The sequence below is a fragment of the Phodopus roborovskii genome, unplaced genomic scaffold, assembly GCF_943737965.1.
Source record: "Phodopus roborovskii unplaced genomic scaffold, PHOROB, whole genome shotgun sequence".
NCBI classification, from domain to species: Eukaryota; Metazoa; Chordata; class Mammalia; order Rodentia; family Cricetidae; genus Phodopus; species Phodopus roborovskii.
Window position 1 is genome coordinate 99,923 of NW_026126148.1, and position 72,089 is coordinate 172,011.

At 39.3% G+C, this 72,089-nt stretch overlaps 2 protein-coding genes across 2 annotated transcripts; both read right to left on the reverse strand.

Moving 5' to 3' along the window:
- Positions 1-22,042: 22,042 nt before the first annotated feature.
- Positions 22,043-25,489, reverse strand: Magee1 (MAGE family member E1). The gene has a single exon (XM_051179548.1). The coding sequence runs from the start codon at positions 25,367-25,369 to the stop codon at positions 22,562-22,564; it is 2,808 nt and encodes a 935-aa protein (XP_051035505.1). The 5' UTR covers positions 25,370-25,489; the 3' UTR covers positions 22,043-22,561.
- Positions 25,490-56,362: 30,873 nt separating this feature from the next.
- Pbdc1 (polysaccharide biosynthesis domain containing 1) lies at positions 56,363-60,514 on the reverse strand. The gene is made up of 6 exons (XM_051179549.1): positions 60,441-60,514; positions 60,246-60,311; positions 59,062-59,121; positions 58,396-58,536; positions 57,115-57,226; positions 56,363-56,810 (listed from the first exon to the last, which is right to left on the reverse strand). Exons 1-6 carry the CDS (start codon positions 60,468-60,470, stop codon positions 56,629-56,631), a joined length of 591 nt encoding a protein of 196 aa, XP_051035506.1. The 5' UTR covers positions 60,471-60,514; the 3' UTR covers positions 56,363-56,628.
- Between the last annotated feature and the right edge of the window lie 11,575 nt (positions 60,515-72,089).

Here is a 72,089-nt window from a genome sequence, read left to right on the forward strand (position 1 = left end):
AGTGGCAAAAAATAGGTGCAGACCTCAGTAGGCAGAAAAACAGGCTACACCAGTCAGAAGACAAGAGACACTTGCTGCACAGAGGCCAAGTTAACCACCAGAAGGCCAGCTCCCAACTTAGACAAAGATTCACTAATAGATCAGAGGTCATGCTGGCCACTAGAAATCCATGTCACAAAGACCAGGTGACCAAGATGGTCACAGACACCAAGGAACAAAACACCCATCCAAAAAAGACAAACAGAAATCAGGACCAGACATCAGGATCTAGACGTACACTCACCTCAAAATCGGATACTAAAAGACACAGAGAGAGGTGGGGTGAATTGAGGGGGGCATAGGGAAGGAGGGAGAGGGAGAAGAGGAGGGGAGAAGGCTGGCATTGGAATGTAAAATTAATTAATTAATAAAATAAATGTTTAGGTAGACTAAAAAAGGAAAAATATCCAAATAACTTAAAGAAATATATATATATATATATGTATATATATATATATATATATATAACATATATACTAAAAAAACCATTATGAACAATCACAACCGCAAATTGAATAATTAGAACAGATGGATACATTCCAACATTAATAGATACTGTCGAGACTGAAAGATGAAATATAAAATCTGAGCAGACTAGTAGCAAGTAGTGGGCTAAAGGCTATCACAGATGTCTTCATAGCTGTATTCTATCAAATATGGAAAGAAGAACGGTATTAGGGAATACTCTCAAAAGCATGTTACAAAGCTACCAATAAGCTGAGAAACACAGATTCTTTAAAAAGTATTCAGTGGAATGTCTAACAAACTATATTCAACATCACATTAAAAGGGCCATTCACCAGATTCAAGTTTAATTTACCCCCTGGAATGTATTTCTGGGCTTAATAATGCAACATGAATGAATCAAAAAGGAAAAACATGGTATAATAATACCAATGGGTGCATAAATAATAATTGACAAGATTCAATATCATTTTGTAGTGTAATTTGAAGTTGGGTATTTTAATACCTCCAGCAATGTTCTTACTCCTTGGAATTGCTTTGACTATTCATGGTCTTTGTACTTCCATATACATTATTGGATTTCTTCTAAGTCAGTGAACTATGACATTGAATTTTAACAAATATGGCACTAAGTCTATGTATTAATTTTGGTAGTATATTCATTTTCACACATGATGACTCACAAACACCGAAGGGATCCAATACCTTCTTCTAGCCTCTGTGCATACATGTGACATACATACAGGCAAAACATTCATACATACACAATAAAAGTAAATAAATATTTAAGTATCAACATTACCGAGTGTTATCCAAAGATTTGACACAGTAAAAAAATATACAAAACAATCCTGAAATTTGTATTAAAACACAAAAGACTGAATGATTGACACACTCTTAAGGATGCTACTTGATCAACTAAAAACGTTAAAACAATGAAAAACATGGTGGTACTATAAGCAAAACAGACATCTAGAACAACAGAACTAAATAGAAGGCCTGGAAATAGACCTGAGTGTGTATGACTAACTAATCTTTAACAAAGGGACCAAGGACACACATGAGTAAAGAAGAGTTTCTTCAATAAATCATGATGGAAAAAATGGATATTCACATGTATACAAATAAAAATTACTAAAGAATTAAACATAAGTCCTAAAAGTGTAAGACTGTTGGAAGGAAACACAAGAGAAAAGTTTATTGGAATTAGCCTTAGCACAGATTTCTTGAATATGAATGACTCCAGAAAATTAGAAAATAAAAGTAAAACTAGACAAATGAGTTTTTTTTTTCACCACTAATTAAACCCTCAAGAGAGCAAAGAGAAAAAAGGAAGAAAATGTGAGGAAGCATTCATCTGATAATGGATTAACTTCTAAAATATGTAAGGAACTCAAACAATAGTAGCAAAGCAAATGAGTCCATTTTAAAAGATATACTAAGTCCCTGAAAGTATATTCTTTAAATGTAGGCAAGCCAATGACCAACAAGTATATGACAAACTTCTGAACATTGCTAATGATCAGAAAAAAATGCGATTAAATTTGCAAGGACATATCATTTTCCACCCATAGACTAGCTTTTATCTAAAAGAAAGCAGATAAATGCTAGTGAAGATGGGAAGGAAATGAGCCCTTGTACACTATTATATGCAGGTCTGAGTAGCCATGTGTGGCCTTTTTTTCCTGACCACTAATTATAGTTTGGATCAAGCGGCTATAAATTTACACTTTGATCCAAAGGACAAGAATTTCACCTTCATCTCAGGCACTTGTATTCTGGTTCCCTTCTTTTTGTTGTAACCAATGCTACTAATTTTGGAGGAAGTTTCCATTGTTCTCAGCAGGTCTGCCGACTGGTTAGCTTCTGGACATATGAAGTAACAGCTGCCGTGGGCCACGTACCCCAGGTGTGCAGCACAGAGGAAAGGAGATTTCAGGATCATGGCTGCCAGTGCCGCCTCCGCCACTGAAGCAACAGTTTCTATGATAGCCCTCTCTCAATCTGTAAATACTGCAAGCACAGTGGATCAACTATCAGGTGATTTGGCTAAAGCCTTAGCCACCCAAAACACACTTGATTATCTAGTACAAATTGGCATTTTTAAACTAAATCTACAAACTAGATCCTATATGAACAACTGAATTTTTTGTGAGAGTTTCATATGGCTTCTTTTTCTCTGTCTTTCACACATACCTGTGTTAATGAATCATTTTTCTTCAGGGATCCTGGAGTTATCAGTTTTTAAATTATACACATGCTTTAGCCATGCAGACCATTACCAACTGCCAGTGCAGAAGACCTTTTACAAGGACTTCAACTTGCGAGCAGATTACTGGGGTTTGTAGCCCTTGCACTTGGTGCTACTTCACCACAGCATTAGACAGGCCCAGGCCAACTTTCAAACAAGACAGATTCTACTGTCTTTGGCTCAAGAGAAAATGTCTCTGCCCACATGTGGCTGACAAACTATTCACCAGAGATGGGTAAGGCAGAAGGGGGCAAATATCCAACCTAAGACGGGGGGGGGTTACAGGCCTGAGTGACCTCTCCAATGATGGGTAAGAAATTATGCTGACGTCCTCTGCCACCTAAGGCAGGTGCTACTTTATATTAAAAGAAAGGGGGACCTGTAGGGCCCTGCACGGCCCCCCAAGGCACCTTGAGCAAGCCTGAAGCTGTTGGCTGGAACTCCTTGCCCCAAAGCTGTAGTTGGTACTCTTCTCGTTGTGATAACACACACCTCCTGTCAACATACACCTCGTGGGGAGGAGCTAAGCCTAAAATTCCTGTTACTTTCCGCTGTGCTTTAAGTCAATATTTAAACCTGTTCCACCCCCTCAATAAACGGCATTTGGCATTTGGCGTTCTGACATTGCCATTGAATGAATGACCTGCTGTCTTGTCTCTTTATTTTAATCTCTAGGCCTTCTCCCGATTTGTGGAACAGATCGTAGCACGGGTGTTTCACCAATGAATAAGGTAAATATAATATACATACACAATAGAATGTCATTTAGATAGCAATAATATTGATGAACTGGGTGGATATTATGGTAATTGAAATAATCCAGATACAGAAATAAAAGTACTACATGATCTCCTTCTCATATTGACTCCAAAGGAATTACATACATAGAAGTAGAAGTACACTAGTGGTTACCAGGGACTGGAGGGGGTAATGGATAATGGAAAGATGCTGACAGACTACTAAATTTGAGTTAGACAAATGGAGTAAATTCTCAAGGCATATTTGCAGCAAAGTGACTATAACTAATAATAATATGCTATATAATGAAATGTTATTAATATTGTTTCCAGAATATTTTAAATATTCTCACCCCATAAGTAGTATATGAGGTGATACCTTTATTTACTCCATAATGTACAAATATATGAAAACATCACATCATATTTCATGAATGTATACAATGAAAAAGTCAATAGCCAATAATATGTAAAAAGAAGTTCTTAATTGGTCTAAGTAATAAAAACCCTGAGTCAGATAGAGAGGAAAATGTTGAGAGATCAGAGAGAAGAAGGAGCAAGGCACAAGCTGCTTATATCCTCTCTCTGCCCAGCCATCTCACTTCCTGTCTGTATAGACCTACAGACCTCTATGGTTAACTAGTGGCAAGCCTTATTCTTTGATCTTCAGACAGGCTTTAATTGTACAAGCAAAAATGACCACAATAACCACAGAAAATATTCTTCAATATAGCCAACTGTTAGAGTACAAATTAAAATCAAATTGAAATAGTATGTTCCACCCACTACAGTAGCCAATTTTTTAAAATGGTGATGCCAGTCACTGGTACTATCAAAGTAACTTGAAGTGTCATAAATTGCTAGTGAGAGTTAAAACTGCATAAATATTTTGGAAAAAAAATCTATTTCATATGAATGTTCAACATACCTACTGTATGTCCTAACAATTCCACTCTGTCATTTTACTTAGAAATATGCTCACAATAATAAAACTTGACAAAACTATTATAGCCTTATTTATAATAGGCAAAACTTTGAATCATCCTAAATGTCCATTAAGAGAATATATAAATAAGTATAGCAAATTTGTATACTAGGAAACTAGTAGTAAAGACATTAAAGGTGGTATTTTCCTATTATTCAATTCTTTCATCCTCAAAAATAACTTTTTTCTGAATAATGCTATTTATTTCATTGCTTTCTTATTTTCGTTTTTTGTTCGTTTAATTTTCAAGACACAATTTCTCTGTATAGCCCTGGCTGTCTTGGAAATTGCTCTGTAGACAAGACTGACCTCAAACTCAGAGATCTACCTAACTTAGCCTCCCAAGTACTGGGATTAAAAGTGTGCTTTCCTTGTTTTCAAGATGAGGTTTTGCTGCATTGCCCAGGCTGGCCTCAAATAAAGGAATGCACCACCATGCCTACCCAGTTATATTAATTTCCATTTTCATGTTGACTAATATAAAGTTTCTATTACGTGAATAGAACCTCACATAACTTTATCCAGGTTAATCAGAAGTTAGATGTGACAATTCCTAAAATTTATGCAGGCAATATTACCCATATGGCAGAGTAGGAAATATTAGCTTTTATATCACTACAAAAGTATAACAGCTATTAACAAATTAAATTAGGCCATAGAGAGCTCAAGGAGCCATTAAAGAATCTGAGGCAATATAGTTCATCAAAACTTCAGAAAAGATTTATATAGAAAATTTTACTGGTGATATTAGCATGCTTGAGATATCAGAAGCTGACTAATAACTGTCTTAGTTAGGGTTATCATTGTTGTGATGAAATACATGACAAATGAACTTGGGGAAGAAGTGGTTTATTTATTTGGCTTACTCTTCCACATCACAGTTAATCATCAAAAAGGAAGTCAGGACAGGAACTCAAATATGGCAGAAACCATGGAAGGATGCTTCTTACTGGCTGGTTTCCCATGGCTTACTCAACCTTTCTTATAGAACCCAAGAACACCAGCCCAGAGATGGCGCCACCCACAATGAACTGGGCCCTCCGTTATCGATCACTAATTAAGAAAATGCCTTACAGCTTGATCTTATGGAGGCATTTCCTCAGTTGAGCTTCTCTCCTTTCAGATAATTCTCGCTTGTATCTTATTGACAGGAAACTAGTCAGCATATGCACGATCAGTGTCAGCTGTATGAATGGGAACCACTCTAGTCTTCTATGTGTACAGTGGATATGGGTATCTCATACCACTAACACAGCCAATGTCCAAGTCAAGATTCTATTGCTATAATAAAATATCATGACAAAAAACAATTTGGGGAAGAAAGTGTTTATTTGGCTTACATGTCCTAATCATAGTCCATCATTAAGGGGCAGGAATGAAACAGAGATGATGGAGGAGTGCTGCTCACTTGGTTGCTCTCCATGACCTGCTCAGCCTGTGTTCTTGTGCCACCCAGGACTACCTGCCCAGGGGTGCCACCTTCCCCATTGGGTTGGGTCCTCTCGCATCAATAAGCAGTCAAGAAAATGTCTCACAGTTGTGCCTACAAGCAATCTGATGGAGGCAGTTCTCAGTTGGGATTCCTCTTCTTCTACCATGTGCCAAGCTGACACAAAATTAACAAGGACAACCTCTATCTGTTTCTGGTGAGGAATCATAGACAGGAAGCTCTAGATACAGATATATACTTCATCAAGAAGAAGTAGTTGCTGTTGTGCAATTTTTGGAAAAGAGTGGCAGCATCTCTAAACTCCACACATGCCCCAAGCCTGGAGCTTCTCCACAAGGGCCTCTAAACTTAAGTGAGACCTGGGCTCTGTGCCTGATTGACCTGCTCTTATCTCAAACACTGGTGCTATCTATCACCATAGAAAGCTAGTTCCAAGCCCAGAGATAAACTCCCACTGAGCATGCTCATAATACACACATTACCACAGAAAGCTGGGACCTGCCATAACTGTAAAGTTGCCCATACTCTACACATGTTTGTGCTACCATTTTCATTTTGACTGGCTACCTTATAAGCACTCATGCCTTGTATACTCTGAAATAATGTAGGGATATCTGCACCCCAGACATTAGTGCCATGAGCTCCCTGGATTCTAGAGAAATTTTACGTCTGCAAATGCCTGTGTGTGAGGCCTCGGCTCAGTGGCCACACCATGACTGCCATACATCATATACTAACTAATGTCACAATACTGAGACTTCTAGAAAGTGATACTGCAAGACAGTCTGAATACCATGAGGGATCCTTTCTGTCAAAAATGCTCCTGGGAGGAGAAAAGAGACCAGGAGTATTTTAATAGTTATCATCACAATGCCCAGCAACCCTAACCATCAGAGTGGAACAAAAATTCAGCTGCTGAGAATCCCAGGAAACTTAATCAACAGCAACATCAGCTGACATAGCACATAGAACACAAGGGATCATTACCATTTTATGCCACCCAAAAGGTGCCTTGCACCAACCTGTAGAAAAAGGAATTTCTAAAACAAAATTTAAGACTAAAAATCTGCATCATGTAGCAACTCCATCAAACTTGCAGACATCAAGGCAAGGTAACCAGAAACATTGAAAAACAAAGGAGACTTAACACCACCAAAACAATATAATAATCTCAGTAGCGGATGCCACAAATGAAGATATAAACCAGCTAATAAAACTCAAAATTATCGTTTAAGAAGAGATTAGCAAACAGAAAGAAAGTACAAATAAGTGTCTCAAAGAAATCAGGAAAATGTCCAAATTTGAAACTTAGCAGAATGGTTCAACATGTAATTTTAAATTTCTGTAGCTGACATTACAACTGATGGAATAAAACATGACAAAGAGAAGCACCAGAAGAATCTGTGAAGTGAAAGGTAGGTTATTTGAAAATATCATCAGAAAAGAAACCAAGTAAGAAAAGGAAAAGGAATGAAAGGTACGTACGAGATATATGAAGCAGCATCAACATGGGGATCATTTGAAGTTTGAGAAGAACAAGAATAGAGAATTTACTTAAAGACATAATATCAGACATTCATAGTTTTTCAGTTCTGGAGAAAACTATGAATATCCAGGTATAGGGATCTCAAACTTCTTCAGTTTTAATCTAAGAAACATGATCTCAAGATATAACATTATCAAATTGCCAAAAAATACAAAGAGAAGATCATAAAATCATATGAGGAAATTTCAATAAGAGTCACAGAAGATTTTCAACAGAAAACTCATAATCCAGAAGTTGTTGATAAAATACATTCATAGAACTGGAGGAGGGCAAGTACTGATCAAGTATATTTCACATGGCAAAGTTGTATTTCAGATATGAAGGGGAAACAAAGACTATTGTGCTAGTCAGTTTTATGTCAAATTGACATAAGCTAGTCATTTGTAAAAAGGAATTCTCAACTGAGAACATGACCCCATAATATTTTTCTGTAGGCAAGCCTATAGTGCATTTTCTTGATTGATGAACGATGTGAAAGGGCCCAGATCACTATGGGTAGTGCCACCCGTAGGCAGGTGGTCATGGTTGCTGTAAGACAGCAGGATGAACAAGAAAGGCGGAACAAGCTAGCACACACCAAACCTCCATGTCTTCTGCCCAGAATCTAAAGGCTTGGTAGATGGATTCTACTAAATGTTTAAGAAAGGTCATACTAGTCCTGTCCAAACTTTTCAAAAAATTAAAGAGGAGAGAACACCTCCATAAACATCAGACCATTGTAAGATTCAGGAAGAAAAATTATAAACCAGTATTCCTGATTAGTATAACTGCAAATATCTTAAACAAGACATTATTCAATAGTCCATGAACATTACCAATCACCAAAATCAAGTGGAATGTATTTCTGGTGTGTAGGTATGGCTCAATATACACAAGTAAATAATTTCTGCATACTATCAATAGAATGAAGAACAAAAACAGTGTGCTTATCTTAATAGATGTAGAGAAAGCATGTCACAGCATACAACAACCTTTCAGGATAAACGCTTGATAAATTCAGTATGAAAGAATGTTTCTCAAAACAAAATAGCTTATGGTTGGAGAAATGGCTCAGCAGTAAAGGCACTGACAGCTCTTCCAAAAGACCTAGGTTCAATTCCCAGCACCCACATGGCAGTTCACAACTGTCTGTAACTTCAGTTCCAGGAAATCCAACACCTGCACAGACATACATGCAGGCAAAATACTAATATACATAAAATAAAAGTAAAAGTAAAATGGCTTTAAAATGTTACAAACCCACAGACAGCATTAAATTCAATGCTTTTCTCCTAAGGCCATTATCATGACAGGGGTGCCTTCAGTCACCTCTTCTGTCCAATATAGTACTGGCAGTCTTATGCAAGAAATAGGCTGAAGGAACAATTAGAGCAATCCAGGAAGGTGAGGAACAAGTCCTTCTGGGAGATGATATGATCCTATATACAGAAAGTTGTAAAGAATCCACAAAAAAAAGCACCTCTTCTTAGAACTATAAAAAAATTCAGGACAGTGCTAGTTACAAAAATCAACACCCAAAAGTAAATTATATTTCTAACATTAATGACAAATTATTCAAAAATATAATAAAAACAATTCATTTATAATACAACTAAAAATATATGTAGTTATGAATACATTTAACTGAGGAAGTGGAAACTATACTGAAAACTACAAAAACTGGTAAAAGTAATTAAAGTAGGCACAAATAAATGGTTCTGTACTTCCTACTTATGAACTGAAAGAATCAATATTCTGAAAATTCCACATGGTCCAATGGGATATACAAATTGAAAAAAAAAACTCTCTATTTAGTTAGTTTGATGTTGGCTGTTGGTTTGCTGAAGCTAGAGCAATAAGACAACTAAACGAGATCAAGGGAATAAAAAATCGTAAAGAAAGAAGTCAAATTTCATTATTTGCAGATGATATGATAGTTTACATAAGTGACCTGAAAAATCCTACCAGGGAACTCCTACAGCTGATAAACACCTTCAGCAAAGTGACAGGTTACAAGACTAACTAAAAAAAAAAAAATCAGTAGCCCTACTATATACAGACTATAAAGGGGCTGAGAAAGAAATCAGAGAAACATTACCCTTTACAATAGCCACAAACAACATAAAATATCTTGGGGGCAACGCTAACCAAACAAATGAATGATTTGTACAACAAGAACTTTGAGTCTTTAAAGAAAGAAATTAAAGAACATACCAGAAAATGGATAGATCTCCCATGCTCTTGGTTAGGTAGGATCAACATAGCAAAAATGCCTATCTTGCCAAAAGCAATCTACAGATTCAGTGCAGTCACCATCAAAACCCAGCACAATTCTTCACTGACCTTGAAAGAACAATACTCAACTTTATATGAAAAAAAAAAACCAGAATAGCCAAAACAACACTGTAAAATAAAGGAACTTAAAGGAACTTTCAGAAGTATGCCTGACTTTGAGCACTATTACAAAGCTATAGCCTGAAAATATCTTGGTATTGGCACAAAAATAGACAGGTAGACCAATGGAATCGAATTGAAAATCTTGATATTAACCCACACACGTACGAACACCTGATTTTTGACAAAAACAGCTAAAAGTATACAATGGAAAAAGGAAAGCATCTTCAACAAATGGTGCTGGCATAACTGTGTGCTGACATGTAGAGGGCTGCAGATAGATCCATGTCTATCGCCATGCATAACACTCAAGTCCAAATGGATCAATAGACCTCAACATAAATCCAGCCACACTGAACCTCTTAGAAGAGAAAGTGGGAGGTACCCCTGAACAAATTAGTACATGAGACTGCTTCCTGAACATAACTCCAGTAGCACAGACACTGAGATTGACAATTAATAGGTGGGACCTCCTCAAACTGAGAAGCTTCTGTAAGGCAAAGGACACAGTCAACAAGACAAAACAGCAGCTCATGGACTGGGAAAAGATCTTTACCAACCCCACCTCTAACAGAGGGCTGATCTCCAAAATACAAAGAACTCAGGAAGTTAGTCACCAAAACAACAAACAATCCAATTGCAAGGTAGGATACAGAATTAAACAGAGAATTCTCAGTAGAGGGATCTAAAATGGCACTTAAGAAGGTGCTCCACATCCTTAGCTATCAGGGAAATGCAAATCAAAACAACTCTGAGATACCATCTTGCTCCTGTCTGAATGGCTAAAATCAAAAACACCAATGACAGTCTATGCTGGAGAGGATGTGGAGAAAGGGGAACACTCCTCCACTGCTGGTGGAAGTGTAAACTTGTGCGGCCTCTTTGGAAATCAGTATGGCAGATTCTCGGTAAACTGGGAATCAGTCTACCTGAAGATCTAGCAATTCCACTCTTGGGCATATACTCAAAGGATGCACATTCATATGACAAGGACATATCTTCAGCTATGTTCATAGCAGCGTTGTTTGTAATAGCCAGAACCTGGAAGCAGCCTAAATGCCCCTCAACCAAAGAATGCATGGAGAAAATGTGGCACATTTACACAATGGAGTACTACTCAGAGGGGGGAAATGAATCTTGAAATTTTCAGGCAAATGAATAGAAATGGAAGAAACCATCCTGAGTGAGGTAACCCAGTCACAGAAAGACAAGCATGGTATGTACTCACTCGTATATAGATATTAGACATAGAGCAAATAGTACCAGCCTACAATTCACACTGCCAGAAAAGCTAGGAAACAAGGAGGACCCTAACAGAGAAATGCATGGTACCCCTAAGAAGGGGAAAGGGACAAGAACCCCTGAGCAAATTGGGAGCATGGGGGGAAAAGGGGAGGGAGGTAGGAAAAGAGAAGGGGATAAGAGGAGGAAAGAGATCAAGAGGGATCAGGAAGACTGAATCAGGGTAGAATAGAGGAAAACAAGGAAAGAAAAACCTTAATAGAGGGAGTCAGTATAGGTATAAAGAGAAATCTGGCACTAGGGAAATATTCAGAGACCCACAAAGATAATCTCTTTGATGCCCTTCCCCTTTAATGAGATTGATGACTACTTTAATTGCCATCCTAGAGCCTTCCTTCATCCAGTGGCTGATGGAAGAAGGAGACACCCACAGCTAAGCACTGAGCCATACTCCTAGAATCCAGTTGTTGAAAGGGAGAGGAGTGAGCAAAGCAGTCAAGACTGTGCTGGAGAAACCCACAGAAACAGCTGACTTGACCTAGTGAGAGTACACAGACTCCAGTCTGACATCTGGGGAACCAGCATTGGAACGAATCAGGCCCTCTGAATGTGGGTGCCAGTTGGGAGGCTTGGGCAGTCTATGGGACCTCTGACAGTGGAACCAGTATTTATTCCTAGTTCACAAATTGACTGTGGGAGCCCATTCCCTATGGAGGGATGCTATTTCAGCCCAGATACATGGAGTAGGGCCTAGGCCCTCCCCCAAATGATGTGACAGATTTTGATGATCCTCCATTGAAGGCCTCACTATCCTTGGGGAGTGGTTGGGGGATGGGTTGGGGGGATTGTGAGGGGCATGAGATGATGGGAGGGAGAGGGGATGGGAAATTGATATGTAAAATAAGATTATATATGTACATAATATACATATATATTAAAAACCCTCAAAATTTCTGTGGCATTTTCCATAAAAGTAGGACTAAAAAGCCGGAAATCTACATGAAATTGTAGAAAACTCCAATCAGCTAAAGTAACTTCTGCTAAATGGACAAAGCTAGAAGTTTCACAATGCCATAGTGAACTATACCAAAAGGAATTGTAATACAAAAGGAACTGTAGAGTCCAAGCCACACTGTCCTCTACAGATAGATTCAAATGTACTAAACAGGAGCCCACAAAAGCATCTGCCAGAGTGTCAGTGAAATGTGTTACATTATTTTGTGACTGGGTTACCTCATTCAGGATGGTTTCTTCAAGTGCCATCCATTTGCCTGCGAATTTCAAGATACAATTATTTTTTTCTGCAGAGTAGTATTCCATTGTGTAGATGTGCCACATCTTCATTAACCATTCTTCAATTGAGGGGCATCTAGGTTGCTTCCAGGTTCTTGCTATTACAAATAGTGCTGCTATGAACATAGTTGGACAGATGTCTTTGTTGCATGGATGTGAATCCTTTGGGTATATGCCTAAGAGGGGGATTGCTGGGTCCTGTGGTAAACTGATTCCCATTTTCCTGAGGAACCGCCATACTAATCTCCAAAATGGCTGTATGAGTTTGCACTCCCACCAGCAGTGGAGGAGTGTTCCCCTTTCTCCACATCCTCTCCAACATGAGTCATCATTGGTGTTTCTAATTTTAGCCATTCTGGCAGGAGTAAGATGGTATCTCAAAGTTGTTTTGATTTGCATTTCCCTGATATTTCCCTCCTATCTTCCTTTCCTATTGGCCAACAGTGCTTTATTATTAACCAGTATGAGAAACATATATACATAATGGCATCTCCCATCAATGTGGAGCATTTTCTTAAGTGTCTTTCAGCCTTTTTGATTTCCTCTATTGAGACTTCTTTCTTCAGTTCTGCACCCCATTTTTAATAGGGTTATTTGGTGTTTTGTTGACTAGTTTCTTGAGGTCTTTGTATATTTTGGAGATCAGCCCTTTGTCAGATATAGGATTGGTGAAAATCTTTTCCCAGTCTGTGGGCTACCGTTTGATCTTGTCCACTGTGTCCTTTGCCTTACAGAAGCTTCTAAGTTTGAAGAGGTCCCATTTATTAATTGTTTCTCTCAGTGTTTGTGCCCCAGAGAGTGAGATCAACAACTAACTTATCCATGGAGCCCTCAACTAATGCCTGTTGGAAACAGGAGCAAACACCCATACATAAACACTGAGTCGAAGTAGAACTCAGATGCAGATGGAGAGCACAAGACCAGGTGGCAGAAACACATAGAGACAGCTTACCTGAACAAGGAGGAGCTAACGGGCCACCAGACTGATAGCTGGGAAGCCAGCATGGGACTGACTCAGGCCCCCATGAATATGGGTCTCAGCCAGAAGGGCTGAGCAGTCTAAGGGACCTCAGACAGTGGAGCCAGGATGTATCTCTGGTGCACAAAAGGACTTTGCGAACACCCCATGGAGGGATAACTGCCTTAATCTAGAGACAGGAGAGAAGCCCTAGTCCCTACTTCACATGACCTGTCAGATCTACATGACCCCAACTGGATGGCATTCCCCTACATGTGGAATTGGGGTGGGGGATGGGATGGGAGGATGGTTAGGGTGTATGTGAGAGGGCAGAGAGGGTAAAAGGGAGGAAAGGAGGGAAGGAGGGAGGGAGGAAAGGAGGGAGGAAGAGGGAACTGGGATAGACATGTAAAATAATAAATTAAATAAAAAAAATGCTTTGACTCCAAAATTTAAGTTCAAGAACAAGTTACTGGGGAAAAGGATTTCTATTTCTGTTTCCACAGAAAAAGAAAAGATGTGGATTCCTTCCAGACTAATGTGGTTTGATCAAGCCAGACCACCTGAAACGTAGTACAAGGTGATCCTACATTCAAAACAGCTGGACAAAGCAGCCTTACAGACTACAGCCAGGATTTCTGAATCTTCTTCGAATCCCCCATGACAGCGCCCCTTACCAGTAGGAAGTACTTTGGAAAGAACAACGCCCAAATTCCCAAATATTGTCTATAAATGTTTGTTTTCATTTAAATAGACTTGGTTATATAAAATAAATAAATAAATAAATAAAAAGAAATGTGTTACATCAAAGATTCAGTTGAAACAAAGAAAAACTTCTAAGAAGGAATTTGGAAAAGGGAAGGAAGAACATCAAGAAGCTGGAAAGGAGCCAGTAAGGTGGGACACACCTTTAATCCCAGCACTTTGGAGGCAGAGGCAGGTGGATCTCTGAGTTGGAGCCCAGCCTGGTCTACAGAGTGAGTTCCAGGACAGCCAGGGCTACACAGAGAAACCCTGTCTTAAAATAAAAAAATAAATAAAATAAAAAAAGAAAGGCTCTCTGTTGTTATGAGTACTTTCCTGACAGCCTGGTCCCAGAGCCTGGTCAGTACCAAAATTTAAACAAATAAACAATAAAAATAAATAAAAGAAGAAGCTGGAAAGGAAGGTACTGGGCTATGTGAGCATTCAGAAACTAAAGTGGAAGATGAACATAAATTGAATCCATAGGTAATGAGGATTAATAAATTGCAACGAAGCTGGGCCTTGGTGGCACATGCCTTTAATTCCAGCACTCAGGAAGCAGAGGCAGGCAGTCTCTGTGAGTTCAAGGCCAGCCTGGTCTACAGAGCTAGTTCCAGGACAGGCTCCAAAGCAATTCAGAGAAACCCTGTCTCGAAAAAGAAAAAAAAAGCCCCCCAAAAATAAATAAAATAAATTGCAATGAAAAACATGAGGTTATTTTTATCTTCTCAGACAAATTTTTAAGTCAAATTTACTATTTACTATTTTGTAAATGGAAATTGTTAGCATCTTACTAGCTGGAATACTACATGGACAATAAATGTTTTATTTTTCCATAGTCATTCTCTTTGTAAGTTTTCATTGTCATCAAGTAAAATAATTGCCAATTTAATACAGTAAGTTGTGTGTAAAACTAATTTAGTACTCTATCCTTTATTTTAATATTTTTGTCCTATGCTATAGCATATTTGTATATATTCAAAATTTGAAGATAATTTTCCTAAAGCAAAATACATGTTGTTTTGTAGCTAGATTCTATGTGGTTTTAATAAAATGTGGATACCTGTGGCTACATGCTGACTATTGGTTTTTCAAAAATTAAAGAATTTCTTTTTTAAAAAAGATTCATTTACTTATTATATATACAGTGTTTTGCCTGCATGTATGTCTGCACACCAGAAGAGGGCACCATATCTCATTAGTTGTGAGCCATCATGAGGTTGCTAGGAATTGAACTCAGGACCTCTGGAAGAACAGGCAATGCTCTTAACCCCTGAGCCATTTCTCCAGCCCTAGAAGATTTTCTTAAATGGAAAAAAAAAAAAAGGAGGATGCTACCAAAATAGAGAGACCAAATGATCAGTGAAACAGGATAGAGAGGTCCTAAGCAAACCCACATCTGTTGAGTTAGACTCAACAGATTTTTTTTTTTCATCAAAGCACCTAGGAACATAAAGACAAAGAATAGCACCTTAAAATACTGCTTCTGTGAGCTAGAGAGATGGCTCAACAGTTAAGAAAACTTACTGCTCTTGCAAAGGACCCAGACTCAGCTCCAAGCACCCACATGCCAGCTCACAATCATCTATAATTTGAGTTTTGGGACATCCAAAAGCCCTCTTTTGACTCCTTCTGGTGGGGTAAAACAATGTGGTAGCAAAATGCTAGCAAAAGTCAATTTCTTATTTTATGGTGGCAAAGAGAGAGAAAGAGATCATGTTGGCTTCATTTAATCCTAATTACCTCTCAAGTCCTTATATGCAAAATACCATTAATATGAATTTACTGGTAAATTTCTCTTGAGTCAACCATTGAGGGGTGCATTCAAACCATAGCGTTTCACAATTCATATCCAAAATTAGTTATCTTTCTTATGTGAAAATACATTCATTCTATCCCAGTACCCCCAAATTCCTATTCTTTCCAAATCCAAATTCCAAAGTCTTATATACATGAGACAGTGGTAAAATTTAAGCCATGATTCATCTCTATGAAATCAAGCAAGTCATCTTTACCCCACTACAATGCTGAGACAAACATACGACATGTTTCCGTTCCAAAGGGGACAAGAAGGCAAGAAAAAATGGGAGTCACAAGTAAGCTCAAAATCCAATTGGGAAAATAATGCTTTGTTGCTGCTGCTGTTTGATGCAGGATTTCATATATCCCAAAGTGGTCATGAACTTTCTATGTAGTGAAAGTCAAATATTAAGATAGATTGACAATAATTTGTGCTGGGAAGAAAGAATAGAGAAAACAAAGAAGGAAGTTATAGTTTAAGATAGCCTATCTTTCCTAAAAACTGTATTTTTGTAAAGTCATAAAAGAAGTCCATAAGACATTTACTTATTTGAGGTGTTCTAGGTAATGAGAACAGGCAGAAAAGCCCAGAGCTATAGCCTGTCTGATTTATCCAAGAAGCAGAGAAAACAAAAGTGTGAGGGAGAAAATTGTACTAAAAGATGAAGTCAAAAAAGGCTTGTGGGCTGGACCATGTGATTGAAGTATGTATTGTGAGCAAATCAACAAATTGAAAGGAGATGCAAGTCATTTATAGAAATTAAAAATACCTTTCCAGAATCCTTGAACTATTGTGTTGAGAATAAATTGGCTAGAATAATGTCAGAAGTAGGTAGAAAAATTCTAAGCCCACACCAATAATCTGGGAGGCTATGAACACAGTAGTAATATTGGAGTTGATTTTCAGATTCTAGGTTTATTTTCATGGTAGAACTATCAGAATTTGCTAGTATTCTGATTTCCTAATATCGCTGAAATGAAAAAGCAGCCTGTGTGATACCAAGTTTTTACAGTGCTTAACTATAAGAATTAATCAACTGTCATTTATTGTCAACCAATCATCTTTAAGATGAGAAAGTCTACAGAAAGAACAGATTTGAAAGTGGATTTCAAGAGCTCAAATTTGAGTATTTTAGAATGCAATGCATATTATGCATACAACTGAAAATTTTGATAAATTAGTTGGTTATGAGAGAACTTCATCATGTGAACCCAAACTCTGAGATTGGAAATGAACGTTGGAATAGGGAGCATCACAAGTAACTTGTAAATCTAGGAAATGAGAGAAGAGTGAGAAGGGCTGCGTATGTACAGAAAAAGAAAACAGATTCAAGGACTAATCCTGGTGTACTCCTAGAATTCTCAGAGAGGAAAACAGTTGGTAGTGGAACAGGAAGAAACTGGTAAACTATGATTTCAATGTGTGTAGTATATTTAGAAAAGGAAAAAATAACTATGTGAAAAGTCACTAGAAAGATCAGCAACTGATGAGTGATCAATTTATATGCTATTACATACACTTTTAAGTGCAGTTGAAGTTGAGTGGTAGAAGAAAACACTAATTGTACTGAGTTTAGAAATAAATTGTAAGAGATAAAATGAAATAACAATTATAAAGACTCTTTTAGAGAGCTTAGTTTTTGCTGGCTCTGCCTGGAAAAAGTGGTCATGTAATCCAAGCTCATTAAAATCTAATTTCAGCTAAACATAGAATGTCAGTAATACTACTTTCAAGACAGAAAGAAGTAAAAAACATTATTTGATTCTCAATTTAAACAACTTCCCAATTTTCTCCCTTTTCTCATTTACGGACTAGGATTTTGTCTTGGAGTAACTTTTTAGTTTTTGAATTTTGTGTGATTATCTGAGAGCTAGGTATTTCAACACACATTTTCATTCAAAACCAACGCCTGTCATTTACTTACCAAATTCCTGTCACTGTTCATTTAAATATTCTAATCTAGAAAGAGAACAAAGTTATTTCACTCAGCAAAAAATCATATTCATGTTTAAAATGACTACTCTGATATCATCTACTTAATCAATGAAATTAACATTTACCAATCCTATAATTATATTTTCTCTTCCATGTTTCAGCTTTTAAAAAAGACTTACTCTCTCTCTCTCTCTCTCTCTCTCGTGTGTGTGTGTGTGTGTGTGTGTAAGAGTCCAGATGAAAGTATTAGACAGCCAGGGGTTATAGATAGACTATATATATATATATATGTATATATATATATATATATATATCAAAAAGTTATCCTTAACTATTAGAGAAATATGCATTAAAAGTACATTCTGATCCATCTTATCCTGATCAGACTGGCTACAATCAACATAAACAACTAATGCTGGTGAGGATGAAGGAAAAAAGCACCTCCTATATGCCAGTTATGGGAATATAAATAAGTACAGTCACTACAGAAATAATTATGGATATTACCAAAGAAAGTAAATTAAACTCACCCTATTATCCAGTCATATTATTCCTGTATACTTACCTTCAGGATTCCAAGTTAGCTTGCTACTGAAATGCCTGCTCTTTCATGATTATTGTGGCTATATTCTCAATCTCCAGGTTATGCAGTAGGTCTAGGTGTCCATCATAGATAACTAGATAAAGAAATGTGGCATATATACATGGTGTAACTATAAAAGGACTAAACTATATTATGACAGGAAAATGGGTGCAGCTGAAGATCATCATGTTAAGCAAAATAAGCCAGGCCCAGAAAAACAAATATCTCATGTTTTCTTCCATATACATAATCTCAGTATAAACAAAATAAAGACTTGAAAGAAGAGGAACAGGACCAGTGAGATGGGGGAGAAAGAACAAGAGAGTATGGTGATGCAATAAAGATTAAAAAAAAAACATGAGAATGTAATAATGAAATCCAGTATTTTATACGATGAATATATATTACTACAAAAGACACACTTCTTCTAAGAAACATGGAAAACTGATACAGAACTTAACTAGTAAAAGGTATATTATCAGAGCCTGTCTTTCAAGGTCATGCAAAAGTAAAATGGTTCATTGATGTGGATGAACAATACCCATGAAGAACAATGCAAAGTTATTCAATCCCTTTTGATGACAACAGTAGTTGCTGATAATAACAATAAGAGAAAGAACTTCAGAGGGGGTGGGGTTAAAGGGAACAAAGCAACAACATTGGTGAATGTTATATGTATCACTCAGATAGCCCAGTTCAACAGGGTTGAAGAGCTTATTCCTCCAGCACTTGAAGCTGTTGACGTTTACTGACTGGGTTTACAATTCAACAGACATCACTCTTGTCTGGAAAGAATGTACTTATCCACAGACAAGGCTCTTTACTAGGAGACAGGATATATCCAATGACTGAGCAGTGCTATGGAAGTATAAAAATTCAGTTCCCTTTTCCTAACTTGAGACAAATCTGTAGGATCCCTCTGACTTGAAACTTGCTGGTGAAATCAACTAATCCATTTGCTGCAATGGTTACTTTTCCACTTTTGCAGATTTCAGCTTCCTTTGCTTTCTCATGGGCATTGAGCCCCAATACAATTTTCGGGGAAAGTTCCACTTCTCATTTTCATTCCTGGAAACAACATCTATGTATTGCTAACTAGATAAGATCCAGCTGCATTTTACATGTGATATCTAATTATTACAAAATTATGGGCCAGATAAAATCATTATGCCCATTTTACAAACGGGGTTACTGAAGGGCAAAAGTGTTAAGTGGCTATTCAGTGACTTATCCCATACCTGATAATGAGGGAGACCATGATTTTGTACCAGGCACTATATAGCCCTAGACCACATAATCTTAATCAGTGTGCATTAATTCATTTAATATCCTCATATAAAATAAACTGGGATTTGGGGGTATCTCATTAAAAAAAACAGGCTGCCTGTCTCTAACTATATTAGTTCAATTTTCCTTAAAAATATTTTTTATAAAAGAATTAGGAAAGACATGCTACCCTAAAATTAAAAGTTCTGTTTTCCTTGGCCCTTTGGTTTTTCAGTGCAAGTCAACATATTTTTGTTCAAACTAACTCCAAATCCATGCATTCCTCAGATGAAAATATTTCAATAGGTTTCCATCTCACAAGAAATACTAAATTCTTATATGGCCAACTGACTTTTTAATTTAGAATATGCTTGGCTTCTCTATTAGGCTGACCACTACATATCCTTCCTTGGAAGAAGTACATTCTCCTTCCATTGACAGCAAGGTTGACTGACTTGGATTTTGCCATTAGACTATAATACACCTAAGCAGAAAATTGTAGAAGGCACCATATTGCTCAGGTATGGTTATTTTACCTTAGCTAGAAAAATAGATTTTCTGCATGTGGGCTACTTCTTTAGCTTGTTTTCCTGAAAGAAGACAGTATAAACAGAATGACAGGGAGCCCATGGACATCATGTAAAACGGGCTTGAAGAAATGTGTTGGTGTACATTGCTGAGAGATAAGGAATTTGTTTATTTATAAATTATTTATTTACTTTTAATTATGTGTAAGTGCATGTGCAAAGATGCACATATGTTTGTGTGTATGCCATGTGTGTGCAGATACCTGTGGAATTCAGAAGATGATGTAGGATCCCTGAAGCTGGAGTTTCAGGTGGCAGTAAGTTGCTTGGTATGGGTGCTTTTAACTTCTGAGCCATTTTTCCAGCCCCCATTTAAAATACTACCTTTTCTTTATTGTTGATAATATCATACATATATACAATGAACCATGACTTATCCATCCCTTCCCCATTTTCTCTTTCAACTCCCTCCAAGACCTCCCCAATGTCTCCTTCACGATTTTTTGTTCACTTTTTAAATACTAAGTCCAATTTGTACTGCCCCCATGTGCATGGGTGTGGGGCCATCTAATGGAGCATGGAAAACCTACCAGTGGCCACACATTGAAAAAGAATTATTCTCCCTCCCACAGCAGCTATCAACTGCCAGTAGCTAGTTACTCAATAAAGATGGGGCCTGGATAGTACTTTTCCCCATTTATAAGAGAATTTTGGCTAGATTAATCTTCTGTAGATCTTGTGAGGGCAACCACAGTTGGTGTGAGTTCATAAGTACAATAGCCACGCCACGTGCAGAACTTTGCATTCCATAGCGTTCTTTCCCATCAGCCAGTTCTTCCCATGCTCTCTTCCTCCCTTGATGTTCCCTAAACCTTGGTGTTGGTAACGGTAAGAAATGTGTACCATTTAGGGCTAAATGCCCAGTTTGGGGATACATGTTAAAACTACAGTATAACTCTGAGGAAGTTAATTCAAACATCTTTTAAAAATATTTAAGACAGTCCTTATGGATCCCAGGCTGGCCTTGAGCTCTCTATGTAGTTTACAATAACCTTGATTTTTTTAATTTGTTTTTTAATTATAAAATTTATTATTTTAAAATTTCTCTACCCCCACGTGTGTGTGTGCGTGCCTGTGCACACGTATGTATGATAACCTTGAATTTTTGTCCCTCCTGCGTCTGCTTCCTGAGTGCCAAGACTGCAGGTATGAGCCACCAAACGAGTTTATGTGGTGCTTGGGATAGAACCCAGGGCCTTGTGCAGACACTCTGACTACATCCCCAGCTTGCAAACTCATATATCTTTTTTATTAATTTTTTATTCTTGTGCATGTGTGTATTTTTGTGTGAGTGTCTGACACATGTGTGGGTGCCTGCCAGGCCCGGAAGGCATTAGATCCCCTAGAGATGGAGTTACATGCAGTTGTGAGGAACCCAAAGTGGACGCTTGGAAACCAAACTTGGATCCTCTGGAAGAGCAGTAAGTACTCTTAATCACTGAACTCTCACCCCAGCCCAATGAGACAGTATATGCCATGTGGAATGTCTTACCTTCAGATCACTAACTTCAATCCACCAATACCCACTGAAGACTGAAATCCAGATTTGAGTCCATTTACCTCATGTTGTATCAAGAGTCCAATCTTATCGTCCCAGCCCCAGCCCCATTATGTTCACTATATAGTGTACTATATAGCTTATATCATAATAAAATGTCTGGTCCTTGAGTTCTAGAGAAGGGGCTATATCTTGTATATGTCTATCAGACTATAATCAAAATACATTACTGTCCTGTTATATGAGAAGAATATAATAAGTATTTACTGAATAACTTAGTGCATTAACATTGTTAATTATCACACCTTTATTTTTCAATACATTTTAGTACAGCAGAGCAAATACAGGTAAACATTAGTATTCTTTACACAATAGCAGACAGAAAGGGAAGCCAGCCACAACTTAATGCTTTGTCAGTTGTTGTATATTTAACATCTGAAGCTAGACCACGTTACTGATTTTTTTCCAGCTTTCAAGGAAAAGCCTATATCTATAGCTATATGCTATATATTATCTTTTAGACAATGAAACAAGATGGAAAGACTCCCAAAACATTTTATAACACTATCAAAACTCTTAGAGCAAAGTACAACAGAGACAGCAAGTAGTCAAACACATTTACATTACTGGACAATATTATTAAAACAATTGCAACTTTTCAAGATACCAAACAAGAACTAAATATGAAAATACATAAATGGAACTGGAACACAAATATCAAATACAATACATACCCCCAACCCCAATACGTGAGAACCAGGGCTCTAGGCCCGGCCATACAAGGCCACTCTGACTGCCACACAGTCATCTATCGCAAGTTGCGAACAACCAATGGCCGGTGCCCGGCTTCAGCTCTATTGGCCTCATCTTCCAGGGCCTCCCTGTACTGCTCTGGCCAGTCCTGAGGCTCCTTCCTGTGGATTCGGGCCACATATCGCAGGGCTTTCATCTTGGAGGTTTCCAAGCGGGCTCTAGGGCCCCACACAAAATCATACTGCACTGGATCACTGTCAGGAACCCGTAAACTGTCTATGTAGCGCTGACTCAAATACCTGCAGGTAATCACATGCTTTCTTCCATTTTGAACTCCCAGGCCCCTCAGAAAGGCCCAGACTGCAGACTCCCTGGCGTGGTTGCCCATTATGAAGATGAAGCTTAGAACCTGCATTAGGAAGTTGTTGCCAGGCCTGTTTGGACTGTCCACAATTTCTTCAGTATCTTCCATTTCTCTTCGGTTGTACAGGGTGTAGGAGTGGTTCCTGGGATCAAGGACCACTAACTCTGTGCCGTACACATGGTTTAGGGTGCGAGCAGCACGGTTCAGGAGGTCGGGGAACACTTTGCTGCACTCTCGACCAATGTAATACAGAATCCCTTTCTTTGGTATAGGCAGCTTAGTTGAATCCATCAGCAGAAATAACTGGACCAGTTTCCGTGACTTGCTCTCTAATCTTGACTCAGGCCATGAATGGGGAGAATATTTTTGGGTGTAGCCAGGAGCATCTGAATTAGGAGCCAGTAGCTCTGGAGAAACTTCCTCAAAAAAGGGCCTCCTAAAGCGAGGAATGGGCCGCCAACCATTAGCAACATCTCTGACAGCATCTTCTTCCAGCGCTTCATTGTATTGTGCTGGCCAGTCCATAGGATCTTTGTTATAGATCTTAGCCATGAACTTCAGAATTTTCATCTTGGTGGTTTCGAGGTGGGATCGTGGGCCCCAGTAAAACTCATACTCTACTGGTACACAGTCAGTTATGGGCCTGTAGTCCAAGTAACGCTGCCACACGAACTCTACAGACAGAAGTCTCTTCGGGTTCCCAAAAACAGAAAGCCTTCTTTCACGCTGCACTCCGAATCTCCAGAGCATCTCCCAAATATCAGCTTCCCTGGCTTGGTTGCCATTTAGGAAAATCTGTCCCAGGATCATCATCAGGAGGCCCATCTTTGGCCCATTTGGGATGTCTTCTAGCCCTTCAAAGGGCACAGGTCCCAGTTTGTTTAGCAGGATGTAGGTGTGCTCCTCAGGGTCTAGCTCCTTCAGTTCAAACCTAAAAATGCACTCCAGGTGGGCTGCTGCGCGTCTGAGGATCTCAGGGAACTGGTTGCGATATTCTTTAGCGATGAATTGCCTCATCTCAGATTCCTTGATCGGGTACTTGGTCTGATCCTTCACCAGCAGAAACTGCAACAATTCTGCTACGTTTTGCTCCATAGGATCCTGAGGCTTCAGGGTGAGAGCAACGTGGGCGGTGCCAAGGCCCATAATGGTAATGGAGTTGGAATTCTCACTGTCTCTCAGGACCTGGAATTCCAGGGAAGCTTCTGAACGCTTCGGGCGTACAGCGGGAGCAGAGGCCCTTTGCAGACCAAGGGAGGTACACTTGCATAAATTCATGCCCACCGAAGCGCCACAGCTCAACGCTGCCACGGGGTTGTCAGCAGCACTGGACATTCCCGAAGCGCTAAGACCCTGGGCAGCTAGTGGCATCTGCGAGATGCTCGGCCCCTCCCCCAGGGTGCGCAGCCTGGAGGTGCTCCGGCCCTCCCTGCAGGGAAGCAGCCTGCAGGTGGCGGATCCCTCCGCAGCGCAGGAAGCCACCGAGATGCTGAAGCCCTCTGCAAAAATGGGTTTCAGGGATGTGCCCCGGCCCTCAGCCGAGGTGCTCCGGCTCTCACGAGCAGCAGGCAGCACCGAGATGCGCAGTCCCTTTTTGGAAGTGGGCGGCTTATTGACGCTAGATCCCTCCAAGATGGTGGGCGGCACCCAGGTGCTCTGGACCTCACCGGAGGGGGGCGGCATGGAGGTGCTCAGTCCCTCCGCGGAGGGGGGCGACACGGAGATGCCGGGTTCCTCCGAAGCCAAGAGCATCACGGAGGTGCTCGGGCCCTCAGCTGAGGTGGGCGGCAGGTTGATTCCCAGTCCATCAGAGGCAATGGGCGGCACCGAGGTGCTTGGAGCCTCACTAGCGGGGGAGGGCACTTTGATGCTCAGTCCCTCCGAGATGGTGGGCGACACAGAGGTGCTCAGGCCCTCATCAGAGGGAAGCGGCGCGGAAATGCCCGATTCCTCGGAGAAGGTGGGCGGCACTGTGGTTCCCAGGCCCTCGCCCAGGGTGGGCTGCACGTCAGGGCCCTCATCGGAGTGGGGCTTCTCAGAGATGTTCAGCCCTTCAGAGACATCGAGATGCTCAGAGGCCTTTGAGCCCTTAGGAGCAGTGGGCGGCACAGAGGTACTCAGGCCCTCTGCGGCAGAGATTGACATAGCGGTGTTCAGTCCCGCAGAGACTGCAGGAGGCTGGGAAGTGCCCGGGCCCTCCTCCCCGGAGATGGGCAGCTCGGAGGTGTTCGGTCCCTCAGAAATGATGAGCTGCCCGGAGGCGTTTGAGCCCTCTGAGGCAGTGGGTGGCACAGAGGTGCTTGGGCCCTCCCGGGGGGTGGGCAGCACGGAGGCGCCTGGGTCATCAGAGGCGCAGTGGCCCTGGAGGATCTGAGGATCGCTGGGATCCTGAGGGACGTCTGGGCCTGGCACGGCAGCAGGGAGACCTTTCCCGCTGCTGTAGCGCGCATTTGCCCTTCCACCGCGGCGGCGGCGCGAATTCTGGCTTACCAGCGACATGGTCCTGTCGACCAGCGTGTGGAAGCTGACACCGGCAGGCCGGCGATCTCGCAGAAGAGGACGCGAGGTGTCTAGGCGCCTCAGCCCAGCACTGCCGCCAGCAGTAAAGCTGATGCTGCTGCCAGAAGCAAAGTTTCAAGCAAGTCACAGGAGCCGAAATTAGAGGTGGTGGGAAAGAAGGAAGGTTCTAACCAACAGTGAACGCTAGTCTGAGAATGCTCGCCTCTCACACCCCGCCTTCTGCCGCAGTCCGCGCAGGCGCATTTGGGCTCTGCGACAAGGCGACCCCGCCCCACCTAGCCCCTCCCGTGGGTCTGTGAAAGTGGACCTGGTGATTCTGCACCAAAACTGCGCAATAGCTGGAGGGAGGCTTTGGCAGTGTGAAAAAAGGAACTTGAAGCAGATGGGCAGAGAATAAAAATGGAGGTAACACTAGCACGCATTTAGTTAGGGTACCCATTAGAGGGTTTCTACTCAAGTGTCAGGTACTTAATGGGTTTTCAAAACTGGTAGTTAGTGTCTTTAGGATTTGTATCGTCCTCAAAAGCCTTTATGAGGAAAAATATGCATGCTGCGTGGAAGGGTGAAGCTCTCATCCCTTCCCTTGTCTCCTTTGTCATTTTCTCTACTGAAGCCCCAACTCTTATGGCTGCCAGCTATGAGAACCTGCCCCTTCTCCAAAGAGCCAAAGGCCTGGGATTTAGTTTTAATTAGGAAACCTGTAGTTACCCAGGTAATTTCACTGCACAGTCCCAACCCTTACCTATTCAGAAAAATAGGATCTCTTTTGTGGGATCCTGCAATTGTACTATTCCAGCCACATCCAAAATTAGGGATCCTGTGACAGTTAGCACTATGGGGGTTATTAGGAAACCTCATTTTGGAAAACTGCAATTAGCCTGGTTTATGGAGGCAAGTCTTTGGGGAGCTTTCTATTAGTTACTAAAATGCAACTGGAATTTTGAGCCACAGTCAAGTGCAGGAAACATTGCCCAGGACTGGAAGGAGAGGGAATCATTTGTTTTCCTTATAGGCCTACATGGTAACCTATGCTAACAGTACTTTGTATGTTCCTGTGAAGATAATTTTATGTGGCTTAGTGCAACACCAACTGATTTTAATAGATCATATGATGTCATACTTTGACAAGGTTTTATGTTATCCACCTTGCATTTGGTACATGGGTCCACAAAATTGGTTATGGGCCTAGCACACCATTACCCAAATAGTTGTGTCTGGTTAGCCTCTGAATGAAATGATGAATGTCCAAGGCTTGGAAGGCAGGCTCATCTTCGTGAGGCTTGGCCGGGTGTGTGTGTGTGTGTGGGGGGTGTTTTCAGAAGAGATGGATTCTGCTACAATGTGTACTAAAATCAGGCTGTCCAGAAGCAGAAGCAAGCTCAGAATGCAGTTAAATATGCCATCTTATACAGTGCTGCATCTGAAGACATGTGTAGATTTGGAAGTTGAGCGTTCCTTCTTATTCATGTTGGTGTACACGAGAGCCCGTTTCCTGATGACTGTCAAGCACACGAAAAAGGTCGCTTTCATGGGCCTGCAATAGACTTCACATGAATTCTTGGCAATTTAAATAAAGTTACTTTGGTAGCTACACATAAAATTATACCATGTACTATAGAATAGTCACACATGGGATCCTCAGAGGTGGCCATGTTATTTCAAAAATAAACACTAGCTATATCATACATTTGGTCTATTTCTGTCCCTTCTTATGATGTGGCCATATTTCAATGAAGGACCACCTACTGCTCAATCATATCCACTCACAAAGAATCTTTTCCAGAGAATTCATTTATTATATAGTTTTAACAGCCTTAAGGCACCAGAACACCAACATATTTCTTCATGGGTCAGCTTGAATACTATTGGTCTCATTGCTGTATGTGAGATGTACACTGAGAGACAGAAAACACAAATTGGCAAGGGTTGGACCATATATGAAAGTAGAAATATAATCCATAGCTTTTGGCAACCTTTTCAGAAAAATAACACTTTTATCTACAATAAACAGCCCTGGAAATCCACCTCCTTCAAATAATACCTTGTATGATATCATTTAGCTGACATTAGTAATGATCTAGGAAGCTAAAGAATAACTTCTGTAACAATCGACCTCAAACAGCCAGGACTTGATTAATAATTAACAACTTCCATAATTTTTGTCTATGCTTCTAACTTTGGTCCAACAAGAGACAGTCAATTATATAACTCCGAGAAATTACCTGGATGCCCCATTTCTAGTTAGCTGGTTTGCAGCTTCCCCAATTTAATGGCTGCCAGTCTGGACACATAACAGAGTCTTGCCCCTTCCCGCTACAAAATTTCCTCACTCCTCTACTTGCCACTGAGTCTCTACTAAAACAAAAGTAACAGTGGTTCTCTTTGCTGTAGTAAGCAGCCCTGAATAAAAACTCTTTGCATATTGTGTGATCTTTACTATCTCCACTATATGTTATTTTAGGATCTCTCCAAAATATTCATATTAGAACTGGGATGTGGCTCAGTAGTAGAACACTTGCCTAGTGTGAGTACTGCCTTAGAATACAGCTTAGCCTGAATGCTATAACCACTAAAAAAGGAACTCTAGCTTTAGTGAGAATGTCTGCGGTTATATTAATGTGATTGTATAACTCAATTCCCAATGGTATGATCTCCTTCTCCTTAAACTGACCCAGCATTGTTTGTCTCTCTGTGGTGACTCTTGTCAATAGTACATTGCCAGAGTAATCTGCCAATGGATGCTTAGGCAACACTGACCATGGTACAATCTTCTGAAATAAGGAATGGATACAATAACAGAGCAGGAGTCAGAAGTCATGTAGAGCCGGCACTGAGGGATTTGATTGTTTCCTGGATGATATCTTGTCCAAGGAGATAGCAAGAGAGGAAGCAATGAACATAGATCACACAAATCCACTCCAAAACAACTCTTTAAAAAGCATGTGGACATGTTTGTTTTTATATAATGAAATTTAAATAAGAAAATTTATTCTCAAAGACACCAACTAGAATCAGAAATAACTGCAAAATTTTTGTTTAATTTAAACTGTAAATAGTGTGAAGCAAAGAAAGTAAAATCAGTTCTCATGAATGGGTCAAGGCACATTGAACAGAAAAAGCCTGAATAAAGTGACTTTGAAGACTATAAGCAGCACACAGCAGTTACAAAAGATTTCACACTGAGAATAACACAGAAATCTAAAAATAAGAGCCATATACTCAGAAATCATAAGTAGATCCATGCATATTTAGGGAAGAATGTAGATGTCAGAGGTGTGTCACAAGGCCAGAAAGTTCGGCTGCAACTCATCAGTGAAGGCACTTTCATACTAGAAGAAATTTGAGTTATATTCTGAAGTACTCACTTGTTTCTTGACAGGTCAGAAAATGGTTTGTTTTTCAAAAGTATTTATATACAACTTTGCCAACTTAGAGCTCCCAAAGAGCAAAATCATTTTCAGGTTGAGGGGCTAACTAGATTCACTTGCAGAACTTTGGGTATTGTATATTTTAGACAGGAAATACCAGTTCATTAAATTCTGCCTTAAGGGTTGCTGAAACTATGTCTAAAGATATTAAAACAACACAGCATGCTGAGACAAATGATGAATTCAGTTCATATTCTAAAAATGTCAAAACAGTCAACATCAATGAGCAAAGCACAGCTGCCTGCAAAAATTGTACAAATAACAATGACAATTAAAAATAATAATTATATGTGAAGATGCTGTCTTTTAGTTCTTCTACCTTCTATCTACATACATTTACATATTGTAGTAACCTTTGGAAGCAATCTATAAAATGGGTGGATATATTGTGCTATCTTTAAAATGATACTCTTTAAAAATTATGTATTTTACATCCTAGTCAGTTTCCCCTCTCTCCTCTCTTCACAGACCCTCCCTCCACCCGGTCTCTGCCCATCCACAAGCCACTCCCCCTCCATTTATGTTCAGGAAAGGGCAGGTCTCCCCTGAGTATCAACAATGTTACTGCAACTTGGTAAAATAATGCTCTTATTAAGCAGAATTAGTGCAAGAAGTACTCAACATACTTTTCTATTATTTATTTTAAAACATCATATTTAGTGCTACAAAAATAATGAAAAGTTCCCTGAAGATTAGATTCTGCCAATCTTCCACACCGATGTTTACAGTCTTCTGTTTGTGTTTTGTTTTGTTTTTGATGAAAGAAAAATCAGCAGGACGAGATTTGGTTACTTGAACTGGAAAATCAGATTTTGAGTAGAAAAGTGCTATCCTAGGGCATGAGACAAAGTGATAATAGAGAATTGTGGTGACAGTCAATTCAGGGTTACCTCATTTAGAGTACTGAAAAGTCAAGATATACGGGGTGCTGATTCTTCATAAAGAACTTTCTTTTTCTTTCTTCCCTCTCTTCTTCCCCTTCCTCCAACCCTCCCTCCTTTTGTTTTCTGGTGAATTTCTTTAATGGGTCCACATTTGGAAGAGGGACAGAGCAATTCAGTGAACCTTGCCAATCCAACTTCTAGGTTTTGATGTGAGATTAAAGTTTAAGTTGAGAGCTAAAGACATGCACATCCAAGGTAAGGTGTGGTCCTTCCCATCACTAACCCATCATTGTCTCATTCTGTGAGGTGATCTGACAAATTATTAGAACTGTGAAACCTCTTTCCAGAAGTTTCTCCCTCTGACTAAAGTGCTTTTCTTTCTCCTAGAATGAGATTCCTAGGGAAATTCCCATTTCTTTGGTGGGGCATTGTTTGAGTCGTCTCATAGTCAAAATGAGAGACACTTAAGTGTCTCTTTAGAACATCTTCATCTCTCCCAGACCCATTACAACTCCTTTTTGTTTAAACCCTTCAGTTTTGAGATAGGATACTTACATGTTTGAAACAAGTGTAACAAAGCATTCAGTTTAGAACACATTCAGTTAGTGCATGAGAACCATTTTTCATAACTTTCTAGCTTTTAGTTAACTTAGGAAAGGTTGGCACATCACTCCTTAAGTCTCAGTATTTCAATTTCGTATATTGTACATTGCTAAGATATTTGGTGAACTCTAATTTTAGAACAAAAAAAAATATTTTCTTTTCAAAACAGGGTTTCTCTATGTAACAGCTCTGGCTGTTCTGGAACTTGTTTTGTAGACCAGGCTGCTCTTGAACTCAGAGAACTACCTGCTGGAATTAAAGGTGTAAGCCACCACCATCTGGCTAAGAAATTTCTATTTGAAAAAAAAAAAACCCAAAAAAACAAAAAAAAAAAAAAAACAAAAACAAAACTTAAATGCCTTAAAAGAGTGTATACTTGTTCTAAGAATGGAAAAAAATACTGAGAACATGTCCATGGGTTGTGGGTGAAAACATTTGCATAAAACACATTGTGTACGTGTGTGCATTGTCACCATCATAACATTTATCTTTTTTTTTGAAAACTAGCTCCTTTTTCTTACACAATACATCCTGATTATGATTTCCCCTTCCTCTATTCCTCCCAGGTCCTTTTCCCCTCTCTTCCCATCCAGATCCACTCCCTTTCTGTCTCTTATTAGAAAAGAACAGGCTTCTAAGAGATAATAATAAACTATAATAAGATAAAACAAATGCTATCACATTGAAGTTGCCACCAAGGCAAACAAACAGAAGAGAAAGAGCCAAAGGTAAACAAGATTCAGAGACCCACCAGTTCCAACTCTCAGGAACCAAATAGCTGAATTAAATCCTTACCTCCTAATAATTGGTTTAATAGAATTTAATTAAATTCCCAAACTAAAATACATAGAGTGGCTGAATTGATAAAAGCATAAGATCCAATTATATGTTGCCTACAAATAATTCACTTTACTAGTAAGGACACACATACACTGACAGTGAAGACATAGGAAAGGTTACTTAATGCAAATAGAAGGAAAAGCAGAGTAGGGGTAGCTAACATATCAAGTAAAATAGACTAAGAAAAAAAAAACAACAAACATTCAAAGAGATAAGCTAACGGTTATTACGGCCAAGCATCTAACAACTGTAAATGTATGTGTACTCAACTTTGAAGCAACCATTACAAAGAGCAATTACTGAATGTTCTGATGGAATAGATACAAGGAACATAATAGTAGAAGACTTTCACACATTTTCAACAGTGCACAGATCATCCGGGCAGAAAATCAAAAGGGAAAGAGTAGACCTGAATTATACTTTAGACTACATGATCCTTTGTGTGGGCTGTTTCTTTTAGGACTGCATAAATTTCATGTGCATGTCAGTGTGGCCTTGAACTAACAGATACCTGTTTACCTCTTAATCCCAAATCCTGGGATTAAAGGTATGCACCACCACTGCCTAGCTCTATGGCTGCCGGGATTGAAGGTGTATCACCACTGCTTGACCTCTATAGCTTTGGCATTTAACTCCATACATTCCTATCAAATACTGGTCCTACCAAGAGGAAAGATTAGGAGATGATACTTTACAAGATTCGGAATAGAATTCTAAATCTAGTTCCCATGTTTAACAGCCAGGAAGGGTCTTGCCTTATGTATGGTAACTGCTCATCTCCTCTATGTAGACAGCTGTGATATCCTGTGAGATAAAGACAATTGATGTAATACCCAAACTGAGCTTCTAGTGGGACTGTGGGGCATGTACATGCCCAGCATGACTGAAGTATGCCATGGATAACAGTGAAAAGTGTGATACTATCCTTTGAATGAAAAAAGTCTTGCTTATGAATTTTTTAGCTCACAGAACATATCAGCTAAGACCCAAGTATTTACCCATGCTTTTAAAATGGCATTCGCTAAGGTTAACACTCTCCAGTAGATGTTCACTAACGAGCCGAACAGCCTTCTTAATTCCTCCCAATTTAAGCACAGGCCACACTGAGAATTGAATAGTCAGATTAAAAATTGGTACCTCTATGATAGACAATATTTTTAATTCCCAGACTCAACAAGTACTGTGACATAGTCACCTTTTAAAAATTATTTATTTTTATTTTATGTGCGTTGGTGTTTTGCCATGATTGTTGGGTTCCCTGGAACTAGAGTTACAGATAGTTGTAAACTGCCATGTGTGTACTGGGAATTGAGCCCAGGTCCTCTGGTAGAGCAGCCAGTGCTCCCAACCACTGAGCCTTCTTTTCAATCCCATGAGAATTTTTACTAATTAAGGTTTACTGATTCCTTTTTTAAAGATTTGTTTTAATTATATGTGCTTGAGTGTTTTGCCTGAATATATATGGACTGAATATAAGCCTGGTTTTGATGTAGGCCAGAAAAGGGCACTGGATCCCCTGTACCTGGAATTAAGAACTGTTGGAAACTGCCATGCTGGTGCTTGGAATCTTCCCCTGAACAAACAACCAGTACTCTCAACTGCTGAGCCATCTCTCCACCTCCAGATAACGATTTATGCCAGACAGTGCCTACCAGTAACATACAAGCATTGTCTGAAGAGGTCACCTCCTATCCGAGACAGTCCATTCCAATAACTAGAAAAGGGATATTTTTGCTGACAACAATCAGAATACAGGTATCTCCTAAAGAAATTGGGACAATTTTATAGCTAATCAGGCAGTCACCTTTATTATCTTTTCCCTGATAATGATACTTCCTGTGATTAGGGATGGTTGGATATCTATGGCAAATAGATGAAGTCACTGTTGCTTGTGTATTTTGGAACCCAAACTACTATTAATGTGGTGTAAAGAATGGTTGTCTGCCAGGGAAGCCTGCTTCAGCTATTACTAGTTCCTCTAACATTGAAGGGTCCACTAGCATTAATTAGAGGCAGGCAAGAAGTTAAGACTGTTTCTTAAGCAGAAACCTGTTGTTGCACTCTAACCCCCAAAAAGAATTGGAATTTGCCTACTGTTTTAAAAGGTGTCATCTAATTTAGGCCCACTTCCATCCCTCGGAGTCCTCTGTTACCTCCCCTTTCATCTCCAGGCTCACAAATAAACTGTCTTGGCTGGGAATGGGTTATATGGCTTAAGAGTGGGATAGAGTCATTTGTTTGCAGTGACTGATTTGAACTAAACAGGGTAGTGTTTATTAGAACTCGTAGGCAACATTTGACTGAGTTCATTTTTCATGAACTTTTATTAAATCCAGAGCAGACACAACCTATTGAACTGTTTTTAGGTTAGTCATCAATACTAGTATAAAAGACTTCCATTTGTCAGAGCACCCCATGAGAAACAACTGGGTGGACTGAATTTCAACATGATCATGCTGTACAACTAATTCCATCCAAGCTGATTGAGGAAGATTTGACTTTAGCTAGCAATTAGGTTGACCGTTTCAACAGTCTGTTATGAGAACTTTAACATCACATCATCTGAACCCATGGATGTAGAAAGTGGAGGGGTGGTCAGCAGGGGTTAGGCAGTAAGGGGGACTGTAGAAAAGATGGACAGTGACGATACAAAATTGCAGTTAGATAAAATGAATAAGCTCAAGGGATCTATTGGACAACATAGTAACTATTGTTAATAACAATGTATCACAATCTTGAAAAATATTAGGAGGAAATATGGGAGAGACAGGCAGGCAGGCAGGCAGACAGACACACACACACACACACACCCACACACGTGGGCGCGGGCACGCCGTGAGGGGGAGTCTAAATGTGAAAAACCAATTGTTCCTTTATAGCCTTGGTTATTGAAACTTTCTCTAACTAGATTCATTCCTTACAGCTGGGCAGCCACTTTTTTTTTCTTGATTTAACATTTAAGTACTTATGAAAAAAAATTGAGTATGGGGGAAAGGCTATGTCTTCCTAGATTCAAACTCTTGGTAAGTTCTAGGACTGCAGGCATTAACAACCATGCCTGGCATTTTGTTTGAGATGGGGTTTCTCTGTGCAGCCATGGCTATCCTGGAACTCACTCTGTAGATCAGGCTGGCCTCAAACTCAGAGATCCACCTGCTTCTGCTGACATTTAAAAATTATATTTTGAAATAGCTGGACACACACATACACAGAGAGCGAGGATAAATCTTCATCCCTATCATGGTGATACTATGCTGTCTTTTCCTATAGAGGACAGCTGCTTTCTTCCCCTAAACCCCTTCCCTTTGTTTTTGTTCACAAAGCCTAAGATCCTATGGTGTCTCCATACAAAATCCTGGTAAGAAGCAGTCTATAACAGAGCCCAAAACACAACTGGTGGTTTGGACTGGTGGTTCAGATGGATGGTCATCTCTGCAGAGTCCTCAGAAGGATAGCAAAAAACTTTACCTTTAGTCAACTCAAAGTTTTGGCTGGCTTGACATAAGCAACGGAGCCTCAATATCCCTTGGAAGAAGGATTGGAATGATGCCTCCTGGAAAGGCAAATGCAAGTGCATCCACTCACAGGTGAACTAACTCTTTAGAGGTACCTACTACAGTAAAATTTAGGAAACTGGCCTCAGCTCCCTTGTCTTGTATTTGCCATAACATCCACGGAGATGAGGATGTCCTCTCAGAGTGTCCCAAATAACTGGCCTGATTGCGGGGAGATCCTCTCACCATAGTTCATTATGGGGTCAGCAGGCAAGCCACTCTTGGTTCAGCGGCAGGCATTCTTCCTGTAGCTTACTCAGGCCCACTGCCTACCTACATGAAACCCAGGCACGCTGATCGACTCCCCTCTTTAGACAGGTAGACACCAGAAATCAATTGTGAGTTTTTACAAAATATGGCGCTACAACTTGGGCAGGTTCATGAGGCACAAATGGTGACTGAACTACAAAATAGCACAGAACATTTATCTAACTGATGCATACACATTCCAAAATGTGAGCCCCAATCATTTATGGTCTTCCAGGATCATTTTTGCCAAAGTTTTCCTTTTGACCGGATGAACCCCTTATCATCACCCAGCTGTCCCCCTTTCTCTTCACTACTTGCTACTTTTAGTAATATAGTTATGTGTAAGGGAGGGAGAAGATAACCACAAGGTGGCAGTAGCACACAATGAACTTCACGTTAGCAACAAGGACAAGTCTTCATACTGAAGGGAAATGACCAGCCTGGGGTTGGGGGCACTGTCTCAGCAGGAAACCTTCCGGGGGCTTTAGGTGAAGGCTAAGGTAAGGGAACCAACCCAAAAGAAAGGGGACAAGGACTTCCATGGGGAGAAGAGAATCAGAATAAGATGTAAGATCAGACTTACATGTCCAGGTGATGTTGTTACGAAGCACAGAGGTCTGGAGGCTAGCATTAGTAGTACTTTAGGGTCTTCTAGCCCAGGGCTTATCTTACTTGAGGTTAGCAAACATTCGCTACAGTTTCATAGTGGATAGAGAATGCCTAGCCCACATATAACCAAAAATCTTGGCATGCTCCTGTAAGGAGTACGGTTTTTCCGCCTGCCGCCGCCCGGTCTTGTAATAATTGAATATATAAATATTTGAGTTTGGCATCATCAGGCTTTGAAAAACTCCCCCCACAACCAACAGTTTTTTGAGCTAATGGATTCTAACCTCTTCTGAATAAGGAAATAACTTACAACCAATATACAGAAGCCACATCCTTAATTCAATTATATAACAAAGCATTAAGAGGTGGAAAGAGAAATGCAGAGAATATTCTAAGTCTTTATATTATCTGGGAAGAAATGAAAGTAACAATTGTAATTAATTAACAAGTCAATAATACACAATAATTATAAGCATAAAGATGAGGTTCTTTCTGTTATATGTATAATATAATACTGTAATGTTAATATATTTTTCAAACTTTAGACAACTACTTTATAGTTACAAATTATCTCAAAGCACATTATTAAATTGGTTACAGGTTGAGTCAAAGTTTGATTGTGAAGGCAAGCTTCTAACAGCATTTCTCAGGAAAAACATTTCTACAGTGTCAGAGCTATAGCTCTTACTTGCCTAAGCGTATATGAGGTTCTAGGTTCAATACCCAGTACCACAAAAGGATGGCATTCTGCTTACATACCATGTTCAGAATTAAGTAACTTCTAAGAAAAACACTGTGATCAATCTTACTATGCTTTCAACACTCTGATGTAGCATGTTGCCTATTTTTCCTTTGTGACCCATTCATACCTGATTTAGAAGAATGCCTGTGGTATAGCATGTGTGGCTAGCCCTAAGGTCATTCAACTGAAATCCACCCCCCCCCCACATACACACATCAAGAAAAATGCTGAAATCAACAGATAAAAGTATAGATTGATAACAACTGTGTGGCTTTGTGTGCTATTCTGAGTCAACAGAATGGAAAACTAATTTCCTCCCTTGTGAAACTCCTGTAAAAGACTAAGACAAAAGTTCCTAGTTCTTTTTAATAACATATTTGCTATGCTGTTCATAAACAGAGAGGTCAGCCTTTGTTCAAGAGTTCAGATCGGTGGACATATCAGAGCTCTTGTCAACAAATCCTGCAACTATACCAAGGCTCAGTGTTTTTGCTTTTGCTTTGTACCACAGCCCTTAAAAAAATTGAAAGTCTTGCTAAGTCAACCAGGCTAATTTTGAACTTACATTGTCACCCAGGTATGCCTCCTGTGATCCTCGTGTCTTAGCCACCTGGGCAGCTGGGATTACTGTCTGTGCCAGCTCAAACTCTTGAAGAATGGAGACACGTGCATAAATAGAGGGAAGGAACTGGTAAAGGCTGTCACTAGAAGCTGAACTAAAAGCTGGTGCAAAGATACATAAGGACTAATAAGAAAATATTCAAATAATTGAAAAGGAAATTTTAAAAAGGAAAATACAAGAAACAGAATGTGAGACAAATAGAAAGCAAGGAGTAAGTTGATATATGTTTACCAGAAGCTCCAATCATTATTATATTAAATATGATTATGTTACACACTACAATAAACAAGACAAAAACTAATAGCATGAAATTAGAAAAGTAAAAATGTCACCTACAAGAAGTACTACCTTAAATATGAGGTTGTGTAAACATTAAAGTTAAAACAATTAGAAAAATATGTCATACAAACACTAACAAAATTGTTTTGTGGTAACCATAACATTAGGTAACGAGCTTATTTAAATACACTATATGAGAGGCACAAAACATTATATTATCATGAAACTGTCACTCCATTATGAAGACATAACAATTCTAAATCTGTATACATCTAATAGCACAATATTAAATTATATTAAGCAAAAGTTGACACAATACAGGGTAGCAGAATAACATCCTCTCAAATACATCCACATACTAATTTCCAGGTCCTACAAACACATTATGTTCCATGAAAAGAAAGAAATTAATGTAGTGGATGAAATTAATGTTGCTAATTACCTGGTTGTAAAACATAATGTTAATCCCAGGGAACCCAAGATAATCATAGTGGTTCTTAAAAATAGAAGAAGGAAGCAGAAGAGACGTCATGATGAGCCAGAAACCTCTAGTAAGCTGATTTTTCCATTCTTTGTGTGAATTCCACCTTCAGTTTCCTAAGGACCCCCATGGAGATTTCCAAAGGTTTTATTAAGTTTCCACCAGCAGTATAAGGGTTTCTCTTGCCTCCTTACCAACATTAAAATAGTTGTGTTAAACAAAAGAAGCTATATGCATGTTTATGTCTAGAAAAGATTAAATAAATTGAAATTAAAAACATTACTTGTTGCCTCAGGATGGGGTTGAGAGAGAAATGGGGAATGATTGATTCTAATAAGCATAGGAATTATTGAGAATTTTACCAACACTCTATTGAACATTATATTAGTAGATATTTCATCTAATAAATGAAGGGAGAGGCCGGGTGTTGGTGGCGCATGCCTTTAATTCCAGCATTTGGGAGGCAGAGGCAGGTGGATTTCTATTGAGTTTGAGTCTTGCCTGGTTTACAGAGTGAGTTCCCGGACAGGCTGCAGAACACTACAGAGAAACCCTGTCTCAAAAAAATCAATCAATAAATAAGTAAATAAATGGAGAAATAATGTAAGAATAAATGATAAAAGAACAATTGTACTATTGCTTGAGAATAAATGACTGGAGGAAGTTATACATTCACAGAAGCCAAGGGAAGGAGACTTTTTGGGCAGAATAGTAGAGCAGAGAAAGCTAGAGAGAGTACTCCAAATACAAGGGGGACTGAGACAGAGTTGGCCAAGAATTCGTGGCAATCCACCTGCATAAACCTCTCAGATGCTCATATTTCAGGTATGAACTCCACACATTCTCAATAGGCTTCAATTATTCAGCTTAGCACTGATTAATGCATGCATGCAGTGGATTTTAGGGCGGGGGGACCCAATACAGGCCCAGAAAAAAAAAATCAACCACTCAGAATAAGAGATTTTGTTGGAAACTGTTAAGAAATCTAGAGAGATATTTTTTTCCTCAGCAGTAGAAACAAAATTCTAAAATAATTGTTACTCTACCTTCATCTTAGGAAGCTTAAAAGTAAAACCCAAAGAGATCAAACTGTTTTTAAATAAGCTAACTTAATATGAAAGTAAACCTCAATATTACTTAAAGGAATAAAATCTTCAAACACCATATAAGTCCCTAGATGAAAATGAGTCCTTGCCCAAGTAGGAAGTAAATGTCAGAGCAGCATTATCAAGTGCCTGAACTTTGAATGTGCTCACATTGATCTCCTAAGTAAAGGTCGGCAGGCATACGGGAACAGTGTTTAGTCACCACCTCTGTCCAAACACTTGGTGAACAATAACTTATGTTGACACAGTGGCAACTCCAAGGAAACCAGACTAGAAATTTGAGAACAACTCAAAAGATAATGACAGAAACAATTAAAAAAAAAAAAAAACCCACAAGAATAAAAAAACTGTGCAAAGGGAAAAGTAGTCAGGTACTGCTAGAGACACTACAAAATGCATTATCAAGTAACTAAATAACCAAATGAGTGGTGGAGCAAAGAGCAACAAAAATAGTTTCTGGGTGAAGAAGCAATAATGCATAATTCTTGTCATATATATTATTGAAAAGCAGGAGTTTCTGAATTTAAAATATGGCAAATAGCTGATCGTGGTGGCGCATGCCTTTAATCCCAGCACTTCTGAGGCAGAGGCAGGCAGATCTCTGAATTTGAGGCTACAAAGGGAAACCCTGTCTTGAAAAACAAACAAACAAATGAAAAAGAATGGCAAATAAAGGCAGGAGGTGGTACTTGCTTCAGGAGGCACTGTCTGGATCCAAAGTAAAAGGTAAACCATGTTACCATTCTAAAATTTAAAGTATCTGTGCGCATACACAGATGCTCTAACCAAAACAGATAAACACAGGAGTTAAACACTACATTGATATTTTATATTTTAACCTGTTTTTTATTTTATTATTTTTATTTGCCTGGTTGTATAGTTGGTTTTAGTCAAGCCTGTTAGCACAAGCCTATCAAGTCCAGCTGCTTGGAAATTTAAGGCCTGACTGTGTGCACAAAACAAGCCATGGCTACCTAGTGAGACCCTGTCTCATAACAAGAAATAAAAGGAAGCTGGGAATTCAGCCCAATGTGGAGCAGTTCCCTAGTAATATCAGGGGAACTAGAAACCCAGCTCAGGGTTCTTTTTTTTCCCCTATGCTTGAAAAAAGTTTTACTGAAGAAAAGATTTAACTGTTAAACCTGCATGCAAATTCCGTTCACAATGGCAGTTTGTAGAAACCTACTAGCTTCACAGATCCCCGAACTCCACACCAATGAGGCAGCTTTGGAAGGTACTGCCACTAATTTCAGCCACTCCCAGAAACAAGCTTGGCCTCCTCAGAAACCAGGAGGGATGCAAACATGTTTAAATAAGTTATCTGCTTTGGCGAGACTACTCGCTTCTGAGAAGATACAGGGAGGTAACAAGTCCCAGGTACGGCACGTGGCACGGCACCAGTTTTACAGGGCAATTGTGGAAGCTTCCAAATTGGTGGTTGTTCATTTTTTTATACTCACAAAAAAGAGAAGTAGCTGGAAGTGGAAGGGCATGCTGAAGGGCAGGACATCTGCTGCAGTCCTACCCAGCATCCTTCACCTTGACTAAAGGCCAATGTGGGGTCCTTAGTCGCTAATTAAACAGAAGCTCTAGGACAATTTTATTAGAGTTAAAAGGAAAATACTCCAGGCCACCTAAGTTGTCAATCTCAGCAACTGCCTAGAGGAGGAGAACGGAGGATAAGTAGAGCTGGTGTTGAAAATTATTTCTTTGCCAAAGAAAACTCAGATAAATTGTTGTATTTGAAGGGGGAAAAATAAACATTGGGGTTTTTTCTTTTCTTTTTTGTTTGTTTTTTTTAAAGACAGGGTTTCTCTGTAGCTTTGGAGCCTGTCCTGGAACTCGCTCTGTAGACAAGGCTGGCCTCAAACTCCCAAGTACTGAGATTACTTGTGTGCACCACTACCCCAGCAATGGAAAGGACTTGGCCACAGTACAATGTTTTGGCTATTTTATTTATCTTCACTTGATCTTACCCCAAAGGCCTAGAGTGACTGAACATCAAATCTTAAACAGCTAGCAGAGACAAATACAATCCTGATTGGCTAGCAACCTAGAAAAAAAAATGTTAGCATTCTCAATGATCTTCACTTTCATCTTACCAGTAAATTTAAATCCACTTATCTGTCAAAGATTTACCCAAGTCTTGTTAAATAAGGGTTATTATCAGCTTTAATTTACATGATTACTCACTATAAACCAATTTGGTACCATGGAAATAGTATAAAAACATATATATATATATATATTCACTTTTATAGACGATAGACAAAAGCCTCAAAGATTATATGATTTCATTTAAATTCCTCACTTGCCAGTTTGGAGCTTTTCTCCCATGAAAAAATTAGCCTATGGATCTAATTACTTCCTCTGCTCCTCTAAGCATCCTTTAATTCTAAATCTTTACTACATGGTATGGCAATTAGGAGAAACAATGTAAAAATTTTTACATTTCAAAGATAAACTTATTATAAACATCATTGAAAGGCTATCTTAGTTACTGTTCTATTGCTGTGAAAAAACACCATGACCAAGGCAATTTACAAAGAAAGCCTTTAACTGGGCTTACAGTTCAGAAGGTTAGAGTCTGTGATGGTGGAGCAAAGGCATGGTGGCAGAAACAGCTGAGAAGCCCACATCTTGATCAGCAAGTAGAAGGCAGTAGGAGCTACTGACAATGGCACTAGTCTGCCTCAAAGGCTGCCCCCAGTGTCACACCTCTTCCAACAAGGCCACACCTTCCCAAATCCTTCCCAAACAGTTCCACCAACTAGGGACCAAGTATTCAAATATGTGAGTCTATTGGGATATTCTCATTTAAACCACTAGTGAGGGCTTGAGTCTATTGGGATATTCTCATTTAAACCACTAGTGAGGGCTTTATATAAGAGCAAACAGGTAAAAGGTAAAGTTTATTGTATATACTTAAGTAATATTGTTGTTTAAGAACTAATAGGACTGGGCAGATGGCTCAGTGGTCAAGTCCATACTTGTGGTTAAATAAGTGTGGTCCCATAGGCCCATATATTTGAATACTTGTTCCTCAGTTGCTGAAATTATGTAGGCTTTTTCACTATATAGCAGAGATATCCTCACATTGCTGTACCTTGCCTACCTCATGCTTCCATCTATATATACTGAAAAGTGTCTTCATTTATAATGATTGTATTTCTGTGACTGTAAAAATTCATGAAACAGATACCACACAGGAACATATTTGGAGTAACCTAAACCTGTGTTTCTGGGTCAGGGTCAGTCAGGACTGGATCCAGAATGAACTATTTCATATTCCCTCAGAGGTTAGGAGCTTTTGTATAATCACTATACTATTTATCTTTCCCTTCAGATCCCCTAATATTTACTTTATATTTAGGTGCTCCAATGATGAGTTCATATATGCCTGTAACTGTTATATACTTTTTGCCATTGTTTTTGAGCTAGGATCTGTACTACTTTTCCTCTTGCTATGTTAAACTACCATGAGAAAACCACCTTAGTCTCATTAAGGAGGGAATTTTAAAATATACTGGGAAGGAAGGGTGGTCAAGAAAAACTTTATTAAGCTTTAAAAAAACAACAGCAGGGCAGGCAGATGTCTGAAGGAGGGAAGAACAGAAAGGAAAAGCCCTGTTTTTACATTTTAGGGTTCAAAAAATCCAGCAAGTCCAGCAATGGAGGACAAGCACCAAAGAACCCAGTGGGAGAGCTTTAGGAAAAGAGTGGGAAAGCCCAGGGTCCCTGGAAAGAATGCCTAGACATTGACCAGGAAAGAAGCAAGCAAAAGGAAAATTTGTACTTTTCTGAGGGGATGATAATTTATTTTTGCCTCCTCTAGATCAAAGTTCCAACTTACAGAAGGGTTGGAGGAGAAAACCTCCACAGGTGGATTCAGCTGTGAGACCCTTTGAGTGTTGCTGAGTGGCAGGTCACAACTCGGGTTTTGCAGGTTCTTGTGACATCTACCTGGTTCCAGAATGCAGGGTTTCCAAGGGACAGTCTGTCCTGCTAGCCTTATGGCTGGAACTGGAGCTAAAAATGACACATTTTAATAAGTCCTTCTACACACAAACATCCTTTTTAAGCCAAGCTAAAATTAACTTCTATTAGATATAGCTGTTCACAACATGGGGAATAAAGGCAAGAGGCAAAACTGGACTGTCACATGCATCAGCAGTCTGAGGAGTTTCCAGTATGGACCTTAATTCAGGTCAAAGTGGGTTTGTGGCTTTGTTGTAGGAAAGAATTTCAGAACTGGATGGGCAGTGGTGGCGCATGCCTTTAGTCCCAGCACTCAGGAGGCAGAGGTGCTGAAGGGTTTCTGTTCAGTATGAAGCAGAGTTGGGATTTAATAAAGATAGCCTATTAGTAATATAAGCTTTATCATGAGATTTAAGGGAGAAAGAAGAGGCAAGGAGTGGAGGAGTGAAATTCAGGTCCACATTAAAAATTGTGTTCTATAGGGAGAGTGATGCCTTCCAGGGGGTGAAGGGGATGGGAGGGTGGTTGGGGGCATGAGAGGGAGGGAGGGTGGGAGGAAAAGGGAACTGAGATCAATATGTAAAATAAGAAAAAAAAATTTAAAAAAAATTTAAAAATATGTTCTAGAACTAGGATACAAGGAGAAACATAAGAGATTCATACAAGGTCCCTAACAGAAAGGAAAGGAACAAGATCTCCTGAGCATACTGGGAGTGGGGGGTGTAGTGAGTGAAGAGGGAGCTATGAGTAAGAGAAGGGGAGGAGAGGAAAGTGTGTAGGACTAGGAAGATTGAGTCAGGGGAAGAGGAAAAGGAGAGAGGGGGAGAGAGAGAGAGAGAGAGAGAGAGAGAGAGAGAGAGAGAGAGAGAGAGAGAGAGAGAGAGAGAGAGACCATAAAAGAGGGAGCCATTATAGGTTTGAAGAGAAAACTGACTCTAGAGAAATGTCCAGAGACCTACAAGGATGACCCAAACTAACAATCTGAGCAACAGTGGAAAGGCTACCTTAAATGCCCTTCCCTGATAATGAGATTGATGACTAACTTACCCACCATCACAGAACCCTCATCTAGTAGCTGATGGAAACAGAAACAGAAACACACAGCTAAACACTGAGCCAAACTGGAATCCACATACAGAGAGGGAGGAGTGATAAGAAAATGGGGACAAGACCAGGCTACAGAAACCCAGAGACAGCTGACCTGAATCAGGTGGAGCTAATGGACCCCCAGACTGATAGCTGGGAATCCAGCATTGGACTGACTCACACCCCCTGGGCCTCAGTTAGAAGGCCTGGGCAGTCTAAGGAACCTCTGACAGTGGAACCAGGATGTATCCCTGGTGCACAAAAGGACTTTGGGAGCACATTCCCCATGGAGGGATAGAGGCAGGAGAGGAGGGAGGGCCTAGTCCCTATTCCAAATGACTTGACAGATTTTGTTGATTCCTCCTGGAAGGTATAACCCTCCCTGTGGAGTGGGGGGGGGATGGGACAATGGTGGTGGGGGGCATAGGAGGGAGGTAAAGAGAGAGGTTGGGAGGGAAGAAGGGAGAGAGAACTGGGAATGATATGTAAAATAAGCAAAATAAATAAATAAATTGTATTCTAGAGGGGAGAGGAAGGCATGAGGGAACAGGAAAATTGAGTCAGGGAAAGAACAGAAGAGCAAGAAAAAGAGATACCATAATAGAGGGAGCCATTATAGGTTTAAAGAGAAATCTGGCACTAGGGAAATGTCCAGAGATCTACAAGGATGACCACAACTAACAATCCCTTCCCTAATAATGAGATTGATGACTACCTTATATGCCATCCTAGAGCCTTCATCCAATAGCTGATGGAAGCAGAAACAGATACCCACAGCTAAACACCAAGCCAAATTCCTGGAATACAGTTGCAGAGAAGGAGTGATGAGCAAAGGTGTCAAGACCAGGCTGGAGAAACCAACAGAAGCAGCTGACCTGAACAAGGGGGAGCTCATGTATCCTATCCCAGTCTGATAGCTGGGAAATCAGCATAGGACTGACCCCAGATCCCCTGAATGTGGGTGTCAGTTAGGAGGCCTGGGCAATCTATGGGACCTCTGGTAATGGATCAGTATTTGTCTCTAGTATACTAATGGACTTTGGGAGCCCATTCCATATAGAGGGATACTCTCTCAACCTAGACACATAGGAAAGGGCCTAGGCCCTGCTCCAAATGATATGACAGACTTTGAATCCTCCCCATGGAAGGCCTCACCCTACCTGGGGAGCAGAAATGAGATGAAACGAGGGGGCAGGGGAGGAGAGGAGGGAGAGGGAACTAAGATTGACATGTAAAACAAGCTTGTTGCAAATTTAGATAAAATGTCATCAAAACATTTTCGTTCTAATTGAAAATTAAGTCTTTGTCATAACTGGCCAGTTCAGGATGCTCTAAACTAAGATTTTAAACTCTTTTCGATAGGTTGAGTGGGGGGAAGGTACTCATGGAGATCTTGTAGCTTGAGAATGCCATCATTGTGCATTTCTAAAGTTTTGCATGCAGATATCTAACACAGCAAATTGAAAGAGGGACGTTTATAGATATACTGATGATCTCTATTGGACTTTATGGTGTGTATGTGTGTCTAATGATCATGAACAAGTTAAGTAACATAGGGATTGAGACTGTATTAATCTCTATGTCTGACATGTATGTTGAGAGCAGTAGTGTGATAATCTTGTACGTTCAGCCACTATTTGATCTAAAAATTTAGAAATACAAGTCTTGGTGTTGCATACATGAAATAATAAGATACCGCCAGTGGAGATGACGCCACCCTCCTTCCTGAAACAACTAACAAAAAAAAAAAAAAAAAAAAAATGTCAGTAAAAAAGCAGGCATTGTCTATGATTACGTTTCAGGAGATACAAGACCTTGCTAGTAAAGGAGGAATATCAATATTGGTTTCCTACCTGAAATGAGACTCAATTTCCCTGTAAATTTGAAGCAAATCTCATTTTAGCAACCTCCCTCCTTAACAGCCAGGCAGTCTGCAGGACAGAAAAAAAAAGTTAAACTAGACTGAACCCTGAACAAGAGAGAGAGAGAGTCAAAGAGACAGACAGGCAGACAGAGATCCAAAGACCCACACCTCTCCTATCTCCAGAAAACTAAGGATCAGTGCATCCCATTTGTGCTTTATATCTGAGGAAACAAAGCCTAAGGAAAAATGGAAAAGAGTCAGAAGGAACACAGGAGCTCTCAAGTCATAAAATGCTCCCGTTTCCCAACCAAAGTTGAAATTATATATTACATACCTGTGAGTTGTGTAAAACACTCAGAAGGCTACTGACTACTGTAATGCAAAATTACACATAAACCATAGGCAGGCATGCATGCATGCACACAAGCACATGTTTCACGCAGAATTTTGACTTTCACAAATCAGCAAGAATTAGGCCAATTTAAAAAAATTACCGTCATTATTTTCATGTGGTAGTTTGTAGCACTAATGTAATTGGTCTCAAGTAAAACCCAGAGTCAAATATTAGGTGAAAGCTGAAGATCAGAGAAGCAGAGGAGCCAGCCACTAGAGTTCTTACCTCTATGAAATCTCAGTCTGAAAGGGGGTGAGCTCCTGTCTCCTCCTGTCTCTGCCCAGCCATAGCACTTCCTGTTTCCGCCTCTCTAGGGCTGGGATTAAAGGCATGTACATCCCAAGTACTGGGATCAAAGGCACGAGTGTTGGAATAAAAGGTGTGTGGCACCACTGCCTGACCTCTATGGTTAACTAGTGGCTAGCTCTGCCCTCTGATCTTCAGGCAAGCTTTATTTGTTAGAGTACAAAGTATCACCACAGTGCTTTTAATGAGAATGGTCCCCATAGGCTCATATATTGGTTCCCAATTGGTAGGGTAGTTTTGGAAAGGATTAAGAGATGTGGCGTTTTTGGAAAGTGTGTCATTGGAGGAGGGCTTTGAGGTTTCAAAAGTAGGAGCTATTCCCAATTAGCTCTCAGTTCCTACCTCATGGTTGTCTCAACATGTAAGCTCTCAGCTACTCAACCAGTATCATGCCTGCCTGCCTGCCTTTCTGTCTGCCTGCTTGACTGCAGCCATGTTACCAGCCATGATGTTCAGGAACTCACCTTCTGAAACTGTAAGCCCCCATTAAACACTTTCATCTATAAGTTGCCATGGCCAGGGTGTCTCTTCACAGACACTTATTTGATAAATAACAATTATTATGTGTATCCATGGAGTATGGTACAGTATCTTCATACACGCATACAACGTGGCATGGTTATTTGAACATTAAGTAATATATCCATCAGCTTGCTTATCTGACCAAAATATTTGAAAAGACACCTTTTAAAAAAATAGAAGATATACAAGATGACTCAGAGGGTAAGTGCATTCTTATAAGAAGCTGAGTTTGGGGCTCCAAACCCACATAAAATCAGACCCAATAGAGTGTATCTGTAATCCCAGCATTGCTAGGCAATCCATGACAGCTCATGGGACAGATATCCTGATATATGCAGTGACAAACAAGATACCCTGTCTTAAACCAGGTGGACAGTTTAGACTGACACTTGTGCCTATGCATGTATATACACATGCATGCAGGTACAAACAAATCTGGAAGTCAAAAGTCAGTCAAATGTCTCTACCATTAACTCTCTTACTGAACCTGGAACTCACCCACTTAGCCAGCAGGCTCTGGGTATCTGTCTGACTCTACTATCCCAATATGAGGGTTGCAGGCATTCACCAGCAAGCCTAGCTTTTTATATGAGTGCTAGAGAACTGAACTCATATCTTCATGCTTCAGCTTTAGGTACTTTAGTAACTGAGCTATCTTCCTAGTTCTCTTATTTTAAAAGAACATATCTAACAATTATTCAAAGTAAGATACCATATCCATTTAGCAACAGTTTATCAGAATTCAGTTTGTTCAACATTCTCACTAACATCCAGTATTGTTAGTTAATTTTAACTTTAATCATTCTAATGATTGCATTGTGATATCCTCATTTATATATCTGTCTAATTTGAAAGGCTACAGAAAGGGGCTGAAGACATAGCTCAGTGGTTAAGAGTGCTCGCAGCTTTGTCAGAGGACCTGGGTTTCATTCCCAGCACCCACAGAGCAGCTAACAGCAGTCTGTAACTCCAGTTCTAGGGAATACAACACCCTCTTCTGGCCCCCTTTTTGGTCAGTAAATGTCAAGTATGCCATAGCCATGTTGTACATTAGACAAAACTACTTCTTCTCATAACTAAACATTTGTGCCTTTTGAACAACATCTCCTAATTTTCCCTACCATGAAGTTTTAGCAACTACTATTGATTTCTCAGTTTAATCTTTTTAGATTACACATACAAAGTGATACCACACAATAATTTTTGTTCTTTGCCTGGTCTATTTCAGTTAACATAGTGCCCTCCAGTGGAACTGAGTTCATTTCCCTGCATCAACATCAGGTAGCTCATAACATTTAACTCCAACTTCAGATCTGACATTCTCTTCTGGCCTTCATGAGCATGACATATAACTGCATACACCCACACAAAGACACACACAGACAGACACACACAGACAAATAAAAAATAAAACCCATCTTTACAATTAAATGAATAGGGCCAGGTGTTATGGCCTTTCCCAGAATTCAGGAGGCAGACATAACAGCAGGCAAAGCTCTTAAGAGTGAGGCCAGCCTGGTAGTTCTAAGCCAGTCAGGGCTATATCTATCTATCTATCTATCTATCTATCTATCTATCTATCTATCTATCTATCTATATACATACACACACACACACACACACACAGTGAGATCCTGTCTCAAACAAACAAGCAAGTAAATACATGTGAGTAAAGACAAAGATTTCATTTTCTTTGTATGTATGCAGAAATGGTATTGCTGAACTCTATGATTCTATGTTTTTCTCAATAGCTCTAACAACTTACTAAATCAGCAATAACCCTTTACAACAATCTTAACACTTGTCCCTATCCACATACAAGTGTAGTTCTCCCTCCTCAAGGAAACTTCTTGCAACAGGTTTGCAACTGTTTTCTTCCATTCTAGAGGTTACATTTTAATTTTGTTGTTTCCTTTTTTATGAAGGTTTTAGCTTGAAGTCTCACTTGTTTAGTTTTGTATTTGTTGCTAAGCTTTTATAGTCAACAAACTGTTACTAAGACAACATCAGAGATTTTCCCTTATATTTTCTTTAAAGTTTTGTGATTTTGAGATTTACATTTAGTCTTTCAGCTATTTATAATTTTCATAAGTGACATGTCAGGTCTCGTTCCCTCCCTTCCTGTTTTTTTCCCTTCTTCTCCCTCCCTTTCTGTGAATACCCAGATTCCCAATACCATTCACTAAAGAATCTTTTTTACCTTTGTATGTATTTGTGTCTTTGAACATTTCTCAAGAAATTAGCTGATTATGAAGGTGTAAGGTTATTGCTAGGTATTATGCTCCGTTGTCCTTGAGTCTGTTTTAATGCATGTATCAAAATGATAAAAACCCTTGTGAAAATACTGATCGAAATGAAAAGCAAATGGATGTCAATTATACAAAACAATGATTTTTTTTTTGGTTTGTTTTTTTGAGACAGTGTTTCTCTGTGTAGCTTTAGAGTCTGTCCTGGAACTCAACTCAATCTGTAGACCAGGCTGGACTTGAACTCACAGAGATCTGCCTGCCTCTGCCTCTGCCTCCTGCGTGTTGGGATTAAAAGCATGTGTCACCATCACCCAGACAAAATAATGAATTTTATTATGACATTTTCATGCATGCATATCAAATTGTTCATATTCATCCTCTCATTTTCTTTTGTCCCCATTGCTTTTCTTATCCCCAATGGTCTTTTAAAAACAAACATAAAACTCAATTTTTCACATAAGAGAAACCAAGTAATAGTTTGTCTTGAGTCTTACTTATTTCACTTAATGATCTCAAGTTCCGTCTGCAGAATTTCATTCTTCACATAACTTTATTGTGTATTGTGGTTATATATTATTTATGATTATTAAAGCTTACCTGATTCAGAAAGCAAAGTCAGTCTCAAGTCATAGAAGCCAGGCACACACCTTTAATCCCAGGACTCAGGATTAAGAGGCAGATTGATCTCTATTAGTTCAAGGCCATACTGACTACACGAAACTGATCCAGTCCTAAAGAGAAACAGCTCACACAAAGATGTTCTCAGCACTAGGGAATCACACGCCTTTAATCCCAGCATTAGAGAGGAATATAAGAAAGGAACAGGATTTCAGAGCTAGCCACATTGGAAAGCTCAGTCTCAGGATTCTCTCCAGCTACACTGAGGAGAGACAGCAATCTGAACTTGGTGGAAAGCTTGTGGATCAGGCCTTTCAGTCTGAGGTAGAGGTAAGAGCTAGTGACCAGCTGCTTTGCTTTTCTGATCTTCAGCTTGAACCCCAACATCAGACTTTGGGTTTTTCATGTTACAGTGTATATGCTACATTTTCTTTATTCAACATCTGTTGATGGAGATCAAGTGCGGTTTTGTATCATAGCTGTTATAAACAGTGATGTAACAAATATGGTTGTGTAAGTCTCGAACCTATATGATGAATGTGATTCCTTAGGGTATATACCCAGGAACAGTATAGAGGATCACATATTATTTCTATCTCCACATTTTGAGGATCCTCCACACTGCTTTTCATACTCGCTGGACTAACAAAAGAAAAGTAAGTAAATAAATAAAAATAAGATAAAACATCCCTTGCAGGATTATATTGATTCTGAATGAGACAATAAGTACAAGAATTCTGTGTTAGTAGTGACTCAATAAATATGGGCATTTTTCTAGTTATTGGTAATTACTAAAATCATTTCCATTACATAAAAGGCTGTTGCACGCCTTTAATCCCAGCACTCGAGAGGTAAAGACAGGCCAATCTGGTCTACAGTGTGAGTTTTATAACAGCCAGGGCTACACGAAGTCCTGTCTTGAGGGAAAAAAAATCAAATTTGAATAATCTGGTCTTATATTTTTCTTTTAGTCATTAAAGACAAGAGACAAGGCCAATGGCACATGCATATTCTTGCTGCCTAGGTAAGAATAGTCTTTTTAATTAAAATCTAAGAAAAGAAAGTCTAATAACAGCTTGGAAAAGAGCTTTGTTTTCCAAGGGCAAGAAGAATCAAGTTGTCTGTAACATGAAAATATGATGGGATAAACCAGGTGTGGCAGCATGTACCTGTGATCCTAGTACTTGGGAGACAGATGTAAGGATTATAGGTTCAAGGCCAGCTTGGACTACAGAGTGAATTCTATGTCAGCATAAACCACATACTAACATACTAAGATCTTGTCTCTAGAGTCAATTTCTGAGCCAGGCATGGTGACACATAGCTATAATCCTAGCCCTTGGAAGACCGAGGAAGGTGAATCAACATGGGTTCAAAGCATTTTGGAAATGGATTACAAGGTGACTGGTTCAGAGTCAAAATCAGAAGATTCATTTCTAGATTCTTCTTTTAGTCACTACCAACATTTTTGCTAAATAGAAAACCCATAATCTGAACATTACTTTTATAACAGAAGAGAATTATATCTCCACCTATGGTGCTTATGTTGCTACATATCTGTAAAGTAAACTAGAAAACCTAGCCTCAATGAACCCCTTTTAAAATTTATATTTTATGAGTTACAATAGCAAGATGGTTGAATGGGACTTTCCAATATTTTTACCCTCCCCAAAACATGACACTCAACTACTACTTACACATCAAAGTACCTTTACAAGAGTTCAGCAATCGAGGTGACAGTTTGCAGCAACTGGTTGAAGTGTGGAAAGAAAAAAAGACATATTAAAGAAGGAAGTGTGGATGCAGTTCACATATGTCACCTTGTATGTAGCCCAAGCAGAACAGCAGGAGGTGGAGAGTGAATGAAACATACATGGGCTGCAGGGCACAGCACCAGACCCATAACAATGAAATTCAGTCAGGCAGGCCCATAGACCCTGCATGCTCATGTTTCAGACCCACCCCAGGTTCTAGACCAGGCCCAGCCTCCAGACCTACACTACTGAAAAACAAAACTCCATAGTCTTAGACTGTAGGCCAATCCCAGTGTTAGGTTAGCACCATATCCCCTGAAATTCAGGTTCATTGCAACACCAGGCTAGCCTTGCAGCCCCAGATTCTAAACTAGCCCAGGCCAGTCTGATGGAGATCCAGATTCCAGGCTGGTTGCCACACATGCCAGCTCTTGCTTTCCCAGGACCCACACTAGTACCCACAGCTCCATTTTTCAGAGGTCTCAGGGTCCAGGCTCATTTCAGCAAAGCCAACAATGAGGCCAGCCCCAATTGTTCTTGGTGTCCAGTTTATTTCCATGAACTCAGGTTCTAGGTCTGCCTTGAGAACACAGACTATAGTCCCATCTCAAACAGGCTGGCTTCAGTGACTAGAAAAACCATGCCATAGGTACAGGCTCAAGCCAGTTCGATGGACCTAGCCCTCAGGCTCACCTACCCTCTATAGCTAAAGTGTTAGGCTGGCCTTTATAGAAAAGACCCTAAATTGTTTCTTAAGGACCTATACTTCAGGCCCCACACTGCCTAGAGTGGCCTCCACAGACCCAGGCTCCAGCCACGAGTGCTTCAGACTTGCCATCACAGCCTCAAATTCCAGGCCTGTCAACCGGAGACAACTCAGGCAGGGGAATCAACACAACTAATGAACCCCTGGCCTGCTTAAATTACCACCATGCTGCAGAGATTCTAAATTATATTCATCATATCACATTGTGACAAAGAAAACTATTTACAACTGAAGTTATTGTAAGTTACTAAGTGAGTGTTGGGGGGGAGGGGGGTTCAATTGCTCAAATGTTTGCCACAGAAACAATTAAGACCTAAGTTCAATCCCCAGCATCCAGGTAAAAAGAAAAGGCTGAGACAGGAAAATCTCTAGGACATGCTAGCTAGCCAATCTAGCTGAGGCTGCAAGGTCCAGGTTCAGTGAGAGACCATGTCTCAAAAAATAAGATGGAAAGCAATGTACATACACACACGGCCATTACTGTTGCAGTATGGTGGTGGCATACACCTCTAATCCCAGCACTGTGACTTTGAGGCCATCCTGGTCTACAAAGCAAGTTCCAGGACAGCCAGGATTAAGTATATGTATGAAAACATGCTAATTTCAAGCATGTTAGCATATTTCCATTAATGAGTACAGGGCTTCCTTTATAGTGTAGGTTCTAAATGATTCCAGGTCATTTTGAATGCAGTTTATATTTCTAATCTTCTGGTAAAGGACATCCCTATGTTTAACCTATAGTTTCAAAATAAACAATGGCAGTACCGTGAAAGCCTCTATTTTGCAAGTGGGCCCTAGTATGTATGCTTCCTTCAGTCACTTTCTACCTACCATCTGTCCTCCTGCAAGTACAAATAATTACCATGTTTTTTCTTCCTCCAAGAGATACCGAAATAAATAACTAGAGTACTGCCCTATTTTGAATAACTCAAGTTTCTATGTCAAGCCTGGCTCAAATTCAGAGCTCAAACTTTCTAGGATCTAAGTTCAATGCTACCACCTTTTAAGAATCAGCTTACCTCCCCAGTTTCCAGTAATATGACCCCCAACTTCCTTCTGAGCTCTTTCTAGCAGCACCCTTAAAGTCTATACCCTGGCCTGAGCCTGGTAATGCACACCTTTAATCCCAGCACTCAAGGGGCAGAGGCAGGAGGAAATCTGTGAGTTTGAAGCCAGTGTGGTCTACAAAGCAAATTCCAGGACTACAGAGAGATATCCTGTCTCAAAGAAAAAAACAAACAAATAAACAAACCACATAAATACATACAAAAGAGCCCAAACAACAAAAAGTCCACATTTCTATTAACAGTCTGTTCAAAACAGTTTAGGATTTTTTTCTACCATGTCCTTCAAAATTCTTCAACTTCTACTCACTGTCTGATTGCAAACCCAACTTCCAACTTTTAGGTATACTCTGTAACCAACTACCATGTTTCCATGTTTTCATTCAGGTGTGAGACAACATCCTTTTTTTTTTTTTTTTTTTTTTTTTTGTCTAGGAGTTAGGAGTCCAGGAACAGCTTAACTAAATTCTCTGTTCTGGGGTCCAAATCACTCTGCCAATCTCACCGGAGTATCACGGTTCTCTTCCACCTCACCAGTAGGCAGAATTAAGTTCCTTAGAACTAATTAGAATCCCCATTTTCCTGAGGGCTGCCAGGCAGAGAAAAATGTCACCTTCAGTCTTCCCCATGATCCCTTCCTCTCAAAACATGGCTGTTTGTTTCTACAACAGAATACCTCCCGCTTTTGCTTGTCTCTTTTAAAGGACTCACCTATTAAGAAGGGCCTACAAGATAATGCTTCCTTTGACTAACTTACAACTAAATCATCCACAATTTAGGAATGAAATCCTTTTATATTCACAGGTTTTGTCCACATTAAACAGCGGGGGATTACATAGGAACACTCATGTCAAGGGGAGAATACTGTAATCATTTTAAGATTCATTTATAGCATCGACCATTCTGCCTACTCTTTGCCCTCTAATCTGGGAGGCTGCCTTAAACTGCTGCCCTCTTACAGCCCATCTGCCTTCACTATATTTATTCATAATTTCCATTTTTTATCACCTGCCTCTAGGGATATACCTCTTGCTTCAAGGCACTCTGATTTTCATGTTTCTTATCCCATATAAAATTCAACTGTCATTAAGCTAGTTGTTCAACCAGTGGTCAACTTTTTTATTATTTTTTCCTCACACAATATATCCTGATTATGCTTTCTTCTTTTACTCCTCCCCACCTCCCCTCCCATGTGGATCCACGTCCTTTCTGTCTCTCATTAAGAGATAATAATAAAAATAAAATATAATGATAAAACAAAAACTAACAAACACATTGGAATTGGACAAAACAAATAGAAGGAAAAGAGCCCAAAAGAAGGTACAAGAAACAGATTCACTTGTTAGCACACGCGCAGGAATCCCATAAAAACACTAATCCAGAAACCATAATATATACACAAAGGAACTGGTGCAGACCTGTGCATGCTGCCCCAAGCTCTGTGACAGAACTGCAATTGTATGTGCTCAGTAATTTTTCTTCCTCAACTTCTAAGACAGTACATATGGACAAGCAATTGTAAACAACTAGAATGAGAAAAAATTACACAATATAGTTTTTCTTAACAGCCTGGCTAATATGAAATACATGAAATTCTCCCATTCTTTCAAAACTATACATTTTTATAAAAGGAAATTTTAATAAATGTTTGAAATAAGTCTTAAGGATTTGCCAAAGAGAACTTAGAAAGAAACTACCCTTTTCCTTTGTATACAAGTGCTACTGCTAGTTGCATGATTTTCCTTTCCTTTTTTTTTTATGTACAGCCAATATATCAATTAGAATAAACTTTTACTTTTCTCTTGTGTTTACTAAGGGGAAAAGGTCTTTTATCCTCTTTTTTATATTCTAAGAAGTCCTTTCCTTTCTTCCTCCCTCCCTCCCTCTCTTCCTCCCTCCCTCCTTTTTTTGGTTTTTCAAGACAGGATCTCATTGCATAGCCCTGGTTGTCTTCCAGGCTGGCCTCAAATTTGGAGATCAACCTACCTCTGCTTCCTGAGTGCTAGGATTAAAGGCATGCACTACCACCACCACTGAGCGACAGATCCTTTCTCATACAAGAATGTTGTTGTTCATCTTGAGAGAGCACCGTCTGTATGTACAAGCGTCCTGGTTTCCTTGCATTTTCAGTGATCAAGTTCAGGATGTCTGGGGGCGCAGGAACCTTCTTCATATACCTATGTGGATGACTGAAGCCTTCACTCCAAACAGCTTCACTTGAGAATGAAACACCTCCCTCCCATATCAAATCAACAAATGTTTGTTATATGTCAAATATAAATATGTGCCCCTGCCCACAACCTCATAAATGTAAAGCCACTGTATCAGACTTACATTAGATTATAAATACTATACTAGCATTTATTATTATTGGCTAAATTTCAAATAACAACCAAGCTATCAGAGAATGAACAAGGCAGGATTCTGAGTATGAAACTAGCCTGACCTACATAGGTAGTACCAGGCCAGAATGGTCTATAAGGTGAAGCTGTCTCAGAAAACAAACAACAAAGACCGACAAAAATTCTCTAAAAGGAGGTAAAGGCTCTTGCTCTTCTGTGATAAACTGGGTGGCACTCTCTAACTTGATAGTTGAGGGTGCTGTTCCCTGAGTAGTTAGCAAAGGAAATCAGAGAGCTATATAGTTACCACAAAGGCAAAAGCCAATTCTTTTTTAAACAATTTATTTTTGAGACAGAGTCTCACTCTATAACTCAGGCCTCAAAGTCATGCAATTCTCTTACCTTAGCCTTCCAGGTGTTGGGACTTACAGGAACGAGCCACTGGGCTTGGCTAAGGTGAACTTGTAATGTCGAAAGCAGGTAAAAGCTAACACATTAAGAGAATGTCATTACTGAGAACAGTAAGAAGAATTAACGTACAGTTTTATATGAGATATGGTAATGAGATTATATACCTGAATTTTTTGAAGTGTCAAATAAAGGTAAATACTTTCCACAATCAATCATAAATCATACAAACAAAAAGAAATTTATTTACAAAATGTCTTACTGCAATGACAGTTACAGACAAGAAACAGGGTATCAAGCAACAATTAACTAAGAGACTCCGTTAATTTATGTTTAAGCTATTATGCCCAAAGCAGCTTCTCTTACTAGCTATAGAAAGATGTCCTCTGAGTCCTCCACTTGCACAACAGCAATCATTTAACCTGATACTTGTGGGTTCAGCTGGGTCACATGGTTCTTGGCTTTCTTTTTCTCCTGTCTGGTTAGCTTTTTACTTTTCTCTGTTGATTCCTTCCTCTTTTTCTCCTCCACTATCAGCTCCTTTCTTAGCTTCCTCTTCTTTATTGTCAGCTTCTTTCTCTCCTTCTTTGTCCTGAACACTGACGGAAACTGCTTTGTTATAGCCTTCCCGGTTCCGAGCAATTTCAATTGCAAAAAATTGAATCCTGGGTGCTGAAAGGCAAATAGAGTCAATTGTTCTGGTCTTAGGTAATCATGTACACTGACTAGAAACCCACAGACAAACCTTAATTCACAGGAAAGCCATCCAAATATGTAAGCTAGAAATCTTGAATTCTAATTTATTAATGAAACTATGTACCTATCTGACAGTTATTTAAGGAAATGAACATGACCTTAAAAGATAGAAAAAATAAGATGCTCTCCAAGGAAACTATACTTGCTAGTGATTCATCAGTGAACCCAGACTCCTTTTCAGACCCTCTTACAGAAACAATGCCAGAGGCAAGAAACTCACCAAAGATGGTGTTTTCCTCAGTGTAGCCCTGGGAACAATCCAGTCGCAACAAAGTACCATAGTTGTAATCTTCTACGATTCCTTCAAATTTTAAGCAGAATGGCCTCCACTTCTATAAAGGCAAAAACATGACACCTTAGCTGATGAATCCAAGAGTCTAATGTACCCAAACAGGAAAGAGGTTTGAGCTTCCCCCAGTGAGAATAAAAGCCAACATGAAAGAGACTGGTATTGAGGTGACTGTCAGCTTTATGGAGAAAATTGTACATTTTGGTGCTATATGTTATGTTTTTAGGCTGGTGTCTCCCTACACAACATTTTGATTAGGAAAAACAAAACAAAACAAAAAACAAAAAAACAAAAAAAGCAAAAGCAACCAACTCAATCATTTTACTGCCAAACTAAACTGTGATTTCTAGCCAGGCAATAGTGGTGCATGCCTTTAATTCCAGCACTCAGGAGGTAGAGGCAGGTGGATCTCTTTGAATTCAAGGCCAGCCTGGTCTACAGAGTGAGTTCCAGGACAGGTTCCAAAGCTACATAGGGAAACCCTGTCTCAAAAAGCAAACAAACAAACAACATTAAAATGTGAATTCTATAATGATCACTGTTTTGTTTTCAGTTATCAGCCAGCTCAAGGCAAAATGGTTATTAATCCTTACCAAAGTATCAAGGAGACAAAGAGGGCAGGGCAGGGATGTACCTTTATGTTATACATGTCCACCCAGTAAGGGGCAAGTTCTCAAAGATCAGGGACAGCCTACTAGGACTTCAAAGTTTAAATTCTTCACTAGCCAAGAGCCCACTTTTAAGGAAATTGTTTTTCCTATTATAGTATCAGTGTTCTGTGTCAGTAAGAGATGATCACAAAAGCAAGAAACACCATTTTTATGCTATACAGGACCTATGATCAATGCAACAAAAGTCCAGAGAATCGAAATATCTACCTACATTCTCTGTACTCTATTAACTATTCCATTACCCACTCTACATTCTCTGTACTCTATTAACTATTCCATTACCCACTCTCTCCAGCTAAATTTCCTCCTCTCCACTTAAATAAATAGGTAAATGGGGGTAGCTGAAGTGCCCAAGGAAAGAGAAAAAGTCTTTAATAAACACAAAAAGCGTCTAAGAAAATAATTTATTTCATAATTGACTTAACTTATATAAGATCCATGTTCCTTATTGTAAGTCCCTTGAACAAATTTGAAGCTTACATAAAAAGTTTCAATCAAAAACATTGGCCAGATGTTAGATAACATTTCAGAGGATACTTACCTCTTTAGCTGCTTCTGATTTGAGTTCTTCTGGGTCCAATACATCTACCCTGAGCTTCTTGAAATTTTCACGGAACTCAGAGTAGATTTGGTCATCTACTTTGGTGAGTTTCAGGAACTGTGGGTCAACTGATGAAATCAGCTGCCAGACAATAAAACAAACGTAAAGATGCTAGTCACTCATTACAGGCCCCCCCCCCCCCACAGAAATACCACAGCATCAGGAAACCAAATGGTTTCAGGACAGAAGATTACTTTAGGCAGGTCTTGGGAAGTCATTAAAATGGTTTTAAGAGCCATAATAAGTCTCTCTGTCTCTCTTTTTCTTTCCTATTCCTTTTACCAATTTGGCAATTGAATGAACCCTTCAGCTCTAGTATTGCCTGGCTCTTGTTCTATGGATTGTTCATTCATTCAACAGACATTTAAGTGTCTGCTATGTATGGTCCAATTATCTTTCCTCCAGGTAGCAAACAACAAGGGGCAGACAAGCAGAACTTATCATCATCAAATTCACTTCTACTCTTGTTTCCTGGAGGTAAGATTTCTTTGGTAGTTAAAGCAATCTGCAAAGCTTAGTAGTTTAAGTTGCTGAGAACTATGATTAGCATAGCATCATACTCTAAAACTACATGTTGACTTCTATGTAATGAGGAAAACAACTCACTTTGTAATAGACTTCGGCATGCTGCATTGCTCTAATGGCCCAAGCCATCTCAATATCAGGCTGCAAAGAAGGAAGAACATAAGCTAAGAAATCTCTCAGTCCTGTAATGGGTAAGAAATTAAAGGCACCTTGCTAATTCTCAAGAGGCCTACCTACAGAAAATAATGTTGCTGTCAAGGGATAAAAGCTGAACTAAAAGATCTGGCAATATGAACCTTTTGTCCTTATAAAGACCAACAGAAGCTCTCAACACGGAATAACAAAAACAATGAACCACTGAACATCTTTTCCCAGCAGCTAGTGAAAGTGTGGAAAATCAGGACTGACTTAATAAACTCTTAGTTACATTAATATACCCACCTATACACTTCAGAGTTGTTTGGAGGACAAAAATACATGTGAAATTACTTTTCACTTTCATGAGTATAGCATGTTATACCCATCATTTGTGTTTATCAGATTGCCATTTGTTCCACTCTGTAAAACCCCAGAACAAATGATGCAGCTAGATTATAAGTCTGATCAAGTACCCAGTAGCCTGTTGTCTCTTCCTGAAGCCAGAAAAACCCATCTGCATATGCACCTCCCCCACCCGAATAGGAAGGCGGTTTCCTACTTTTGAATCTATATCTTCTGTCCACTTAGACTTTAAGGGGCCAGTTCAAGTTATACTTCTACAGCTTCCATACTTGCCTGAGCCACTCATCTAGTACACATTGCATTCTTATTTGGGAGGTATTACAATTCCTTCTGTCTTTTTCCTTAACTCTCAACAAACAGCATGTATAAGGGTCCAAATGAAGCACACCACAAACAAGTGCAACTTCGCTGCACAATGGGATCATTCAGGGCCCTTTAAAAACTACTAAGGTTTTGCTCCTTTTCCCCAAGACATTCTGACTTGATCGTATATGGGCTGTAATCTGGACATGCGGGTGTTTAGACGCCTCCCAGGTGTTTCTAAATCATTGAAAATTTAGGGGGATCATTTTCACAGGCATTGGGGTCCTACATAAACTTGTGAACTACGATTAGATTGATGTGAAATAAGGAGCAATTTTTGGTTGACGTGGGGAGCTCTGAAGAAGACAATGGGAAAGGGACAGACATATAATTTAGTACCAGAGCATTCAGACATTCTTGGATAGCTGGATGGGCGGGAAGTGTATGTGAGTCATACTCACGTCGTTGCCATACGACTCGGCTGGGAGAGAAAGAGCATGGGCCACAGACACTACTTCCCCAGAAACCTGAGAAGGAAAAAAAAAAAAAAAAAAAAAAAAAAAAAAACAGGACTGGGTGAACGATCCCAACTCCCTGGGATGCTCACTACCCATTCTCCGCTTGGGTATTTACCGAGCCCTAGAGCAACATCTTACCAGTTCGTCGCTTTCGCTGGTGGTATCCATATTGCAGCCGGGTTAAGTGGGGGGAAAAAATTCACCTTTCCGGAAGTGGCTTGTTGCGCGTGCTGCTTAAGAGTGGATTGAGACTAGTAGAACGGAAACGAAGATCGTTTTCTCTGTCTGAGCCTGCGTGCGCCCTCCCTTACCAGAGGAAGCCGCGGCTCCGCCTCATCCGGGCCATGCAAGCGCCTAGGTGGCTTGTTGTTACTTGTCACTTTTATCCGAGGTTGACTAATTTTTATTCAATTAGTCAACGCGGAAACTGTGTTGTCTGAACTTTTTTTTTAAATAAACTTTTTAAGTGATGCTGTTTTTAACTCCACAGTGTCCTATGTTTCCAGCATAAAGTCCAATTCATACTCTATTCCAGCGTGCATGCGAGCACGCACACACAGGCATGCACGCATGCACCGTAAACCACTAACAAGCAATTGGAATTCGGTATGAAGAAAAATTTGCTACCTGCTTTGGAAAAACTACCTAGAGTGAGGTAACACGGAGGTGATCATCATCCTATACTATGGGAGCATACCTGAGTTGTGTCATGATGGGCGCTCTGCCAAGCAGGTTGGAAAGAATTGAAGCAGAGGGAATAGCATGGGCAAAGGTATTAGTGAAAAAAAAATCAACGTAAGACCTTGCAAAGAACAATCTAGCTGGAGCAGAGTGCAGTCGGGACCTTTGTGCGGTGAGTTTTAAAGAGATTTTAAAAAAAATTACCGTGTTTTTTGTTTGTTTATCTGTTTTGTTTTTGTCTTTGGTTTGTTTGTTTTTGAGACTTCAGTCTCATTTCCACAGAGGCTGTACCAGTTTGGAATCTTAGCAATAGTGAACAAGAGTTCCCATTCCCACATCCTCACCAGCATTTGTTGTCAGTTGTTTTCTTCATCTTAGCCATTCTGATTTCATAACATGGAATCTCAAAGTTGTTTGAGTTGGCATTTCCCTAATTGCTAAAAATGATGAACACTTTTAAAGATAATTCTTAGCCATTTTTCCTCTCTTCTTTTGAGAATTCTCTATTCAGATCCATAGCTGTCCTCCCACAAGGCCCTTTTTAACTGGATCATTGGTTTTTGTGATTCTTGTTTTGTTTCATATAATCTGTTTATTTTGTCAAATGAATAGCTGCAAAGACTCTTTCACACTCTGTGGGCTTCCTCTTCACTAGCTTATTGTTCTCTTTGCTGTACAGAAGTATTTTAGTTTTATGAGGTCTTATTTGTTTGCCTTAATTTCTAACTGAATGAAGTCCTGGTCAAAAAGTCTCTTCTGACAACTATATCTTGTAGGGTGCCACCTATGTTTTCTAGCAGTTTCAGCATTTCATATTTTACATTGAGCTCTATTTCAAGTTGATTCAGAGTACCCATATGGGTCTAATTTCAGTCTTCTCATAGCACCACTTATTGAAAATGCTGCCTCTTGTCCACCATGTATTTTTGGCCTCTTTGTCAAATATCAGATGGCTGTAAAATTAAATGCACTAATGTTTGGGACTTCTATTTTGTTATATTGATTTGCTAGTTTGTTTTTGTTCCATTACTGTGCTGGTATATTATTGTTGTTACTGTAGGACTGAAATCTTACTATATTATGTAGCTGTACCATTCTTTGGTGTATGTTCAAGGGACTCACTGTCCTGTTTTATAGCTATTTACTCAGCCACATTTATCGTAATCTTCATAATAGCTAGGACATAGAAATAATCTAAATGTCCTTTAGCTGATGAAAGAATAATAAAAATGTGGTATACAATGGTATTCTATGTCATCTGTAAAGAAAAAATGGTATCAATTTGCAAGTAAATGGATGAAAGTAGAAAATATTATACTAAGTGAGGTAATCCATACCCAGAAAGAAAGATGCTGTGTATTCACCCTGATTTCTGTATCCTAGTTATAAATCTTCCTGAAGTTATCACTGAATCCAGGAGTAGACAGAGCTATAGAAAGCAGTAGGATGAATTGGGAAATTGGAAAACTGAGGGTACTTTATCTGGTGGGAGGAAGTGAAATCCAGAGGGAGAGGGAGGGAAGAGAGATAAAGAACATTAAAGATGATTGAAAAAGCCATAGAGAAACATTAAGTGTATTGTGTATATGTAATTTAAGTGAAAATGCAAATGATGTTACATCATGTGTGGTGATAATGCTCCCCAAAAGCCATAGACTACTTAGCAAAACCCCCAGTGTCAGGCATGGGATGTTGATCAGGGGAATTCAAGAGACTTTCAAAGCAATAAAAAGATGTGGAAGGTTAACTTGAAGACAAAATTAAAAGCAGACCAGCTTGAAGGTAGTAGGTGATAGAAAACAAAACACTGACAGTTGAGATAAAGTTGGAGAATGAATAACATCTTCTGGACCAACTTGATGTGGAGAATAAAAGTGAATCAGGATTCTAGTGTAAACCCCAGGCTTTAGAACAAAATGTGGAGGGGGATATTACTGAGTTAGAAGACACAGGAGGAAGGATGAGTGCCATTTGATAAATTGAGTCGGAAATAGCTTCTTGGACTAATATAGAGTCAACAAGGCAGAGAGAATCCTGAGCAGGCACTGTTTAATTGTGCTTTCACAAGGAAATATTACGACTGTTAAAGACACAAAGAGAGTCAGGACAAGGACATAAACATCTATGAGTAGGCAAGAAAAGAAAAAAAAGACTAAACAGAAAGAGTTGTCACTGAGACATCAGCAGAGTATAAGGTAGAGTCTCACAGAAGTCAAGGGATCAGAAACAAGTGGTGACCAAAGATCAATACCCTGAGTATACTGAGGCCAGAAATGCTGAGAGGTGATTTAAATCAGATGGGAGTGGGTTAAGAGGGCAGGGGAGACAGAGATGGCAGCACCCATAGAAAGTTCTGAAAAGTTGCAAATAGGAAGAGCTGTCAGGTCTAGGAACTCTGAATTGTTGTAAAGGACAAATAACTTAAAATTGTATTGTTTTAACCATTCATTTATAAGTAAACAATTCAAACGTGTTACATATATTCTTGTTTTTCTATGGCAGATATCCAGCATTTTTTTTTATGTTGCAAAACCAAAACTCTGTGCTTACTAAATAATACATTCCCATCTCCCTTCTTTCCAAGTTCCTGAAATCACCATTCAGTTTCTCTGAGTTTGCTCCATACAGGTGGGCTCATGCAGTTTTTCTGTTTTGTGACTGGCTTATTTCACTTGATCCAATGACTAACAAGATTTGTTTCTATTTTAAAGCCAAACAGCATTCCACTGTATGTAAACAGTTTGTCGGATTTATCCACGGAGAAGCACTTGGGTTACCTTCCCCTTTTGACTAATTGTGAATAATGCTGCTGTGAACATGAGTATGTAAATACCACTTTGAAATCCGGCCTTCAGATACATTCCAGGACAGTACATATTATCAGGTGATTAATGGATCATATTTTTTAACTTTTCTGTTTATTTGCAGAGCTTCTGGGACTTTTAAAATTATGATTTTTTAGTTTGGAGAGACTATGCTATTTAGAAGTTGGCCTTATGCGAAAGACTGTTGGTGGTAGGAAGTAAGTGAGCCTGCACAGAAACAGACTGCAGAATTAGGAAATTGAGCTGTTGCCTCCAGGTGCCTCTTGTTCTCTTGTACAAAGTACCACGGAACAGCTGAGAGAAAGATGTACTAAGACTGATCTTAGGAAACCTGCCTTTAGAAGTGTTGAGTAGCCATTCACAGTAGTAGAAGAAACAATTTAAGAAGCAGATGGAGGGTTTGACAGGAACAGTTAAACTGAAAGTACATGAGTCTATGTACTCCCCAGAGATATTGATGTAGGGTGCACTGTCCATGTGGATGTTGAATGTTGGCAAATGTAGAAGTCAATAACCAAAAGTAACGTGGAAGAGTACACTTAAGCTGATTCCCTTATTGTTAAATTACAAGTAAACTCAAGAGACACAACGGGCCTTTTATTTCTGGAAGCAACTTATGTAATTTGCTTTGCTTTGTTTAATGTTTTAGGAAAATGTGTAGCTTTAAATTTTTTAAATTAAAGCATGTAATATGTGAATAGTATATCATACATATTTTTAATATTTTAAAATAAAGTAACTGTTTACTATTCAAGTATTTGATCACAGATATTTGCATTGACCAGTATGTAGATCTTAACAATATTGGATAGGGCTCCTTCTAACCTAAAACTGCAAGAGACAAGACTATCACCTAGAGTTTTCTTCTCATTGGTAGACAAGAATAGACCAGACAGAGTAATTACAATAATTATTTTCACTTATGCCTATTGTTTCAGACTCAAAGTAGCTATTCAAACATTGGAGAGAAGGATTAGAAGTACATGGAAGTTCACAAAGGGTCAATGGAGGGTCAATGGACTTTAAGGAAGATCTTATGAATTATTGCTTAGTGCCTGAACAGTAGCTCTGTACCACTAACAACTGGAAAGGTGGATGTCAGCAGTAAGACTGGAAAACATGCTATAGATTGTCATCCTAAGAATAATAGAAAGTATTACAGGCAATAGCAGAACAGTAACATTCTTTCCTGAACTCCAAACCTGATTTCTAAAACCAAAATATTTTAGATAAACTTTAAACAAAGAATACCAAGAAACAGAATAGTCAGAGAAGTCCAAAGTCTAGACAGATTTATACTGTGATGAGGAAAATGGATGAAAATGAAAATCACCATGTTAAGGGAAATATGCCAGTCAAAGAAAGACAAATGCTACATTTTCTTACATCTGAAAAATCTGGGCTTATATATGTTTCTGTATGTGTGGTCATAAAACTGAAAAGGGGACACAAGTAAAAAAGAGATTTTAGGGAGAAAAAATGATGCAATATTTGTGATAGGAAAGCAGAAAGTGGGATATGTGGAAGAGGAAGGGGATTAGCAAAAGGGAGTACCATGGGGCAAAAGGATGAATTTAGACTGAAGCATGTATGAAAATGCCATAATGTGCCCCATTACTTTGTACACTAACTTTAAAAGCTGATTTCAAAAACTATTTATACTCTAAACCAGTGTTCTCCCCATGGGGGTCACATATCAGATACCCTGCATATCAGATATTTATATTATGATTCATAAAGTAGTAAAATAACAGTTATGAAGTATCAAAAATTTTATGGCTAGGAGTCAGCACAACATGAGGAACTGTATTCAAGTGTATTGGCAAGTTTAGAACCACTGTTCTAAACCACCTCATGAAATATATATATATACACACACATACTCACTCTTTGGCCATTCATATATATATATGGCCAAAGAGTTAATAAGTTCATTGGCTTACTTTTTTTTCCCTCTTACTCTCAACAATTTTCATGGGATTTGTTTTTCTAACTAAAACTTGCTATGTTTTAACCAGCATCTTACACTACCCCAACCAGGCCCCACTCCTAGTTCATGCTGCTTCTGTAGATTATAGATTTCCCCATATAACGTAGATTGCATCTACTTTTTAAACAATGTAAAACAATATCAATCAACGACATAACTGAGCTTCAAGACAAACTTGATTATTTTTTTGAATCATACTACACAGCACACAAGTTTAACTCAATAAAAGCCTACTAAAATCAGCATAAAGATGTACAGTAACAGTTCTTCCCTTCAATAGCTTTATTTCCACATGTCAGCATAAGATCTATCCATATTTTAAAAATTAAAAAGGTACAGTCACCTTGATTTCACATAACAATGTTTGGCATTTGTTGTTCTATACGATTTTCTGTTGATCATTTCAGCAAATACTTAAAGTAAGATTTACTGTATAATTTTAAATGATCATGACCCAATAGGTAGCAACAGTTGTTAAAATCTGATGTTAACTACAAGTGCTTATTTTCTGGTCATGCTCTTCATTTCAGAGGTGTTTTGATTGCCCAGCCCATGAAAAATGAAAAAGGGAATGTTTTCCTATGGAAGGATGTTTTTAGTGGAATATAGGTTGAAGCTAAAGAGATTGACATTCAAATTATGTTCAACAGTCTTTGTTTTTGCAAAAGTGAATCTGATATTTTGCCATTATTTGGAAGTCCCCGGTCCTTTGCTTTCTTTCTTTCTTTCTTTCTTTCTTTCTTTATTTATTTATTTAATATAACTAAGTCCATTTAAATGAAAACAAACATTTATAGACAATATTTGGGAATTTGGGTGTCGTTCTTTCCAAACTACTTCCCCTTTGTTTTTTAATATAATATCAAACTTCTAGTCATTACTTTTTATTTGGGATGGATTTTGTGGGTCAGTATAGGTTGCTTTGGAATTTTAGTAATCTGAGCAAGAGCTTTTGAGTCTCTTCAATTGGCATCAAATTGGCAAATCACTGGGAAGAAAAACCATAACCTTGGAAACATTTCTAAGATGTCAGAAATGATTCTCACTTCATAATAAGAATACTAGAGACTCAGAGTAGCAAAAGCAAAAAGCAAGGCAGTTTATTTTTTAATCTTGCAAAGTAAGGCATCAACCTAGAATGGTAGGCCAAGCTGACTTACGTGTAGAGAACAGAACAGTTAGTTCATATACTCATTTTTCTCTTTTTTGTTTTTCTTTTCTTCCTTCCTTTTTTTCCCCCTGAGACAGTGTTTACTCTGTGTAACAGCCCTAGCTGTCCTACTTGAAACTCGCTCTGTAGACCAAGCTGGCCTTGAACTTACAGAGATTTGCCTGCCTCTCCCTCCCAAATGCTGGGATTAAAGCCAATCGCCACCACCACCCAGCAGTTTATACACTCTTAACACATGACACTTTCCCTCCTTTTTGAAAAACCAGGAGGGCACAATCTTGTACATCATCAAGGTGTCATCTTCCCCTGTGCTGCTTACATTTGTCATTCAATAAAAAAACTGTTCATAAATTCATCTGTATGCTTTACATCCTAGTTATTTTAAAGTTATAAGATACATGACCTTGAAGACAAGCTTGACTATTAGTATTTTGTTTTTTTTTTTTACTGTAAGCTTTTTATTTGGGCTAGTGGGGGTAGCTAATCAGAGATTGGATGAGAGGAATAGCCAGACTAGTAGGAATTAGCAGGATTCTAGTGATTTCTGTTCATTTATAGCTAGATGGAAGCTGGCTCAAAGCATCTTTGAAGAGTTATCCATCAATTTATTTCTAACAAGAAGAATGTTATTAAACAATGTGGTAGTAGCCTGACTCAAATTTGAGCTAACTTTCCAACATTAATGTCAACAATAGCTGAAATTTGAAAAAAAAATCAAATTGTGTCTTGAAAAAAATTTCTTTTAAATGTTTCTTCACACTCCATAGGAAACTCACTACAGAAAGAATCCTAGCATTACACTCACGGTTACATATAGGAGATACCATGACGGTACAGCGGGTCACTGATAAGTCTGAGTATTCTAGAGAAGAGATTTAGCTAGAGATGAAAATATGGCACCATCTGAAATTTTGAAACCTTGGAAATAGGAAAGCAAATATTACCAGTTTATTTTCTCAAGGCATTGATGCCAGAGTGGAATGTTCTCTTACACCATTTCTGTTCACAGCTTTGGGGTTTTGTTTTTACTTCTCTGTCTGTGAGAACAAGTTTTAAGGGCAATCATGTTCACTTTGCTGTTCATAGTGCAATAGCCAAGAACGCCTTAATAATTGTGTCCCAAAGACTGTCTACATGGCAGGTGTGAGGCTTGATTCCTGCTGAGTAACTAACTACTGACCTTGTTATCACTAATTTATCCTGGATAGGGTGTTAAGCCTTTCTGTATGATCTCAATTTCCCATTTTTTGAAAACTATAGCTTTTTTAAAAAATTAATGTGTGTTGTGGAATAGAATAATTGTTTAACTGTGTAAAGATGTGCTGCATGTTTATTCTGCAAAAATTATATGATGCTCTTTTACCTTGCCTGGTTAAGGCACCTGATTGGTCTAATAAGCTGAATGGCCAATAACTAGGCAGAGGGATGGACAGAGAGAAAAAAAGGAGACAGCCAGACTCAGAGGAAGCAGAAAATAGGATGGACAGTATGTAAATGAGATAAACGAGCTTCAGGAGAGCACATAGATTACTAAAAATGGGTTAATTTCCATTAACTAACTGGCAATCCAAGAAAGCCTGCTTCAAATGTGTATTTATCTGTGTGTTTGAATGTGCAAGTAGTTGCCCATGGAGGCCAGAAGCATCAGATACTCGATCTGAAGTTATTGGCAGTTGTCAGCTGTCTGATATAAGTACTGGGATCCAAAGTTCAGGTCCTCTGCAAGAACAGCAATCATTTAACCACTGGGCCATCTCTGCAGTCCCGTTTTTTGATTGTGTATCACATACTATAATGTAATTATCATACATGTTTCACAGCTGGAAAAATAATGAGTATTCTATGATTGTTGGTTTCATAGTTCAATTTATAAGCTTTTGGTTAAGTTCATTCGTTGTGTTTCTCAAAACCTCTGAATTTATTTATTGGCTGTCTTTGGGTTTTTTGTTATGTGGTAGAAACCCATAACCAAAAGCAACTGGGAAAGGATAGGGTTTATTCCTTTTATGTTTTCTTCATCATAGTTTATTTCTGAAGCAAATTAATGCAGGAACCCAAGACAAGAACCTAGAGGCAGGAACCGAAGTAAAAGCAAGTCATGAATTGCTTGCTCAGTCTGCTTTCCTATGCCACCCAGGATCACATGGCCAGGGTGTTACTGCCCCAGTGAGCTGGGCCCTCTCACATCAATCAATGAAGAAAATGCCCTACAGACTTGTCACTAAGTCAGACTTATACAGGCATATTCTGTTGAGTCCTTCTTCCCTGATGTCTGCAGCTATTGTCAAATTTACGTAAAACTGACCAAGACATTGGCTATTTGATGCTCTGTCTCCATGAGTGTCTCTAAACTTTGTGTTGTTCAGAATCGAACCTCTATTCTGCCTCATTGGCGTCTTCACTGCTTCAGTTTTCCCAATGTGTGAAGTGATAGTTTCCCGATAAGATTACACTTAGGAACTTCCCATATGCACTATGTTTCTGGCCCTATTAAGTGGCCCACAGTCCCTGGAGGCATTTTGGCCATCGCTTATGTGGGTGAGAAAATGCTCTTTCACTGTGAATAAACATGGTCCTTCCTAAGGTCATACCAAACCTCTTATTCTTTCTGCCTTCTGTCTTTCTATTGATGCCTTTTAATAATCTAAAATGACATAAGAAAATTAATTTCAGCAGGCCAGCCAGGAACTCCAGCCACTTTTTTTTTTTTTTTTTTTTGGTAGCCAGTGAACATGTTTGCTTTTCAAGGAAAACTCAGAAAACATCAAATACTAATATTCCATCACGTGATAAACTAGTTGTTTGAATTAGATTCTTAATTATGCTATTTTTAAACAGTGTGTCATGTATATATGTAGTTATGTGTATTATACATACATACTTTTAAAATGAGAACAAAACTACCCTCTTTGTAGTTATTCTGCAACTACTCACGCAGTGTGGAGTATTAGCTAACCTAGAAGGCCTGCTCACTATATGGCAGCTAGGTACAACTGTAGTAATATTTTGGTCACAGATTTAATCACTAATACAATTACACTCGGAGGTGTAGGCTTTGGAAGGTTTTTGATGACAAACCATCAAAACAAGATTGGGTGATTAGACATGTCATGGGAGGTGAATTCCTTGACATCTCTTCCATCATGTGGTTAAACAGTTCCTCCCAAGTTCCAAGCAACAATGCTCCATCTTGAAAGCAGTGAGAGGTCATAAGCAGTTCGTTCCTTCGACTTGTACTTCCCAACCTCTAAAACGTGAAAAATTCATTTCTAATGGTTATAAAGTACCCAGTCTGATATTTTAATAGTAGCACAAACTAACTTACTATGTTTCTATTTACTATTGTTAATCAGCTCTAATTAAAAAAAAAAAAAACTGTGCTCGCGGGAGATATAGCCCTGTATATTAAAAAGCAAAATGCATACCTGAGAAAGTATACAGTGTTGTTCTTTTGCTGTGCAGCTAATGCCTAAGAAACACAAACACGAGACTCAGCGCCCACGTGGAGCTTATTGAGAGAGGGGAGAGAAAGAGGGGTGGCCAACCGAAAGCAGGAGAGAGAGAGAGAAACCAGAGAGACAGAGAGAGAGAGCAAAGAGAGGCAGAGAGAGAGAGAGAGAGAGAGAGAGAGAGAGAGAGAGAGAGAGAGAGAGAGAGAAAAGCACTTGGCATGCTTGCTTTAAAAGAGGCTTGCGCCTGTGTAACTGAGTCCTCTGGCTGCCAGGTAAAGCTGACATAGCGAAGACAAGGCCATGAGCGTCCCTGCCCATCGTAGGGGCGGGGGTCAGCTGGCTGCTAGTTCCTAACATACAGTAAGCCCAATAATCAAAGAAATACATTAAAAACAATTTTCCAGCCATTCATCTACTCATATTGGCTCAGAATTAGGAAGACATGGAGGCTATAAAAATGCCAGAAAATTTGTTTTTATACTGAAGCAGTTTTTGACTGAGGTGCCTTTTTTTTTTTTTTCTAAACACAAAGGGCGGGGGAAGAACGGACCTGAACGCATTCGTGAAATCATGCTGCCATCAAGCGGTTAGTATTTCATAGGCGAAAACAAAGGCCAGAAGAATGTTTTCTTTACCTCCCGACTTTTGCTGTTTGGACTGGAAAGGACCACTGAAGATCCAGAGCGAGACAAAAAGAACAGGGAAGACAAAAGCCAACTGACCAGAAAACCCAACCACTTAGCTCGTGAGGTTGCCCCGGAAGTGAATCCGGAATTGATTGACACTTAGTCCCTTCAAATCAGAGTCTGGAAGCTATAGCAACAGCAAAGGAAGTCCCGGCTGTTTTAAAGTTGCGGTTCCGGTATCCGGACCGCCAAGAATGATGGGAAGCTTAAATTTGTCTATCTGGCTGTTGGCAGTTCGACTCACGGTTCCGAGTGGCCCGAGAGACCCACCCCCATCGCCCCCAGGACGGACTCGAGGTAGCTTCCTTTACTGGTAGGAATGAATGTGAGGATGTGGAAGGTCTTAGTCTTTCGACCTTATCGGACAGAAATCTTGGGGAATAACACAGAGCAACATTCCGCATGGACCTGTGCTTTGGGCTGTATAGATGTTTGGCGGGAAGTTTCTCTGGTTAGAGCTGGAGTTGAGCGGGTGGGGGGTTGGGGAGGAAAGTTAGTTAACGCTAAGGGCGTAATTCACATCTCTCCTTTCCAGTATGAAGCGTCTGACCCCATGATGTGCCAAACCCTAGAGACCTGAGACACATACATCATCGACTCGCTTCTCAGGTACTATTCGTTCTAATACGTGGAGACAGTCAATAACCAAATTATTGACTTAATTTTAGATAATCATGAGTAATAGAAAATAAAACAGGCCAAAAAGAAAAATACAATGGATGTATGTATCTGTCTTCATTTGAACTAAGCGGTCAGATCGTAATTCTTCCAGAAATGAAGATTGAAGACATTAGGAATGGTGCAATATGGCTTTAACGATCTAGAATAGACTTAAGACACAGATATATACTGCTTCATTCCCTTCATCAGAATAAGAAAGGTTACTGGAAGAGGTCAGTGGGATGCAGACATGCCAGCACTAAAGCTTGGAAAACAATGCATGTAGGTTAGGGCTTTGAGCATTTAGGTTAAAGCTCCCAAA

Excerpts from the sequence above, each read along its gene's own strand:
- Magee1 (XM_051179548.1), bottom strand. The coding sequence starts at position 25,369 with ATGTCGCTGGTAAGCCAGAATTCGCGCCGCCGCCGCGGTGGAAGGGCA.
- Pbdc1 (XM_051179549.1), bottom strand. The coding sequence starts at position 60,470 with ATGGATACCACCAGCGAAAGCGACGAACTG. Across the intron at positions 59,122-60,245 it reads CCGAGTCGTATGGCAACGAC|CCTGATATTGAGATGGCTTG; the intron begins GTGAGTATGACT and ends CCTTCTTTGCAG. Across the intron at positions 57,227-58,395 it reads AATCAGAAGCAGCTAAAGAG|AAGTGGAGGCCATTCTGCTT; the intron begins GTAAGTATCCTC and ends TTGCCTTTATAG.